The sequence below is a fragment of the Geotrypetes seraphini genome, chromosome 12 (assembly GCF_902459505.1).
Source record: "Geotrypetes seraphini chromosome 12, aGeoSer1.1, whole genome shotgun sequence".
Taxonomy (NCBI): domain Eukaryota; kingdom Metazoa; phylum Chordata; class Amphibia; order Gymnophiona; family Dermophiidae; genus Geotrypetes; species Geotrypetes seraphini.
In genome coordinates this window covers 65662219-65723166 of record NC_047095.1, presented here as the reverse complement: position 1 = coordinate 65723166, position 60948 = coordinate 65662219, and the positions used below count along the sequence as shown (strand labels likewise).

The window sequence follows — 60948 nt, the reverse complement described above, 5'->3', positions numbered from 1 at the left end:
TAATAATAAATATTGAAGGACCAAGGACAGTACTGGATAGATTTGCATGGTCTATGTCTGTATATGGCCTTTTGGTGGAGGATGGGCTGGGGAGGGCTTCAATGGCTGGGAGGGTGTAGATGGACTGGAGTGAGCTTTGACGGAGACTTCAGTAGTTGGAACCTAAGAACAGTACCAGGCAGAGCTTTGGATTCTTGCCCAGAAATAGCTAAGGAAAAAAAAAAAAAAAAAAACACCCAACAAATTTTTAGATTGAATCAGGTTGGGCAGACTAGATGGACCATTCGGGTCTTTATCTGCCGTCATCTACTATGTAAGGTTTGCTTATCCCTGCAAGACATCCAAGTGCTGAATCCACCCAAAACATGCCTCTTACACACCCCTAGTGGCATAGTAAGGGGACATCCCCAATGACATCTCGGTGGGGGTACCAGCACCCCTCCCTCTCTCTGCCCCCCCTACACTCCCCTCCCCTGCACACGCGCTTTCGCTTCCCCCCCCCCACACACACTGTACCTTAGCTCTTTGCTGGCGCGAGCAACAACTGAATCCCGCTGCTCACGCCAGCGCTGGCTCTCCTTCTGATGTCACTTCTGGGTCCCACGCTTAGGAAGTGACGTTAGGAGAGCCAAGGGTGATGCTGCTTGAGCTGGGAAAAGGGGGGGGGGCATGTGTGACAAGGCGGGGTGGGGGACAGAAGGCAGGGGGAGGGCGCCATTGACGCGGGCGCCTCTCACCTTCGCTAGGCCACTGCACGCCCCCTTAACATTTAGACATCTTGGAGGATGAATGCCCTGCAAGACATCTAAAAATGTAGTTTCGAAAATCAGCACTTGGATGTTTTGGCGATTTTAAAAACATCCAAGTGCCAGTTTATGCCATGTTTGGTTTAGGTTTTTTTTTTTGACCTATCTCTAATTTTTGGGACGTGAGCTCCATCGGTTTCAGGGCACATGTGCTTGCAATAAAGGGGAAAGGGGCAAGGCAAGGATTCTTCCCGCTGCTTGGTCCAGTTGGTTTACTTCTCATTCATGAAAGCAGCGCTCACGATCGGTGCACTAGCACTGAAGTTCTGATGAGTGAGAATAGAAGTCAAAGGGTGTGACGGAGAGAGAGCTTGCAAAGGAGTGAGACTTGGCATCCTCTCTCTTAAATGTAGGTAGTACAGCGCAGGATCCCGGGTGAACGAGGGCTTCTCTTGATGGAGCTAATCCTTCTGATGGAAAGCCCTTTCACTGCTTGGCAGAAGGCCAGGCCTTCAGGAGGTGGAACACCGTCCCAGCCCCTTTTATCCAATAGCTGGCAGGAGAACACAGCGATATAAAGACTGCAGCGTTTGGAAATGAACTTAGTTCCTTTCAGAAGGGCATCGCTTGCCGAGCCATGGCCTCTTCTCTGCTAGAGAGAATGTTAACCCCCTCCTGGTCATCCCTGGACCTTTCTCAAATTTGTTGCTTCGCTGCCTTCTTGTGCTTAATATTTGGGTGCCTAAAATTGATTCAGCTGTTCTACAGACAGAAGAAGCTGCTCAGATCTCTGGAGAGTTTCCCTTGCGATCCCCGGCACTGGCTGTATGGACACACGAACCAGGTAGGTAGCATTAGAGTCAGTGTGATGTACCATAACAGTTCATAAACTTGTATTGAAAGTGCTTGGTCAGTACTCTGTCTGTTAGACCGTGGTGAGCTACAGCTCACCAGTGAAGCACTTCTGTACTGTATATATTGTGATTGCACTCTTTACTTTTATTTATTTACCAAGTATATCCTAAGTGGTTTTAGATTCAGGTACTTTTATCATATATCCCTATCTGTCCCGGTGGGTTCAAGCTCTATCTAGTGTACCTGGGGCAATGAGGAGATTAAGTGACTTGCCCAGGATCACAAGGAGCAGTGAGGGATTTGAACCCACAAACTCAGGGTGCTGAGGCCATAGCTCTAACCCAGGGGTCTCCAAAGTCCCTCCTCAAGGGCCGAATCCAGTCGGGTTTTCAGGATTTCCCCAATGAATATGCATGAGATCTATTAGCATACAATGAAAGCAGTGCATGCAAATAGATCTCATGCATATTCATTGGGGAAATCCTGAAAACCCGACTGGATTGCGGCCCTCGAGGACCGACATTGGACACCCCTGCCTTAGGTTCTGGTGAAAGCCTCATGGGGTTGCTTCACCTAGGTCAGGTCACCTAGGTCCTCGAGAGCCAGAGCCAGGTCAGGTTTTCAGGATCTCCACAATGAATATGTATGAGATCTATTAGCATACAATGAAAGCAGTACATGCACATAGATCTCATGCATATTCATTGGGGAAATCCCGAAAACCTGACTGGATTCGGCCCTCGAGGAAGGACTTTGGAGACCCCTGCTCTAACCCCTGCACCACATTCTCCTTAGGTTCTGGTGAAAGCCTCATGGGGTTGCTTCACCTAGGTCAGGTCACCTAGGTCCTCGAGAGCCGGAGCCAGGTCAGGTTTTCAGGATCTCCACAATGAATATGTATGAGATGGATTTGCATGCACTGCCTCCTTGAGATGCAAATCTATCTCATGCATATTTATTGTGGATGTCCTGAAAACCTGACCTGGGTTGGGCTTTTGAGGACCAGAATTGCCTACTCCTGACCTAGGTCAACCAAAGAGGCTGATCCAGTCCTGAGTTTGTTCCACCGCATTCAGAGAGTTTGTCGTTCTGATTTCAATAAGAAAAGTAGATCCCTGGGTTCTTCAAACATTTTGCAAAAGAATGAGATTAAGGGTGATTGATCTAGTTTCTCATGAATAAGCAAATGATATTACCACTAGGCCACTCTTAAGTCCCTCTCTCTCTCTCTTTGGAAATGGATACGATTTTGGTTTTGAAGTCTTATTTTCACGGCCAGTGAGAAGTGTTATGGTCAAAGAGTGATGCAGAGGAAGAGGGTGTTTTGGTTTGGGTTTTGACACCTGAGGGGTTGGCCCTTGGTGCTGGTTGGTTTCTGAGATTGTATAAATGGGTGTGATGTCTTGCTGGGGGGGGGGGGTAGACTAGACTTCTCTGATTTTATTCTACCTGAAAAGTTTCTACAGGAAAAATAGAATGTTTCTTTTGGGGTGCTGGGGATGCGAGAGGTATTTGGGGGATGCATTTAAAACCAGAGACATCACACGCACGTGTATGTGACATCATCGTGTCACATCCATGTAAGCACGGATGCCAGACCAACGGACGAGAACAGGCTGAGGGAGCGGGTGTGGGGTGGATCTGGGCAGGCCTGGGGGGGAGTGGGTCTGGTATTTTTATACTATTTTTTAAAGGTATATTCTCTTAGTGATGTGGACTATATACAGGATGGGATTCTATTTCATTTTACATCTTACAGTAGGCTTTATTGTCTTTTATCACTGTGTTTTCCTTGATTAACTTGAAATTTCTTAGACTAAGAACAGGAAAGTTGGGTCACATCACCATCACCACCCTCTCTCTTCCAAGCAATTAAGCAAAACCAGGACTGGAGCCGCCTATTTGTGCTGACTGGGATGAAGCCTACGAAAGTGTCTTCCTCTCCCTTCAGTCCCCTTCACTGATCTACAACCTTGTACCATCCCCCCCCCCCCTAAAGCTACTCTGCAATGTTTCTTCATAACATCTCTGTCCTTTAGAGTAGGATAATCAAATTAAATTGTAAATACGGCAAATTGTAACCCACTTGACTATATATTATATTAACCTGTAACCCTTCTGAGCTGGGGAGAACGGGATTGAAAAGGAATTAAATAAAAGGTATGGGCAAACCTTTAAACCTGAGAGCAACACTGATGGGGGGGGGACCCCCCTCCTCAGAACAGGGTCTAAAGAGGGGTTGGTCCCTTCCTTCCCTGACTCCAGCACTCAGCCAGACCCTAGCATCCCGTTTCCCACATGGCCTAGTAAGCAAAGGCTGGCTTTCCCTCCCTCTATGTAGGGCCAAAGCACACGTTCCCGCCTTTCCTGTCGGACAACTTTGGCTGCAGAGGGGTGACTCATTCTCTGCTGCTTTGGCAACAACGCTTGGCCTCAAATGCCCTTCTGTGATAAAAAAAAAAGCAAGTCTCCACTTATCAGCGCAAGTCAATGTTTTGGGAATTTGGTGGCGATGTCAGTAGGGCATGCAATCCACGAAGGGCTGAAGCAAAGGGGAACACTGAGTCACGTGTCTATGGCTTGTACTTGGCCCATGGGCTGTAGTTTACACATAAACATTTAACCAGCTGCTACTGAAAATATAAGGGCAACCCTTGAATTACAGGTAGAGAAAAAGACCTTAATAGGAATACAAACACCCTGTCAATCTTGAAGGGAAAATCACCATCCTAGGTGTAAAAACTTCACCACCCAATTTTTATTTTTATTTTTTTTAGGATTTATTTACCACCTTTTGAGAAGGAATTCACTCCAGGCAAGAATAAATCAGGCCTAAACATCAGTAAAATGTTCAAATTACAATACAAATATGGTAATGGTATGCTTAGGGTTTCCAGGTATCCGGATTTACCCGGATATGTCCTCCTTTTTAGAGGATGTGTCTGGACAGCTTTTCAAAACCCAGCACTTCAGATCGCATCGGGAGGGGGCATCCGTGCATGCGTTCATGCAACACGGTGACATCACACGCATGTGTATGTGATATCATCATGTCACATCCGCGCAAACACGGATGTCCGACCAACGGACGAGAACAGGCTGAGGGAGCGGGTGTGGGGTGAGTGGAATGAGGTGGAACTGCGCAGGCCTGGGGGGGGGGACCGGGTCTATGGACTGGATTTTTAGATTCAAACAGTTTTTATTGATACAAATATCAGCAAATACAATAATACAGCATAACAAAAAAAACTTCAATATGCATCAATTATTAATAAATTCCAATATCAATAAACCCCACTTATCTATATGAGTTTGAACCTTTACCTTCCCTCTCTATACCCTTCCCACCCAATAGTACTCTCTACCCAAAAATAATTACAGCCCTTAGGATACAAAACTTGCAAATAAATACAGCATCAAAAGACATCAGTAATACATCAATTATTAATATACATAATAAATAAATAAATAAATTATTTAAAGATTTAAAATAATCCAATATCATTAAACCCCCACTTATCTATATGAATTTGAACCTTAACTATCCTTCTCCACAACCACACCTTCTCATCTAATAGTAGTACTCTCTACCCAATGTAACTCTCTTCATTTAACTTATTAAAAACCAAATTACTGGATTTTTAGGTACATAAAATCTGGTAACCCTAACTATGCTACATTAACAATATCAACATAATATGTAATGAAACATGGGACTAATTTTAAAGAAGCTGCATTATGAGGTCAAACGTGCTTGAGAATTCTCATCTAGGGTAGACGTGGATAAACATGTCTACCATAGTGTTGTGTTAAGTGAAGTGTTTCAGACTGTGGGTGCTACTCCGGAGAAGGTTCGCGGGCAGGTATCGCATCACTTGATGTCCTTTGGGGAGGGTGTGGTTAGAGCACAGCAATGAGAAGCCCCTCTGCTCCTTCACCCAGTCTCTCCTGTCCTGTCAGAGGCGACAGAAGAAGCAGGAGTCGAGAACGTTTCTGAGAGAAGACATCTCCCTGGGTAACATTATTTTGCTCTGTGCCGTGGTGACTTGAAAATTAAACCCCTCCCCCCTTTCCTTTACAAAACCATAGTGCGGTAACAGCTCCGATGCTCATGCCCCCCCCCCCCAAAAACAAAATAAAAAAATTAGAGAGCACTTATTGTAAGCCCACTAGGGACATATACGTTTAGTAGCACTATAGGAATGATTGAGGGGGTGCCGAAAAGTTCTCGGCCCAACCCAGAAGAGAATGATATGGATATGGTTCAATGAATGATCTGAATCAGTCAAAATAAACATACAATTTTGTGTCTGCAAATTGGCCCTTAATGACATAAGAACACTCCTTTGAGCTCCAGTGGCAAAATAACACTCAGAATTTAGGAAGTTGATTGGTTGGGCTGAGAACTTTTCAGCACCCTCTCCTATGTAATAAAAGTGAGACAAGTACAGGACAATCCAGCCATTGTGACATCACTGATGAGGTTGGCACTTATTGGTGGAAAGAGGTATTATGACATCACAATCTCTCCTCTGGGTACCAGAGACTGAAACTCTTCACACTACCAGGGGATGCTGAAAAGTTCTCGGGCCAACCAAGAAGAGAATGATGTGGATATGGTTCAATCAATGATCTGAAACAAGGACAAAACAGAGAATTTTGTTTCTGCAAATTGGCACTTAACGAAATAAGATAATACTCCTTTGAGCTACAGTGGCAAAATAACACTCAGAATTTAGGAAGTTGATTGGTTGGGCTGAGAACTTTTCAGCAACCCTTGTAGTAGTAGTAGTGATCAACAATGCTCCAAGTCACAGTGCTCCAGTAGTCAATGGGACTTTTTTTTTTGGGGGGGGGGAGAGCACATAAAAAACATTTATTGCTTTACAATGATGGTATTTAATTTACAAGTAAGATTGCTTTTCAACCCCCCCCCCTCCCCCAAGATCATTTGGATGATAGAATTATTTTTTTTTTCGACCTATGATGGTGGTTTTTCCCTACAAGATTGACAGGGTGTTTGCATGTCAACTGAAGCTGTTTTCTCCACCCTTTCAATAACCCAAAGGGTTGCTCTTACATTTTTAGGGGCAGGTGGTTGTGTTTATTCTGTTTGATCTAGTATAGTAACTATAGTATTGATACCTATACTTTATAGAATAAGTACAGTGGTCTTTCAGGAGGGAAAATGATCTGATAGGATTAGAGTCCAGAAGTGAAACGGAAGGAAAAGTCTACAGATCCTACTATCGCCATGGTAGGTACCTCCTGTATGACTGGTTGAAGGCCCACAGGTGGGTTGTGGCAGCCTCTGCAATCCACTGAAGTAATTGGGAGAAATAGACAAATGAAATAGGAGGAAATTGTTTTTCACTCAGAGAATCGTTAAGCTCTGGAACGCATTGCCAGAGGATGTGGTAAGAGCGGATAGCGTAGCTGGTTTTAAGAAAGGTTTGGACAAATTCCTGGAGGAAAAGTCCATAGTCTGTTTTTGAGAAAGACAAGGGGGAAGCCACTGCTTGCCCTGGATCGGTAGCGTGGAATGTTGCTACTCTTTGGGATTCTAGAATCTTGTTACGCTCTGGGATTCCGGAATGTTGCTATTTTTTTGGATTCTGAATGGAATGTTGCTACTCCTTCTGTTTTGGCTGGTACTAGTGACCTGGATTGGCCATCGTGAGAATGGGCTACTGGGCTATTGGTCTGACCCAGTAAGGCTATTCTTATGTTCTTATGAAATGGCAACCTCTTGGGTTTCATAACCAACTGCGTCGAAAGGTTTGGGATGTCAAAAGCCCAGGACAAATGGACTGTGGTGATCGTTGGAGTTGATCGGTAAGGCAGCTGGTGGAAGCCTGGAAATGAACTGCAACCTCTCGGGTGTCTGTGCATCTGCTGTACAGGCGTGATCACCACATCCTTTACATATGAACAATGCTGCCTCAGCACCCTGAGGTTTGTGAGTTCAATCCCAGTGCTCCTCCTTGTGACTCTGGGCAGGTTAGATTGTGAGCCAGCTGGGACAGATAGGAAAAATACTTAGAGTAACTGACCACTGTTCGGGGTAAAACGCTTAGGATCCCCTTGGGATATATAAGTGGTACATTAAAAAAAACCCTCTCGCTGGGTTGTTCTGGGTTCTAGTGCACTGGATTCTAAGTGAGCTCACTATCAGTCGTGTTTGCATTCTATGTGTGGTATGGTTTTGTGGATTCCTTTTACTAAACTGCACTAGCGTTTTTTAGTGCCGGGAGCCACGCCGAATGCTGCACGCAGCTCCCGATGCTCATAGAGTTCCTATGATCGTCAGGAGCAGCGCGCAGCATTTGGCGCGGCTCCCGGCGCTAAAAATTGCTAGCACAGTTTAAGTAAAAGGGGGACTTTGTTTTTTGTTGTTTTTTTTTTATCCTTGTTTGTTTGTTTGTTTTGCAGCTTCGTCGAGATGGAAAAGATTTAGATACGATCATATCCTGGTCCGAGAAGTATAGCTACGCCTTCCCAGTCTGGCTGGGGAATTTCAACGCTCAACTGCTGATTACACACCCTGAGTACGCCAAAGCTGTGTTCAATAGAGGAGGTAAGATGTAATAGCTTCACGGCAACTTCTGGAAGCCTGAACCAGACAGCGCATGCCACACGGCGTAGAAGCTTCCTTGTTCAGTTCTGCCCTTTCGGGGCTAGGCATCCGGCATTTGCTACAGAGCCACTGCAAGAATGTTGGCTGCTCTAGGTAAAACTTGTCCTATGCTATGCCCCCCCTATGCTCCCCCCCCCCACCACACTCAGTTTTCAGGTCCTTTATAATTAACCCCATCTTTTACTAAGGCATGCTAAATATTAGTACACGCTAACTGCTAACACGTCCAGAGAATATAACGGGCGCATTAGCGTTTAGCGAGCACTAAGGGCTCCTTTTATCAGAATACCGCGCGTTCAACTGCCTGCCGCGCTAGTCGCTAACGCCTCCATTGATGAGGCGTTAGTGTTTAGGCTTGCCGCGGGGGGTTAGCGCATGATGAAATGTCAAACGCGCTAACCCCCGTAGTGCGCCTTGATAAAAGGAGCCATAAATCGGCTAGCATGCCTTAGTAAAAGGACCCCTAGATTAAAACTAATAATCATAATTAAATTATAGAGTTATGGTCATCCTATGTTCTCATTCTATAACATATAATTAGACATCATAGGTTTTTTTTGCTTTTGTTTTAAATCTTTATTGAATTTCCAAACATTGGCAGTGCTTTACAGATAATATAACATTAAAAGTTTGAATAAAATGTACCTTAATATACAAATAAAAAAGAAAATAACCATTTCCCCCCTCTTTCTCCTATTATAATATGTTAACTCATATTAATTATTACCAATATTATACTTATATAGTTTAATTCCCTCCCTCCCCTCCCCCCACCCTGGTTGTGTAAGGAGATCTACGAAAGAAAAACAATCATTATATTATTCTTATTGTTTGCTAACAAATGCAGTCAATGGGCTCCATATTTTATTAAATACATTACTAAAACCTAAGCATTCTGCGTTTATTCTTTCATATTTATACTTATTGCACACACTCGCCCACCAGAATGAGTAATTAAGTCTGTCGTGACATTTCCAGTTTTTCGTGATCATTTGGACATCGTAGTTTTTAAAATAATTATGCTTATGTTTATTAAAATGTGATATACCGCCAGAGCAAGCAACTGTTAGTTTTCGGGTGAAAGTGTCTTCAGACAATTCTTAGAGCTTATGTAACTATTGAGACTTCCCAGTATGTACTCGAATGTCAGCCCATCCAAATATAAGCTGAATTTAAGAGGGAAAAATATTAACTCAAATATAGGCTTGCCAGTAAGTTGAAATGCCAATCACTGTGGAGGGGGGAGGGGAGGACAGGAGGTCAAAGCAACAATAAGCCAAGATCCCAATTTTTGGGCTTTTTTTTTGGACCCAAAAATCTCAGCTTATAATCAAGTATATAGGGTATCTCTCTTTCTTTTCTTAACCTTTTGGAAATGAGGTTTAGTATGCAATATATATACAGTGGTGCCTCGCATAACGGACGCCTCGCACAGCGAACGCTGCGCATAACGAACTTTTTGTCTTGCTCCCTATAACGAACTTCGTTTCACACAACGAAGTCGCTCGAGGGGCCCGGGGGGGGGCGGAACTACTCTCGCCGCTTCCTAATGTGAGCCGGGAACAGCAGCACCCTCCTGTCTGAATGCAGTGTTCCATCATCTCCCTCCACCTTACCTTAGATACCGAGTTTTCCGGCTTTCTTTTTCGGCCAGCCACACACTTTCAAAGAGCAGCACATGCGCGCATGCTCTGTTGTTCAATCTTCTCCTCTGACGCAACCGGAAACCGGAAGTTGCAGGAGAGGAGAACATTGATCAACTCCAGCAGCTGCGCGTGCACAGCTTTTTGAAATCGTGCGGCTGGGTGAAAAAGAAAGCTGGCAAACTCTGCATATAAGGTGAGGTGGAGGGAGGGAAATGTAGGGCTGCAGAACGAATTATTTTGTTTTACATGTATTCTTATGGGAAAACGCGTTTCACACAACGAACTTTTCGCATAACAAACTTGCTCCTGGAACGAATTAAGTTCGTTGTGTGAGGCACCACTGTATATATATTTCATGTGCTTTGCTTGAGTAATGCATTATTAAACATATTTAGACCTTACAATCAACCTGGAGTCCTCTGTAGCCCAAAAATAAAAGCTATAAACGAACGCCTGAACAAGTAAAACTTCTGAAATTGCTACAGTGTTGCCTGTGTGTCTCTGCGCTGCAGAGATGCTTTTTCTAGCCAGCGCGTTTGTTCCTAGATGGATAGCAGTATCATTTTTACATTCCTTAATTCTTTTCTCTGATGTCTCCTAATCTTGGTTTGTAGTCCTTCCTCTAATATTTTTTTCTTCTGCCTTTGGGTTTTACAGATCCCAAAAACAGCCGGAGCTATGGATTTGCGGTTCCGTGGATAGGTGTGTATCGCCCTCATAACCCAGCTTCTGTCACTCATCATGCTGAGCTGGTGGAAATACAAAGGTTGCATTGCAAATGAAATATGACATCAACGTAGCAGCTAACTTGAGAACTGAAGCAGTTTTAGTAAGAAAGTGCAGGACAGCTCTAAATAAAGGATGTTGATTATGCTATCAGAACCAAAGGGTGTCAGGTCAAAAGCGCGCCGGGACAAAGGCGCGAGCAGACAACTGAGCACAGCGCGTAGGCGCGCGCCGAAGAAAAAGACTGTTTTTAGGGGCTACGACGGGGGGTGTGGGGGGAACCCCCCCACTTTACTTTATACAGATCGCGCCGCGTTGTGGGGGGTTTGGGGGGTTGTAACCCCCCACATTTTACTGAAAACTTAACTTTTTCCCTGTTTTTAGGGATAAAGTTACGTTTTCACTAAAATGTGGGGGGTTACAACCCCCCAAACTCCCCACAACGCCGCCGCGATCTGTATTAAGTAAAGTGGGGGGGGGGCTCCCCAACAAAAAACCCCGTCGCAGCCCCTAAAAACAGTCTTTTTCTTCGGCGCGCGCCTCCATCTTGCGCTCAGTTGTCGGCGCGCGCCTTTGTCTTCCGCCTTACTGTCTATGAACCGAAGCAAAGTACGGCTGACTGTCTACCGTTACCATCTCCCTCTCCATTGTCATCCAGAGCTACTTACCCACATGAATATTCATGAAATGTATGTCTTTTTAAAATAATATAGATCAGTGGTTCTTAAAACTGTCCTGGGGGACCCCTAGTCAGTTGTGTTTTCAAGTTATCCCTAATGAACATGCATGAGGCAGATTTCCATGCTTGTCACCTCTATTATATGCAAATCTGCTTCAAGCATTTTTAATCATTTATATTCCGACATATCCTACAATTCTATGCGGATTACAAGTTATTCAGGTACTCGAGCGTTTTTCCCCCAACCGTCCCGGTGGGCTCCTACTCTATCTAACTTACCTGGGGCAATGGGGACTTGCGCAGGGTCAGAACGAGCAGTGCGGAATTTGAACTCACAACCTCAGGATGTAGCTCTAACCAGTGCGCCACATATTCCCCTGCACTCATTAGGAATATTTTGAAAACCCAACTGACTAGGGTTTAAGACCCACTGATATAAATACTTTGCCCTGAAATGCGAGACCTGAATCTAATCTAATCTTCCGTTTGTGTGTCGCACATACCTATGCAGGCTCAAGGTGACAGATCAAGGAGGAAGGGGAAAAGTAATAGGGAAGGGGTATGGAGAAATAAGAGAGGGGACCCGGAAGTAGGGGGAGTTATGCAGAAACTAAGACTGTTAAATGTCAAAGAGGTGAGTCTTCAGGTTTTTCCTGAATGCGGTGTAGTTTGTCTCTTTCCTGATTGTTTCTGGGAGGTCATTCCAGGTTTTCACACCCAGATAAGTTAGCATAGAGTGGAAAATTCGCTCGTAGTGGAGGTTTTTTGTGGATGGTAGATTTAGTTCAGGGGTGTCCAATGTCGGTCCTCGAGGGCCGCAATCCAGTCGGGTTTTCAGGATTTCCCCAATGAATATGCATGAGATCTATTAGCATACAATGAAAGCAATGCATGCAAATAGATCTCATGCATATTCATTGGGGAAATCCTGAAAACCCGACAGGATTGCGGCCCTTGAGGACCGACATTGGTCACCCCTAATTTAGTTGGATTCTGTTAAGAATTCTTTTTGATGTCGACCAAACAGTAGAGAATAATTGGATGAGAGGGGCTGCAGGACCTGGTGTAGGATACAAGATGATTTGAAAATTATTCGGGATGATATTGGGAGCCTGATGAAGGTTGTGATTGAGTCAAATTTCTTTAATGTGTAGATTAGTCTAACTGCTGTGTTCTGGATGAATGTGGCTGTTGGATACCAAAGTGGACCACCGTTTCCTCTAAGCCAGGGGTAGGCAATTCCGGTCCTCGAGAGCCGGAGCCAAGTCAGATTTTCAGGATATCCACAATCAATATGCATGAGATAGATTCGCATCTCAAGGAGTCAGTGCATGCAAATCCATCTCATACATATTCATTGTGGAGATCCTGAAAACCTGACCTGGCTCCGGCTCTCCAACAGCATTGCTGCCAGTGGGCGACGATGCTTCAATGTTGAGTTTTCAATTGCTAGAGACAGGCAAGTTACTTGGAGTCCAGCAGAGCGCCTGTCCCTTACTATTGAAAATATAATAGTGAAACAGCAACCCCCCCACGCTAAGAGACCTGTAAGTGGGGGACTCCTGCTCACCATAGAGCAGGGGTGTCAAATGTCTGTCCTCGAGGGCCGCAATCCAGTCGGGATTTCAGGATTTCCCCAGTGAATATGCATGAGACCTATTAGCATACAATGAAAGCAGTGCGTGCAAATAGATCTCGGGCATATTCATTGGGGGAAATCCTGAAAACCTGACTGGATTGCGGCCCTCAAGGACCAACATTTGACACCCCTGCCTTCGAGGGAACAGTGGAATGGACTCGGTTGCCACAGGTCCAGGGGTCTGCTCCTCGGCTGACGCTGGCGGCCGCCATCTTAGTTATACTTCGCAACCACGATGGCTCCTCCCTTCTAACTCCTTTAGAACAAAATTCAGCGTAACCCTTAATTGCCTGATGAGCATCGGACACGCACACAAAAGCACAGCGCAGGAGGCGAAAACCAATGGAATTGGATGGGAACACTTTATTCAGTATCGCAATATGGCTCAACACGAGTCGTATTTCAGCCAAAGGCCTGCGCCAGGAGTCCAAGGACTGCATAGTCTTGGAGACTTATTTATCGGTTCATAATTCGACATCAAAACAACTTGGAACAACCTTCACTATTCGCAAACTTTGGACTGCTGATGCAGGCCTTTGGCCGAAATATAACTCGTATTATATTTCCCCGGACATGTCCTCCAGGAAATTGTCCAAACCTTTCTTAAAACCAGCTGCTCCCTCCACTCTTACCACAACCTCTTGCAATGCGTTCCAGGGCTTAACTATGCTCTGAGTGAAAAATATTTCCTCCTATTTTAAAAGTATTTCCCTTCGCTTCATCGAGTGTCCCCTAGGCTTTGTCATTTTTGAAGGAGTAAAAAAATCAATCAACTTGTTCCCATTCTACACCACTTAGGGTTACCAGATTTTCCTTCAGGAAAATCTGGACCCATGGCCACGCCCCCCAGGACTGCCCAGTTCTGCCTCTGTCATGCCCTGCTCCGCCCCCAGACAGCATCTGCGCATGCACGGACTTGACGCAATGATGTTGCATCCGCGCATGCCCCTTCCGGATGCGATTTTGTCAGGAAGCTTTTCAAAACCCAGACAAAGTGCCGGGTTTCGAAAAGCCATCTGGCCATGTCCTCAAAAGGAAAATATGTCCGGGGAGATCCGGACGTCTGGTAATCTAACACCACTCAGGATTTTGTAGACTTCAATCCTATCTCCCTTCAGCCGTCTCTTTTCCAAGCTGAAGAGCCCTAACCTTTTTACGAGAGGAGTTCCATCCCCTTTACTATCTTGGTCGCTCTTCTTTGAACCTTTTCTAGCACCACTATATCTTTCTTGAGATAAGGAGACCAGAATTGAACGCAATACTCCAGATAAGATCGCACCATGCATTTGTCCACATTAAATTTCTGTCATTTGGACGCCCAGTCTTCCAATTTCCTAAGGTCCGCCTGCAATTTTTCATAATCCGCATGCGTTTTAACAACTTTGAACAGTTTACTGTCATCTGAAAATTTAATCACCTCACTCGTACCAATTTCCAGATTGTTTATAAAAAAGTTAAATAGCACCGGTCCTAGTACAGACCCCTGCGGCACTCCACTGTTTACTCTCCTCCATTGAGAAAAATGGCCATTTAATCCTATCCTCTATTTTCTATTTGGTAACCAATTCCTAATCCACAATAATGTAGTTCTACCTCCATGCTAATAGGAAGTGATAGTACTTGGGGGGGGGTGAAATGCTACCTGAACTGAATAAAAATGCCCAAAGCAATTGCCTCAATCCACCTTCTCTTCCCAAAGGAAGACCCTGGACATTAGGTACATATCTGATACCTGGATCCTGAAACTCTGGTGCTCATTTCTTTCAGCTGCACATTATTGGATGTTACCTGTGCTCCTTTCACAGATTTAGAGAGGTCACGTCCAGTTCCATGTCCCATATCAGGCAGTAATTTAACTACAGCTGTTAAAGCTTCAGCCAAATAGGACTTAAGTACTTAGTATTATGATTTCTAAAATTTACAACTAAGCAACTTTAAATATTGACTTTAAGAATATATAGAAATACACTAGAATAGGAGAGTCAGACAAGAAACTTGAGGACATGACCTTGCCCGTGAGTTTACTTCCAGAAATGACTGTAATTTTGTTTAATTTGTTAATGATTCCCTAGAACTCTGCAGGAGCATTGACATTAACCAATCTGATACTTAAAAGCAATTTTTTTTAGATTTAGAGGAGCAAAGTGCCTCATTTTCTAATGCAGGTTTCTGCATTAATCTTGCAAGAGCTTTATGTAAATGCGTAATCATAATTATATAGTAGCAGAGTAAATGGCTACAGAAGGACCAAAATGTCTATCTATGCAGTCTACCCAGCAGCAGCAATTTGACTAGTGTGGGTATATGGCACATTGTAAAGTCCTAAATCCAACCACTCGCTCCTCGTCCCCTTCCCCCTCATTGAACCTCTGTGCAAGATACCCCTGTGCAAGGCTGCCCAAGTCCGGTCCTCGAGATCTACTGGCAGGCCGGGTTTTCCGGATATCCACAATGAATAGGCATGAGAGAGATTTGCCTGCACTGCCTTCTTGGTATGCAAATCTCTCTCATGCCTATTCATTGTGGATATCCTGAAAACCCAGCCTGCCAGTAGATCTCGAGGACCGGACTTGGGCAGTCCTGCCCCTGTGTCTTCCGCTTCAGGTTTCCGCAGCTGCTCCTTGCAGATTACCTCAATGTGTTTTAGGAAACACAATGCGGTCATATCACATCTCGTCCAATTGATCGGTGTGAGAGCGACTCTCACACATGCGCAAAGCCGGCAAAGGGAAGCCCAAGCAACTGAGAGGCAGGGGAAGCCCCGAAAGCAACCTCCTGCCTCTCAGCTGTTCGGGGCAGGAAACCTTTGATGATGTGCACCAAGGGGCGTGGCCTTAGGCATCTGAGCCAATCAGGGCCTTAGGCTCCTCCCCATGCATCACATGGTGCACCGGAGAGGGGAAGGCCCATCATTTTAAATGGACAGGCCTTGGAGCTGAAGGGACCATGCTTCCCTCCAGCTCCCAATGTCTACCAAAAGTACTGGTGGGAGGAGGTTTGGGGAGTTGGGGTGGTTTTTAGGGAGCATCCGGTGGCAGGAGAGTGGAAATCCCTCCTGCCTCTTTTTTGGGAGGAAGGGGGAAGGGATGGTGCAGGGGGGGCTTCTGTTGGCAGGAGGGAGTGGGCATTCCTCCTGCCAATTTTCTCTCTAGAGGGGGGGATTCTTGGTGCCGCGTTCATCAGAGAGAGCTGTCATCAGCGGTGGGGGACTTTTTTCATTTGTTTTTATGGGACAGATATTTTGTGTGTCTGACACAAGCAAAATATCTGTGCCAATGAAAAAAAACAGGCAAACCAGTTGTTAACACAGTTACTGACAGGTCCAAACTTGTTTTTTTTTCTAATCACTAAAACCCCTGGTTGGGTTTGGGTTTTGTTTGTTGTTTTTTTTGCCTAGCCAAGCAATATTAGTGCATCAATTGCTTGGCTACTTTGCATGGGGTTTTAGCTAATTTGCATGGCTGGATCAGAGAATGAGCGATTGAGGGGGAAAACACGCAGTGGGCCATTTTGTGAATCAGGTCGGTAAAAGCAATCGTCACTAAAGCTGTGAAAACAGGTTTATTGACAATCGCTGGCCTTGGTCTATAACTTCCGATCTGTGCAAATCAACACAGCGCATCATTTCCATCCACTGCCACTAATGGTCTTATATGTTTATCCCATACACTTCCCCCTCCGTATTCGCGGTTTCCGTATCTATGGTTTCAATTATTTGTGATTTTCTGCCAAAAATTCATTCATTTTTTGGGCTATTTTAAGCCCTGTGAGCCCCCCCCCCCTTAAGCCTTACCTGGTAGTCTAGCGGGTTTTCGGGTAGGAGCGATCTTCCCACGCTCTTGCCCCGTGCAGACCGCTCACAGGAAATGGCTCGAGAGACGAAGGGAGCTCAAGGCAGCCATTTCCTGTGAGCGATTTGCACGGGGCAGGAGCGTGGGAAGATCGCTCCTGCCCGAAAATCCGCTAAACCACCAGATAAGGCTTAAGGGGGGGCTCACAGGGCTTAAAATAGCCAAGGGGGTTAGGGTCAGAACCGGCCCAAATACTATTCGCGGCTTTTTAATATTCACGGGCCGGTTCTGCCCCTAACTGTTACGGAGGGAGAAGTCTTTTTTTTAATTTTTATTTTTAAATATGTAATAATAACAGATAAATAGGAACTAGAGCTAAGAACAGTGACTGATGGTGAAGAAAGTGATTATATGGACGCTTTTTTTTGTTGTTTTTACTGGTGTCCCTGGCAGGGAGAGGGTTATTGGTCCTCTCTGGGCCAAAGTGGTTCCAGCACCGCAGGTTGCTGACTCCGGGCTTTCACTATGATATCCTGAAACCTTACGTGAAGTTAATGTCGAACTCCACCAAGGTCATGCTGGTGAGTAAAATACAATAAAACTTTTATTTATAAACTGCAAATGCCTCAACAGAGTTCATTGCGGTTTTACATTAATAAGAAGTGGAGACGATGTCCAGGATTACAATCTTAAAATCAACATTGATTTTACTGCTCCTTTAACACATGCTCATTAAGCAAATAAAGTTTTCAAAGCCCTTCTTAAAACTTTTATAATTATTTTCTGAAGTCCTTATGGTCTGATAACATTTTTCCACAGTTTTGCAGCTTCATAAGCAACTGTAGAAGTAAACAACCTGGTATACTTTTACTCCTCTAATCCTCTGGAAATTGAAATGCAGAATTCTGTATTTAAGCACACAAGAAACAGTGGGAACGGATAATGAACCCTCCACTGATGTAAAAGAGTCTTGTTTATTCCAATAAAAGGACATCCATAAACTGTGGACTGTGTTTTGGCGAATCAAAGCGCCTGCATCAGGGGTCACTGTAATGTAATCCACAGATGACAAGTCCTTTGTTAGTCCAAGGCTGGGTCAATGCAACAAAAAGTCGAGCGCTAAAAACAGTGACCCCCTGATGCAGGCGTTTTGATTTGCTGAAACACAGTCCACAGTTTATGGATGTCCTTTTATTGGAATAAACAAGACTCTTTTACATCAGTAGAGGGTTCATTGTCCCTTCCCACTGCTTTTTGTGTGCTTTTATATCCGTGGGGGTTTTTGTCCTGTTGGACTTTTGTTGAATGCAATCCTACTTCAGACTAGCTTGGCAAGAGAGACATATAAGACGGTGCTTCTCCGCCCCCCACCCCCGAAGGCACCCCTCTTCCATTTCCCCTCTGCCTCTTCCCACTCCTCCCATCTGCCCCCCAGGCACCCCTCTTCCCTTTTCCCTCTGCCTCTTCACACTCCTTCTGTCCACCCCCAGGCACCCCTCTTCCCTTTCCCCTCTGCCTCTTCCTACTCCTTCTGTCCCCCCAGGTACCCCTCTTCCCTTTCCCCTCTGCCTCTTCCCACTCCTTCTGTCTGCCCCCCCAGGCACCCCTCTCTTCCCTTTCCCCCCTGCCTCTTCACACTCCTCCTGTCCCCCCCAGGCATCCCTCTTCCCTTTCCCCGCACCTCTAGTTGTTCACCGTTGTGAGCAAAAACATCAACATACGCCTCAAGACGGTCACTTCCAAGTCCTCATGCCGACATCACTTCCAGGTGCAGCACACAGTAAGTGACGTCAGAGGAAAAGCTTGATGCAGTCACGAGGAGCCTGTTGAAATTGTTACTCACGGCAGTGAACTAGTAGAGCGTGGGGGGGGGGGGGTGAAATGAGGGGAGGGGTACCACTGCTCCGGGCGCCTCTCACCCTTGCTATGCCACTGGCTGCAGCTGGAGGGCATCCGCGAGAGGCATGTCCTATAAGCTCCTCGCTGGCATCTCGCGGCACACCCAGAAGTTTGCAATACAGTGCCATAAGAGTAACAAACACATAAGCTTTGTGGGAGGCTGTTTATTTTATCTTGCGGGCAGTCAGCACAACACACACTCCAATATGCACATGTACAACCAGTGGCGTACCTACCATATGTGGCATCCGGGGCCCATCACTTTTTGACACCCCCCCCCATCTATATGAAAAATATGATTTTTAGTAACAATTCATATATCGCACAACAAGCGTGTACCTAGGAAAAGGCAGCATCTTAAACACTGCAGTGAGCACTAGAACAGTGTTCTTCAACCACCGGTCCATGGACCAGTGCCGGTCCACAGAAAATTCCTGCCGGTCCCTAGGGCCAGCACGTGCATCAGGCCCAAAACAGTGTTCTTCAACTGCCGGTCCACGGTGCGATCGATGCGGCGTTATCTTCGAGCCAGCTCCCTCTTCCTAACTGATTCATGCACAAAGCCGCGGGCAGTGGCTCCTACGGGCATCCTGCGCCTGAACCGGAAGCCTTCTCTCTGACGTTGCAATGTCAGAGGGAAGGCTTCCAGATGAGGACATGCAAGGTGCAATTAGTACTATTATGGGGGCGGGGTCTGTGGTGGAGATTGGGTAGAGATGGGTGGGGTCTGGCCCATGACTTAGCCCCGTGTTCTTCAACCGCCTGTATACGGACCGATGCCGGTCCACAGAATAATTCTTTTATTTCTGCCGGTCCATAGGTGTAAAAAGGTTGAAAAACACTGCACTAGAACACCAACACATACATTGTAAAACTAAACAAGCCAGATCCCGCACAGTCAATTGATCCTGCAGTCAATGCCAACTGAAAACTATGTTCTTTTCATACACACAGAACAGATATATATATAGCATATTAGGAAAAAGTTCAAAGAAGGGTGATCAAAATTATTAAGAGGATGGAACTCCTCTCATATGAGGAAACACTTAATTGGTTAGGGCTCTTCAGCTTAGAGAAGAGACAGCTCAGAGGGTACATGACTGAGGATCCGCAAAATAGTGAGTGGTGTAGAACAAGTAAGCATGAATTGATTGTTTCACTCTTTCAAAAGTACAAAGACCAGGGGACACTACTTGAAGTTACATAGTAATACTTTTCAAACAACTAGAAGAAAATATTTTTTTTACACAATGAATAGTTAGGCTCTGGATCTCATTGCTGGAGGATGTAATAACAGCAATTAGTGTATCTGGGTCTAAAAAAAGGTTTGGACAAATTCCTGGAGGAAAAATCCATAATCTGCTATTAAGATAAACATGGGGAAAACCATACTTATCCCTGGGATCAGTAGCATAGAAGTTTGCTATTGTTTGGGATTCTGCCAGGTACTTGTGATCTGGATTGGCTACTGTTGGAAGCAAAATACTGGGCTAGATGGCTATTCTTATCTCGTATGAAAAATCTCTATTTCTCTCCATTGCTTTTTTTTCTTCTCTATCCCTTAAAATTGTATCATCTTTTTACTAGTCAATTCAACCATTCATTGCATCAGTTAAACCAATAAATAATCCAACTATCCATTCCTTCAGAGGTTGTGGGAAGTTAACGTAGCTGGTTATAAAAAAAAAAAAGTTTGGACAAGTTCCCGGAGGAAAAGTCAATAGTCTGCTATTGAGACACATGTGCAACCCCTTGCACACGGATGATAGTTTCTTAAAAAATAAAGTGCATTTCTTCAAGTAGTTTCCCATCATTTATCGCTTGCATCAAATGCTTGAGGACAGTAAGGGAATTTTTCAAGTACCTTTCTTATTTTAATCTTAATGTATATTTTCTGTAAACCGCTTAGAACCTAACGGATGTAGCGGTATATAAGAAATAAATTACATTACATTACCTGAATAAATTCATGTAAACCATTCTGAGCTCCTGGGAAGAACAGTATCGAAAACTGAATAAATAAATAAATTAAAATATTACTTATTATAGATCCAAACTGGCCCTAAAAGTCAGAAGTCTTTTGAATGTTTCACCAGTCCAAGAAAAACAAGCCGCAGTCAGCAAAATATCTTCTGCTGTAATCTTTGGATTACTTATCCTTCTGCCGTATACATTTTAATGTCCTTGATTCCTCTGTGCAGTTTGCTGCACACTATGAGATCCCAGGGTGCTGGCCACCTTGGCCGCTGCATAAAGCAGAAGAGTCTCCGGTATAGGTTGAAAGACGTCCGAATTTCCCCAGACGTGGCTCGGGGTCCGGACGGCTTTTCAAAACCTGGCCGTTTGTCCGGGTTTTGAAAAGCCTCCTCAAATCGCGTCGGGCAGAGAGGACGTCCACGCATGCAATGATGTCCGCACACGTGCAGACTTCCTCCCTGTCTGACAAGAGCGGGGGAGGCGGGGCTAGGGCACTACGGGGTGGGGATGGGCGGAATTGAACGGGCCTGGGGGGGGGGGCAGGTCTAGGGGGTCCAGATTTTCCGATTGGAAAATCTGGCCACCCTACCTCTTTGGAACTGATAGAGGCTGGATGTGTGTGCAGATGTGGAGGCCTCTTATCCATCTTGAGAAGGTCTAACGACACCTACCTGAAAAGTGGGTGTGGTTAGGGGCGGAGAATAGGTATTGTAATGACATTTTCAATTAAAATGACAATTAAATGTGTGACCCTCTGAAGGATCCTTACGTCATATGTTATATGAATGCCCTCATTTGCAGATCTTCTGGACATCTATCTGGCAGATGATTACCAAAATTTTGGCACTTACTGACCCCTTATCTTTTGATATTATAATTCAGGGATCCCTAGCTCTTTCCACACCTCTCTCTATGTATCATGACCGCCTTCTAACCCTTTTGTTATTTCTCGCTTTTCAAATAATATTACAAAATTGGAAAGACTTTACAAAAATTGACTTCAACCAATGGTGGAATTCTGTCTGTCTCCATAATAAATACGAATGCCACATGGCGGATCGTTGTAACTCTTCGCTTTCCTATACTAAAACTTGGTCGATTATGCTAGAATTTTGTGGTATGGACCTTTGACTGTATACTTACCTGATCTCTTTTTGTCTTATTCGTAGTGATATTCAGTATGTTTATTATGAGCACTCATTTTGTTGCTGTATTTACCAATTTGATAGCTCTCTGTTTGATTTCGTATGATTATTGTCAGAAATATTTATTTCTGACATTGTACACACTTGTCACTCATCATTTCATGTTTCTTATCTCTTTTATATCCACGCTCATTATTGATAGCTGATGTATTCATATATACCTGTTGTATCGTATTATTGTTTATTTTCTGTAGCCCGCTCTCCATTGTTATGCAATGTGATATACTTGATGGTGTCCTTCTCTCTCGATTTCTTCCGTAGTTTTTTCGGAAGCTTCTCTTACATTTCTGTAACTCTGTTGTTTATAAAACCAATAAAATTACTGGAACTATAAAATGACAATTAAAGTCAATTAACAATGTTATTCTTCCTAAGCGCTCACAAGACATCAAGCATCCATCGGTGTTATCTCATTAGTAACGTTATAGGAATTAATCGTTAACAAGATCGTCTTATAGAAATTTTGCCCATTCCTTTCAGGATAAGTGGGAGAAGTTCGCCAACGGGGAAAAGTCGGTGGAACTCTTCCAATACGTCAGCCTGATGACCCTGGACAGCATCTTGAAATGCGCCTTCAGCTTCAACAGCAACTGCCAGAATGACAGGTCAGTTTCGACGGCTTCCGTTGCATACGTAGCGGTCACAGTGAGGATCCTACGTAGACGGCAAAATGCTCTTCCTCTACTGTTTCCTGCTTTGTGGTCCTTAACTTCAGCCTCTGTTCACGTGGCATTTAAAATAAAGCTACCAGCCCAAAACTAGAAGAACCAATCGGTGATGTAGCGAGGGCGAGAAGCGCCCCTCCCCCGCCCTCTTCTCCACATTTCCAAGTTTATTAAAATCTTTCTATCGCACTCCAAGGGTAAAAACTGTCTGGGCGGCTTATAGTCTAAAATCATGATCCAAAATAACATTCACACATAACATCATACATATAGGGTAAAATTTTATATATCGCATAAAAACTATGCAGTTTACAAAATTACATGCATACATATTTAAGAAATGCTAAACATGTTTCAACAAGACAAACACAAGACATTAAGTAACGGTATCATTATTACAATCTTCTTTTAAATTCATCCTAAAAGATGGAAACACAAAATCCCATAAAATCATTTACAGGACAGGAAGAGGGGAGGAAATATACAGATTGGAAACCCTTTGATGTTTTGCAGAGTTCTCTCAGGACCTTAGGGCAATTTATCTATTATGATAAGCATCTGTAAAAAATGGTTTAAATTCCATTGTACACTTATCAATTGAATTAAATAATCTGAGGCTTATTGGCATGGAATTCCAAAGTTGCGGACCTTTTTACAGAGAATGTGGAAGTTCGGCTATGTTCATGAACAATTTCTCTGCCCACCCCACCCCTACACGCTCCCCCAACTCCTGCCACACCTGCATGGGCTCTGCCTCTGACGTCACTTGCTCTCTTAGAAGATATCTGGTTAAAACTCAGTCGGAAGAATTGGTTCCAGTGGCATAGTAAAGGGGGTGGGGTATGGTCCGCCCTGGGTACCGTCTTGGTAGGGGTGCAGCACGTGCCATCCTCTCCACACACACACCCCACCTCACCCGCCCCCATCATCGGCATAAAAATCTTTCATCTGAGTAGCTAATGCCAAGCCAACACAGAAGGGGAACCACGCCACAGTATGTTTTGGCAAATGTGAAAAGTCTTATGCCCTGAGGAAGAGGTCATTTCAACCTCATGAAATGCTGCCTTTGAATGTATGGAATAAAAACTTGCTAGCAGTGGGAAATGTGTTGGGGGTTTTTTCCTGAATTTTTTTCATTAAACCCGAAATTGTTCACATTATTTTGTAATTGGCTTGGCTTTAGCCACTCAGACTAAAGTTTTTTTTAATGCCAAGGATGTGGATGGCGGAGGTCGAGCTTGTTTGTGCTCACCAGTAACCTAAGGCTTTTTTTCTTTCGTCTAGACCAGGGGGAGGCAATTCCGGTCCTCGAGAGCCGGAGCCAGGTCAGGTTTTCAGGATATCCACGATGAATATGTATGAGATGGATTTGCATGCACTGCCTCCTTGAGATGCAAATCCGTCTCATGCGTATTTATTGTGGATATCCTGAAAACCTGACCTGGCTCTGGCTCTCGAGGACCGGAATTGCCTACCCCTGGTCTAGACGTTAGAGCAGGGGGTCTTCAAAGTCCCTCATTGAGGGCCGCAATCCAGTTGGGTTTTCAGGATTTCCCCAATGAATATGCATGGTCAGACCGCAATTGGAATACTGTGTCCAACACTGGTCTCCATACCTCAAGAAAGATATACTTCTACTGGAAAGGGTACAGAGGAGAGTCACAAAACTTGTCAAGGGATTGGAGAATTTGAGTTACAAAGAGCGCCTTAGGAAATTGGGATTGTTTACCCTCGAGCAGAGAAGACTGAGAGGGGATTTAATAGAGACTTTTAAAATAATAAAGGGATTTGATAAAATCGACCAAGAAGAAGCATTGCTGACTTTTTCGGATGTGACACGGACAAGAGGTCACAGACTGAAACTGAGTGGCTGCAGGTTCAGGACGAATGTCAGGAAGTTCTTTTTTACACAGCGCGTGCTGGGAATTTGGAATGCTCTCCCGGAGGATGTTGTGACAAGAGATGACTGTTCTGGGATTCAAGCGCAAGTTGGATGCACACCTTCTTGCAAATCGTATTGAGGGCTACGGTATATCTGGGTCTCCAGTCAGGAGGACCTAAATGGGCCGCCGCGTGTGCGGATCACCGGACTGGATGGACCTCGGTCTGATCCGGTGAGGGCTTTTCTTATGTTCTTATGTTCTATGTGCATGCACTGCTTTCAATGCATATTCATTAGGGAAATCCCAACTGGATTGCGGCCCTCAAGGAGGGACTTTGAGACCCCTGCTCTAAAGCGACAGTCCAGCTCTATTGCTTTAGTGGAGAGTTGTATTTTTGTCTAGTCCTAAATAAATCTATGCACATAATTAAACCTTATTCTGTTTTGTTCTGGTCAGTCATTTTTAACCTGCCTAGTCCAAACAAGGATTCAAAGTGATTTACATAAAGATGTCAACATAAATTAAGCCTACCCTCCTTTTACGAAGGTGGGTTAGGATTTTTTAGCACTGGTGGTGGTAAAGCTCCAATGCTGATAGGAATTCTATGAACGTTGAAGCTTTTACTGCCTTGGCTTGCACTATAAAAACCTAACACAGCTTTGTAAAAGTGGAGGGGGAGGAGTAAGAGTTACAAAATTAAAAAAATGATCACAGGCTTTGAAACTCAAATATTAAAATAAATTTGTAAAGTAAGAACGTTTTTAGATATTTTCAGAACAATAAGACATTTCAGTCCAAATCCATAAAGGTGGTGTGAAGGGGGGGGGGGTACAGTTATGACCCTCCCCCTTTGGGGAATGTACAATAGATTCATGTAGCTGGGTTGTTGTTGTTTTTTTGCCCCATTTCTTTTTCTTTATTATAAATCTTTATTCATTTTAAATTTTACAACAAGTGTACAGAAAATCATTCATATAATATACAATCCCACTTGAATTTCTACAATTCTCACAGAAAAAAGTTTAATCCCTCCCCACCCCACATATAACAATCTTTATATTAGATATCCCATAATATAATAATTACATCTTTTCCATTTAACCTTAAGAAAACTAAAACCCACCCACCCTCCCTATACCATCTATATTAAAAAGGGGAAAATACTGATTATTCATTATAATAATTCATTAATGGCCCCCATACATCCTTAAATTTCTTAAAACATCCTTTTCTAACAGCTAATATTCTCTCCATTTTATACACATGACACACCGTACTCCATCAAAAAGAGTAATTCAATCGTGTGTAATCTTTCCAATTAAAAGTTATCTGTTGAATGGCAACTCCTGTTAGCATGTAGCTGGTTTTAAAAAAGGTTTGGGCAAATTCCTGGAGGAAAAGTCCATAAACTGCCATTGAGACAGACATGGAAGAGATCGGTGGTATGGAAAGCTGCTACTATTTGGCTCTTTGCCAGGCACTTGTGACTTGGATTGGCCTCCATGGATATATGAGCTAGAATAGATGGACCATTGGTCTGATCCAGTAAGGCTATTCTTGTGTTATTATGTAAATAATGGCACTAAATCAAGGGAAAAACACATCTAAACTCAGCTTATCAATTGATAAGCAACACCAAGCAAATAAAGAAATACAGTATTGATTTACCAAGAAAGTGGAATGGGAAAATTTTCTAGTTTGGCTGTTTCTCTCTTGCCTTCTCATTCCCCCAGTCCAGACTGACCCTCTTCCCTGATTTTGCTTCTCATATCTCTTTGAAGTTCATATGGATATACTGCACCGAAGCGCCATCCATCACTGATAACGTCTGTGACTCTGCTTTCAGGACCAGCTCCTACATTCAAGCTGTCTCCGACCTTTCCTATCTGGTCGTGCAGAGGACCCGCTGCTTCCCGTATCACAATGACCTTGTCTATTATCTCAGCCCCCATGGATTCCACTTCCGAAAGGCCTGCAGACTGGCTCATCAGCACACAGGTATCCCAGAATCCTTTGCCTCCCCTTCTCGATGACTAATTACGTCTGATAGGGGTGTGCATTCATTAGCATGCATTCAGATTGTGTAAACTAGGGGCTCCTTTTACGAAGGTGCGCTAGCGGTTTCAGCGCGCGCGCTAGACGCTAGCACCTCCTCAGAGCTTGCGTTCGTATTTTTCATTTTGCGCGCGCTAATCACGCTAGCGCACCTTAGTAAAAGGAGCCCTATGTATTACTATGGGTTGGTGATTATCGCATGTGACATTTTAATGCACTTTAAAAAAATACATTATAATGTGTGAATTAAATCAAAAAGTTTAAAAATTGTGGTGCTTTAAATGGCAGCTCCAGCAGTGGGGTCCTTACAGCACCTCTAGTTGTACTCCGTCTTGAACTGAAAAGGTATGACGGGATATAAATAAAGCTATTATTATTATCTTGTAGTGGAACTTAGCATCTGAAATGTAATAATACCGTATTATCTCATATATACCCTGCACCTGTATGTAACCCACACCCACGAAAAACCTGCAGGTAAGCACACATTTGGTTTGTTAATTGTTGCATAGCCCGCACTTTTCCTGTACTTCAAGATTTTAAAATATATTGACCAGTGTTTTGAGGACAGATACATTTTGTTTCCTGTTCATTAGTTTGATATTGTCGATAGTGTTGTAAAAGCAGCAATAGAACAACTTGAAACAGTTAAAAATATGTGTCGAGGAGGTTTTGTGTTTAAAATCATCATTCTGCATGTAAAAACTTGTATTTCCCTTACTCGAGTATAGCTGCATGCCCCTTCAAAATGGAAAATCAAGTATTACATGCAGGCAAACTGGGAAAATCCCTTCTCTTCAGAATCACAGGTCTTTGGAACGACCTCACGACCCCGCTGCGGAACCTGGGCTCCCTCCAATTATTCCGCAAGCAACTGAAAACCTGGCTTTTCACTAAAATGTAATTCTATCCCCCCTTACTCTTCTCTTCTATATATAAGTTCATGTAAACCTTTTTTTCCTTCTCTTCCTATATTTTAAGTTCTTGTAAACCTTTTTTTTCCTTCTCTTCCTATATTTTAAGTTCTTGTAAACCTTTTTTTTCCTTCTCTTCCTATATTTTAAGTTCATGTAAACCTTTTTTTTCCTTCTCTTCCTATATTTTAAGTTCTTGTAAACCTTTTTTTTCCTTCTCTTCCTATATTTTAAGTTCTTGTAAACCTTTTTTTTTCCTTCTCTTCCTATATTTTAAGTTCTTGTAAACCTTTTTTTTCCTTCTCTTCCTATATTTTAAGTTCATGTAAACCTTTTTTTTTCCTTCTCTTCCTATATTTTAAGTTCTTGTAAACCTTTTTTTTCCTTCTCTTCCTATATTTTAAGTTCATGTAAACCTTTTTTTCCTTCTCTTCCTATATTTTAAGTTCTTGTAAACCTTTTTTTTCCTTCTCTTCCTATATTTTAAGTTCATGTAAACCTTTTTTTTCCTTCTCTTCCTATATTTTAAGTTCATGTAAACCTTTTTTTTCCTTCTCTTCCTATATTTTAAGTTCTTGTAAACCTTTTTTTTTCCTTCTCTTCCTATATTTTAAGTTCATGTAAACCTTTTTTTCCTTCTCTTCCTATATTTTAAGTTCTTGTAAACCTTTTTTTTCCTTCTCTTCCTATATTTTAAGTTCTTGTAAACCTTTTTTTTCCTTCTCTTCCTATATTTTAAGTTCATGTAAACCTTTTTTTTCCTTCTCTTCCTATATTTTAAGTTCTTGTAAACCTTTTTTTTCCTTCTCTTCCTATATTTTAAGTTCATGTAAACCTTTTTTTCCTTCTCTTCCTATATTTTAAGTTCTTGTAAACCTTTTTTTTCCTTCTCTTCCTATATTTTAAGTTCTTGTAAACCTTTTTTTTCCTTCTCTTCCTATATTTTAAGTTCATGTAAACCTTTTTTTCCTTCTCTTCCTATATTTTAAGTTCTTGTAAACCTTTTTTTTCCTTCTCTTCCTATATTTTAAGTTCTTGTAAACCTTTTTTTTTCCTTCTCTTCCTATATTTTAAGTTCATGTAAACCTTTTTTTCCTTCTCTTCCTATATTTTAAGTTCTTGTAAACCTTTTTTTTTCCTTCTCTTCCTATATTTTAAGTTCTTGTAAACCTTTTTTTTCCTTCTCTTCCTATATTTTAAGTTCATATAAACCTTTTTTTTCCTTCTCTTCCTATATTTTAAGTTCTTGTAAACCGTGCCGAGCTCCACATCTGTGGAGATGATGCGGTATATAAACTTAAGGTTTAGTTTAGTTTAGAAAATACGGTATGCTGGATTGTTGGCTCAGCATTGCCTTGAGAATGAACGTGACTCGATGGATCGCGCATGTCTTTACCTGCCCTCGCGTACTGTGTTACTATGTAAATAGTAGTCCAAGAGTGCCCTTTTATAGATCTGAGCATGCCAACGATCGAAGGAAGCAGATAGATCCTGGAGACTGGTCGGCCACGGGATCTGGGCGTGTTCGCTGCTTTGGCAACAGCGGTGAGCCTATCGTTACTAATTCAGTGATCTGGCAATGTTATCATTTTTCTAACCCAGACACAGTGATCCAGCAGAGAAAAAAGACCATTGTAAATGAAAAGGAAGTAGAAAAGATCAAGCAAAAGAGGCATTTGGATTTTCTGGACATTCTCCTGTGTGCCAGGGTACGTATCCTGTAGGGGTGCACGCATGCGCTTAAGAAGGATCCGAGCAGCTTGAACATTTTAAAAACAACGTAAGGATCAGGGAACAAAGGGGTCAAGTTTGAAAAAGAAGCTAAGGGGTCCTTTTACAAAGCCGTGCTAGGGCCTTAATGCGTGGAATAGTGCGCTAAATTGCCCCACGAGCTAGCGGCTACCGTCTCCTTTTGAGCAGCTGGTAGATTTTCGGCTAGTGCGCGCGCTAAAACCGCTAGCGCGGCTTGGTAAACGGAGCCCTAAATGGCGTAATTTAAAAGATCAGTCTAGCTTGCCGATCCTGTGCTTCCAGATGGATTTCCTGGGACATCAGGCTGCCCAGCGGTCTAAATTGATATCTGGATTTTTGAATAAAAAGCCAGAAATTAGTCTCCAGGATATTTGTAGTATTGAGACAAAGCAGTGGATTTCTGCGTCTCAATGGCCACGAATTTGGAATTGGAGGATGAGATGTACAGCGTCAGCGTCTATGAGACAGACTTGGTTTTTCTTGTTACCCTGGTTAGATTGCAAAGGTTGGATAATTCTAATAGATGCTGGCACTGTCATCTCGATATAGGGACACTGGATCATTTGCTATATTATTGCCCCTTGATACTCAAATTCTGGAAATCCATTTGGGGGTCAAATTATTACGATATTGGAAGTTCCACTATTGCTATCATATGATATAATATTATTTGGAACGATATTATTACCCAGGGAACCAATTAATGCAAATCAGAATAAATTGCTCCTCATCATGACAGGAGTAACCATGCCAGCTGATAATGAAAAATTGGGAAAACTTAAATTACAGTTAAAAAAAAAAAATAAAAAAATTACAGTTTCTGGTGGGAATCCTGATGTCAGATTTATAAGTTTGAAAACATTAATTCTTTACAGACGGGACACCATAGCAAATTCAAGGAAATTTGGGGCCCCGTTAACAAAATATTGTAAGATATAAATGTGAATCATTAGCATTATTTCCCTTTGATTCATGAAAGATTGTTATACATGTCCAGGAGGGGTGGGGGGAGGGGATTTAAATTGCTGTATATTATGTATTGGTATAGAGTGCTGTATGCTATATTACTTGACTGTTCATGTGTTTGCACTATGTATCTGATTTTTTAAAAATGAGTAAAGAATTATAGAAAAAGAAGCTTAATGTCCCCAATAGCCAGGCACTTATAACTTTCATCTGCAAAGTTAAGAACCTGGTTTGGAAGACCAGCCTTACCATTAGGTCAAGCGAGGGAGTCGCCTAGGGTGTCAGGATTTGAGGGGCAGCACTAAAGCCAGTAGAGCCACATATAGGGTCCTTTTATCAAGCTGTGGTAGGGGTTTAACGCGGGTTAAACTGCCTGCCGCGCTAGCCGCTAACGCCTGCATTGAGCAGGTGTTAGTTTTTTAGCCGGCCACGGGGCTTAGTGCGTGATGAAATGTCTGACTCGCTAACCCCGCTAGCGTGGCTTGATAAAAGGACCCCATAGTTTTATAATTATTTTGTTGTTTTAATGTTTTTTATTATTTTATTATTTGTACTATATATTTTATGTAAGCCACTTGGCTGTTCCACGATTTGCAGGATATCAAAAATGAATAAACTTGATGATGATGCATGACTAATAGAGAACCCCGTGCCTAGGGGATGGCAGGGGGAAGATGCCAGACCACGGTCGCTGGGGGGAGGGGGATGAGAGAGAGAGTGAGTCGGTGAGAACCGCAGGCAGAAGAGAGATGTTGGATTCAGTGGGGGTGGGCTAGAAGAGAAGGACGGAGAGATGTTGATGGGCAGCGGTATAGAAAGGGGAGCGGTCCGTCCCAAGGCCATCTTTTGGGAGTCACTGGCACCCCACACCTCTAGTTCTTCACCAGCAGAAGCAGCAACTCCAACCAACCAGCGCCTGTGTCGGCTCTCCCTCTGATGTCACTTCTAGGTAGGAAATGACGTCAGTGGGAGAGCCGACACAGGCAGCGAGTTGGTGATGCTGCTCATGCTGAGGAAGTCAAAGGTACAGGTGAAGAGAAGGGGGACAGGGAAGGAGGGGGGCTGAGAAGAGGGTGGGGGAGGGGTGCCACACCCCAGGCCCTCACCCTCGCTACCCCACTGTTGATGGGGTTGGAGTAATACAAAAGGAGAAGAGGGAAATGGCACATTAGGGGAGGGCAAAGGTTAAGATGGACTTGGGGTGAGAGGGAAGGTTTGGCTGCTGTAAGTGTGCAGCCACAGATATCGACTCTGCCCCTAAGGTTGCCTGGCCCTGGTATGAGTACTGCTATCTTTTTTTTTTTTTTTGCTACAGAAAAAGCTCTGGGTATAAAGCAGAGTTGCATCAACTGGTGCTATTTTGAATTTCAGCAACTAACATTGGAGGGAGACCCTTCTCCTGTTATTACTAGTTTTTAGACTATGACCATCAAATGGGGAAGGGGCAAGACTGGAAGGATCCGTTAGCATAGGATAGGAGAGGTGACGCTGGGTCCTGAAGGTTATTCACTGAAAATCCGGGATTTCGGCACGGGTCTGAGTACACAGCTGGCTAATTTTAATCTATAAATACAGATAACTTGATCACTATAAGGTCTAGTTACTACCCTGCGATACGAGTTAACACGCATTATTAGTGAAAAGGCCTCATTGACAATAATGGAATTTTAAAAAAAATGAATGCTAATTGTCACTGACTCAAGAGTAAAGGACTGATTTTGCAGGCAGCGGACACTTCTCCCTCAGTATTCACGGTTTCGATTATTTGCGGTTTTTAGTTTGATGGCTCCTCCCCCAAATTATGTCAGCTTGCATAGAGAAATCGCCGATTCCAAGGGTTTACAGAGAATATTGCTGATTCCCAGCACTTTCTTCAACGTGTTTTTGCCTCTCTCCTTCAGGAACAGGCCAGATCTCCCACCATGTTATTTGTGGTTTCACTATATTCACGATAGTTTTTAATAGAAAACAGCGAATAACATATGAAAAAGTTATTCGCGGTTTTTCTGTATTTGTGGTTCTGTTAATCCCCTATCACAGAGAATACGGAGGGAGAAGTGTACACTGTTTTCTACTGCTAAGGGACATAAGACCACGCTTGTTTTGCCACTGTCTAAGCAATAATTGTGCTGTGCATAAGTCACTGAATACAAGTATTGTAGTTTTTCAATCAGCCCTACACAGTGTGTGGCTGTCCACTCATACAGTGGTTGGAACAGCCATGGGAGGGTTTGGGGGGGGGATTCTCTCCCCTTTTGACAGTATGTTCCTCCTTACTCAGGATGAGAATGGGGTAGGGCTCTCAGATAAGGACCTCCGTGCAGAGGTGGACACCTTCATGTTTGAAGGTCATGATACTACAGCCAGTGGCGTCTCCTGGATCTTGTACTGCTTGGCCAAGTACCCGGAGCACCAGGAAAAATGCAGGGAGGAAATCGAAGAAATTCTGGGAGACCGCGATACGGTGGAATGGTGAGTGCAATAACAGCTTTGATCTATCCCAGCGGTTCCCAAACCTGGTCCTGGAGGCAGTGGCGTAGCGAGGGAGGTTGGCGCCTGGCATCGCCGCACCACCTCACTCTTCCCTGCTGCATGGGCGCCCCCAGCCCCCTGCATACCTCTTCAAATGTTCGCTGGTGCCAACAGCATCTCCCACCCGCTGCTTGCGCTGGCCTCTGCTTCCTTCTGACGTCATGTCCTGGTCCCTTGACTAGGAAATGATGTCAGAAGGGAGCCGATGCTGGCTTGAGCAGCAAGTGGAATAAGCTGCTCATGTGGCCAATGTTTCAAGAGGTATGTGGGGGGGGGGGTAGAGAGGAGGAGAGGCGCCAACGCCCCCCCCCCGCGTAGATGGCGCTTGAGTCAGTCAACATCCCCTGCTCCCTGTTACTATGCCACTGCCTGGATGCATCGCAGCCAGTCAGGTTTTCAGGATATCCACAATGAATATTCATGAGCGAGATCGGGAATGCAGTGGAGGCAAATATCTCTCATGAATATTCATTGTGGATATCCTGAATATTCATGAGCGAGATCGGGAATGCAGTGGAGGCAATGTATGCAAATATGTCTCATGAATTTTCATTGTGGATATCCTGAATATTCATGAGCAAGATTGGGAATGCAGTGGAGGCAGTATATATGAATATTCATTAGATATATTTGCATACACTGCCTCTCATGAGTGAGATTGGGAATGCAGTGGAGGCAGTGAATGCAAATATGTCTCATGAATATTCATTGTGGATATCCTGAATATTCATAAGCGAGATTGGGAATGCAGTGGAGTCAGTATATATGAATATTCATGAGACATATTTGCATACACTGCCTCTCATGAGCGAGATTGGGAATGCAGTGGAGACCATGTATGCAAATATTTCTCCTGAATATTCATTGTGGATATCCTGAAACCTGACTGGTTGGAGTGCCTCCAGGGCCAGGTTTGGGAGCCCCTGACTTACCTGAATCCTCAAGAGGACACTTATATGCAGTATAAGGAAAATACTTTTTCCCCTTAAGTCTATAACCTTTGGCACTTAAATGTGTCATTCATATGCTAAATTAGAAGGATTGATATTCAGCCCACAGGACTAAGGGCTAAATGCACTAAAGTCACCAACCGCCTAACGGTCATTGCTAAACTGGTTTGACTGGTTATGCGACTGATCGTAATTGCCACCCGATTGCATGAAACAGATCACCACGTGGTTTTCCGCACGATCGTTCATTCTATGATTTGGCCATGCAAATTAGATAAACGCCATGCAAACTAGCCACCGACACGATGCACAAAAAAATGGTGATCAATAGCGATTACCTCCACCAACTGAAAAAAAACTGACAGGTCTGCCTGTTTCTCCCCCCCCCCCCATTTTGTTTTCTATGGGCACATTTGTGCCCATAAAAAAAGTCATGCCGACGACTCCCCCCTCTGCGCCTCCCTCCCTTGACGAATGAGCCCCGTATATAAAAAAAAAAAAAAAATATCGGCAGAAAGGATGCCCACTCCCTCCTGCTACTGTGAACCTGCACTGCCCCACCCCCCCCCCTCACGTAAAGCATTATTGTTCGACGTTAAGGTTCTTAACATTTGCATTATGAGGTCATAGAGCTTTATGGTTATAGAAACATGACAGTAGATAAAGGCCAAATGACCCATCCAGCCCACTTTATTATTTTATAAATCATTTAAGATTCTTAAATATACTCATCTTATTTATAGATATGGCTAGGGGGTTCTTGTTCCAATGCAGATAAGACTAGACTCAATCGGGGTACTGGTCTTTGACCTAAGGGCCATCGCGTGAGTGGACATCTGGGCACGATGGACCACTGGCAATTCTTATGTTCTTATATTATGAGTATATTTAAGAATCTTTGCTGCGATACTGGAGCTTTTTAAATGTAGATTCTATGCTTAGTATCTTCACTGCTGAGTTTCATCGGAGATTTGTCTCCCCATGTGTGCGTCTTTGCTGCATGTTGAACTATCCCTTGTTCTGGATTTCTTTCAGGGATGACCTCAGTAAGATGACTCATACCACAATGTTTATTAAGGAGTGTCTCCGCCTTTACCCACCAGTCCCTTCAGTATCCCGTGAGCTCGGCAAACCTATTACCTTCTTTGATGGGCGCTCCGTCGATGCAGGTTGGTTTTACCATATTAATTGTAATCTATAGTAGAGAATGACACGGTGACGGTTTACCCGCGGCCACCGCATTTAAGCCGCGGGTCACCGCCGAAAACGGGGAAGAAAACTAGCAGTCGCTGCGGTGACGGGGACAAGGCCATTCACCGACCGCGGAAACGGTGAACAGGTTTGTCCCCGCGGGCCAATGTACCCCCTTCTAGGAACCGCTATTTACCTGTGTTTCACCGTGCTCCTCATTTGTCAGATCAACCCTTCCTGCCAATCGCAGCAGAAGGGTACCCAACCCCTCCTGCCGGTCCTCCCAATGGCCTCCCCTAAGATCGCCGGCAGGAGGGTACCCAACCCCTCCTGCTGGACCCCCCCCCCAACGAACCCTCCCACCCCGGAACCCCCTTAGTCTTACTTTCCAAGTTGGACTGGACAGCTCCTCGCTCGTCTGGCCAGCAGGCCTGCCTCCGTCCAAATGAGGCGGGCCCGCCCCTCCCCTCCCCTGCCTAACCCACAGGATCCTAGGGCCTGATTGGCCCAAGCACCTAAGGCCCCTCCTATAGCGGGAGTGGCTTTAGGTGCCTAGACCAATCAGGCCCTAGGATCCTGTGGGTTGGGCAGGGTAGGGGCGGGCCCGCCTCATTTGGACGGAGGCAAGCCTGCTGGCCATACGTGTGAGGAGCCGTCCGGTCCAACTTGGAAAGTAAGACTAAGGGGGTTCCGGGGTGGGAGGGTTCGTTGGGGGGGGTCCAGCAGGAGGGGTTGGGTACCCTCCTGCCGGCGATCTTAGGGGAGGCCATTGGGAGGACCGGCAGGAGGGGTTGGGTACCCTTCTGCTGCGATTGTCGGGAGGGCCGTTGGGGGGGTCTACAGGAGGGGTTGGGTGCCCTCCTGCCGTGATCGCTGGGGGGAGGGGAGACTTGCAGCACTGCTTATACAGCGACTCTGGCTGTGAGGAACTACAGTAAGGCCAGTGTTGAACAGACTTCTATGGTCTTTGTTCCATGTGTGGTAAGACAGATTAGGATGTGTTAGATAGGGCTTCAACAGCAATTTCAGTAGTTGGAACATTAGAACAAAGTCAGGCAGATTTCTACAGTGTGTGTCTCATGTATGGCAAGACAGATTAGAATATGCTTCAATGGCAACTCCAGTAGTTGAGACTTAAAGAGAACACCAAGCAGACTTCTACGCTCTGTGTCCCTTCATGGGTTCTAATTTTGGCCATTGGGGTTCCTTGGAATAATTGTACCTAAAGGGAGGCCCTACATTCTTTGGGCTAAAGTACTTTCGGAAACCCTTTTGGCCCAAATGAGGTGTATGGGATGGGAGCTTGGGGGTTTGAAGGAGCTCAGTAAGATCTCTAGTAAAGAGGTGGGACTTTGTAAGCATTTAAAGTACATGTCGTGTTTGTTTTTGCATTGCTAGCCCCAGGGGTGGTGGAAGATTAGTGATTGAAAAACTGTATGAAAAATAACAATTTTAAATTTAGTGATCAAAATGTGTCAGTTTTGAGAATTTATATTAATTAATTTTTTCTCTGCGTGTTTTGTTTTTGTATAGTTATTAACTAATATTTAACTAAGTTTTAAAGTTTTAAAGAATGTTTCCTTTATACGTAAATAAAGAAAAGTGAATGGGATTGCAGTGGCGGTGACGGGGCGGTGAATGGGGTGGCAGTGGCAGTGACGGGGCGGTGAAGAGGATGGTGAGACGGGGACGGGGCGGTGACGGGGATGGTGAGACGGGGACGGGGCGGTGACGGGGATGGTGAGACGGGGACGGGGCGGTGACGGGGACCAATTTTTTCACCGTGTCATTCTCTAATCTATAGCAGATGAAAGCGAAGCTACCTGATCCAGGAGAGGTACTTTGCAGAGGTACCAGTGACCTGACCTCTTCTCCTGACTTTGTTCACTGTATGTTGGTTTATTTTTCAGGCCTCGATGCACATTCATGAGTAACTCTTAATTATCACTGTCAGAATTCATGTAAAGTTAAATCGTGGACATAGACCCTGCCATTTTGGTTGGGCCCAGATTTAAACTGGGTGGACCCTTCTCACCCCCATGCACATGCAGTTTTTTTAAATCTTCCCCTCAGAACCTGCATCCATCACTCTCTCTTTCTTACCTTCAATCTCCTCTGCCTCTACTTCTCTTTCATATAAAAACATAAGAATAGCCATACTGGGTCAGACCAATGGTCCATCTAGCCAAATATTGTTTTCATAGTGGCCAATTCAGGTCACAAGTACCTGGCAAAAACCCAAATAGTAGCAATATTCCAAGCTACATTCTCCTTCTCTTTTGCCCTAAATCAGTATCTGCTCCTCTGCTGGCCTGTGACCTGGCATCTGTCAGTCTCTTTCTAAAGCTCCTCCCCCCTGGTATATCTCAGAGATGCCGCTGGTCGTGATTCCTGTGGACAACCTGCAGGCTTCCCTCTACTGTATCCCTGCCCTTGATGTCACTTCCTGTTTCTTCACAGAAGGGGAGGTGATATAGGGAAGCCTGCAGAGCAGGCGCAGGTTTGCCTAAAGATGTTGCCGGCAGCAATTCCTATGAGGTAGGGTGGGGTTCAGAAACAGATGGACAGATGCTTGGCCTTGGATGGAAAAGAGGGAGGGGAGTGAGGCACCAGTTGTGTTCACCTGAGTAGACAGAGAAGAAGTGAATTTGTAAATAATTATCTTTTTTTCCTGGAACCGGAGCATCAACTAAATAGGCCTGACCTTACTTTGCTGAATATTAAATCTAGTGATTTTGTGAAATTGCTCTCGACCGCCTCAATAAACGCTAAGGTGAATTCCAAGGCAGTGTGTGAACCGAAATGTTTTGTTGTTCCAAGGTTCACCTCTATGCAGAGTACAAAACAACATGCTGACGCCCCCCTAGAGGAACTCCCAGTCTAGCTCCTCCTTTCCTATATCTGAACGACGAGACATTGTCTTTCAATAGAGAGCCTGAGGTGTGGCAAAGAGCTCGGAAAAAAAGTGCAGTGTCAGACCATGGGGCATTGCCATCAGTCACTCTGCCCTCATAAGTCTATAACTAACTTTTATTACCTGTTATTCAATAACTGGAGATTAGGAGATAAGGCCAAGCAGTGGGGAACAGGAGTAAGTGAAAGATCCTGGCAGAGATGATATTTTCTGTCGCGTGCCCCTAAATGATTTTTTTAAATAGCATTCAATCATTAATTAATGCATAAACCAAAGAAACCATAGATACAAGAACCAAATATACAAATCAAAAGAAGATTTCCAAAAATAGTATATCCCACATTATCTATGTAACACTCATATTACAGAAGGAAGACAGCAAACAAGTAACAGAAAATACCATCATATTTTGTACCTTATAGTCAAAAAGCCTCCTATGTCCCTTAGACATCCAATTACAGCCATCACCTCTCGTTTAGATTACTGCAACTTGCTTTTCTAAGGTCTTCTACTCAACCATCTCGCTCTCCTTCAATTCGTGCAATCCTCTCTGTCCAAATTAGATTGTAAGTTCTTCTACGCAGGTACGGTCGTTTGGAGCGCTGCGCATGCCTTTTAACCTTGACCTTGTCTTGTCCTCTAATTACCCTGTCATCCAATTCTGCACCTCAACTCTTTCCCCCTCTGACCATCTGCTAACGTTCACAACTCATCACCACACACACACACATACACACACACTAGGGGCGGTTTTAGCGCGCGCTAGACGCTAACGCCTCCATAGAGCTTGCGTTAGTATTTTTCGTTTAGCGCGGGATTTGCGTGCGCTAAAAACGCTAGCGCGCCTTAGTTCAAGGAGCCCTAGGACACACATACACGCGCGGACACTAGGACACCCCTTGAAATATTCAGTTCTTTCTTAAGAAATGTTCACATATCGATGTCAAATCTTTTTTTTAATTTATCTCTGGAAAAGTGAGGGCTCCTTTTACTAAGCCACATTAGGGCTTTATCGCCTGGAATAGCTTCGCAAAATTGCCGCCCGCGCTAGACCTTAACACCAGCATTGAGCTGGCGTCACTTCTAGCCACGTAGTGCGGGTTTAGCGCACGCTAAAAGGCTGAGTGCACTAAAACCGCTAGCGCAGCTTAGCAAAAGGAGCCCCCCAAATGCTTATATGCTGATCTATCATTTTGATGACAGGATAATCGCGCGCCAGACACCAGCGCGCCGACAATCGAGCGCTGACAATTTGGCGCAAGAAAGAAGCGCGCCACAGGAAAACTTAAGTTTTAAAGAGCTCCGAACTGGGATATGAGTGGGGAACCCCCTCACTTTACTATATAGTGTTCGCGCTGCTGTTGGTGGGGGGAGGGGGTTGGGGGTTGTAACCCTCCATTATAGAGAAAACAGAACTTTTTCCGATTTTTCGGGAAAAGTTCCGTTTTCTCTATAATGTGGGGGTTTGCACCCCCCACACACCCCTTCAACGGCAGCGCAAACACTATGCAGTAAAGTGGGGGGGGGGGATCCCCACTCACACCCCGGTTCAGAGCTCTTTAAAACTAAGTTTTTCCGCGGCGCGCTTCTTTCTGGCGCCAAATTGTCAGCGCTCGATTGTCGGCGCACTGGTGTCTGGCGCGCGATTATCCTGTCACCAAAATGATAGATCAGCATATAAGCATTTGGGGGGCTCCTTATACAAAGCCGCGCTAGCGGTTTTAGCACGCGCTTAGCGTACGCTAGACGCTAACGCCAGCATTGAGCTGGCATTAGTTCTAGCCGCGTAGCGTGGGTTTAGCATGTGCAAAAATTCTGCGCGCGCTAAAAACGCTATCGCAGCTTAGTAAAAGCAGCCCTTAATCTTTTATGAAATCTCCAATAATTATCTTCAATCCTTAACTGAGCATGAAAATTATTCCAAATTGTAAAATCGCGGCATAAACTAAAGAGCCAGTAAACTGACACTTATGCCACACGTCTCTAATTTATGGGCAATGCAATAAAAAGTATTATTTAGTAGAAGAATAAAACAATTAAGAATAGGGTAAAACGAAATTGAATGAGGAATTCATTTGTGCAATGTGATGAATCAGAGAAGCAACCTTGAACTTGATAAGTTTCTCAAAAGTGTTGAATCAGAAAACTGCTCCTGAATCTTTGACGGTGTGGGGGAGGGATACCTCGAGGGGAGGGGGGGAGGTTGACACATTTATGTATGGACCGGTAATGTTAGATGCCACTAGGGACATGGTTTTTTATTCCCTTTTGGCGTAAAGGGCAAGATGGTTCTCACCTGGCTTTTCAAGTTCAAGTTTAATAAGATTTGTTATCTACGCAGTATCATATATTTCAATGCGTATAACAATTTTCCAATGCATAAAAAAAAAAAAAAAGGGTGGACAAAATATGACATTACATACAAATCATATAAGTTCTAATACAAACTAATACAAAAAGGGTAAATAGGATGGACTATAGTCTTTAATTAAAAAGAAACATTTGGAGAGGAACATATAGGATGGGATCACATAAAATCCATTAGGATCTGAAGATTTTATATTTCGAGTTTATTCAAACAAACAAGGGCAACTTAGGGCGAGATTCACTAAACTCACCGATCGTGTCCCGACCAGTGTGCGATCGTTTCCTGACCCCGACCCGATTCACTAACCTTCTGCCCGATCCGCCCATGCAAATGAGGGGAAACGGCATGCATAAGGAAGGCATCGATTCACAATGCAGAGGAAGGAACACCGATTGGGTTTGCCGATCCGAAGACCAGTCGCTTACGGCCCTTGCCGACTCTCCTGCTCTCTGCCGCCCTGAAATCCCAGTATCGAGGTTACAAACCCAACCATCAAAATAAAAAAACTGTAAAACTATAAAATATCTACACATATGCATACGAACTGCCTTTTTATATATTATGCAAAAACGCAGCGCTATTCTGCGGTTTTAACCCGCGGGTTTAAAGCGTGTTCTGTTCCATAATCTGGCTGCACAAAAACCATTCCTTTAAAATGTCCGCTCGCGGGGCCAGCACACTGCAGCCACCCCCTCCCCCTTTATTTTGCGCTCGCTTGTGCGAAGAGCGAGCGCATGGGCGAATGGCCTCTACAACCAACAAGGATAATCTGCGCCTGCGTCTCGGTCGCTCTACAGCGATCCGTGGGATCGCTTGTGGGCGTGCGTCCGATCAGACCATGTGCATGCTGAAGCGGTAGTGAATCTTTCGCTCGGCAAAGCTCAGCCCACAATGGTCCAGATCAGTGAATCTAGGCCTTAATGTCTGTGTAGCTGCAGCTTTACAAGGCCTTTCGTCTGGTTCTGCAGAGTGATATCGTGATTGCTGCTTATCACCCACTTACCTTTAACACTTTTCGCTTAATGTATAACCCTGTCTTGCCCTGTGAGCATCAGTTGGGTAACTTTAGTTAGGGCCAGAGCCAACTTTCACTGGGCGGCTGTTGGCACAGATAATCCACTCTTCCGGCACTCAGTAAGTCCATCCTGGTCTGAACTAAAGCTGTCCTTTATTACTAAGGTATGCTAACCAATTTCATACACACGAATGATTAGTGCATGCATTATATTCCTACGGGCAGCTAAATGAGTCTCAAAGTCTCGCCCTCTCTTGTAATTTCTCTCTCCAAAGTATCAACCATGTATACAGCTCCCTAAATTGCAAATCTCCTGGAAATGTCCAGTTAGCTTCTTTGCAAACCTAATTCCTAAACTGTAATTTTCCTGTAAATGTCCAGTTAGCTCAGGGGTCTCAAAGTCCCTCCTTGAGGGCCGCAATCCAGTCGGGTTTTCAGGATTTCCCCAATGAATATGCATGAGATCTATGCGCATGCACTGCTTTCAATGCATATTCATTGGGGAAATCCTGAAAACCCGACTGGATTGCAGCCCTCAAGGAAGGACTTTAAGATCCCTGAGTTAGCTTCTTTGCAATCCTAATGCCTAAACTGCAATTTTCCTGGAAATGTCCAGTTAGCTTCTTTATAATCCGCCTAGAACTGCAAGGTACGAGCGGAATAGAAGTCACTAATGTAATGCAACTTTAGTAAAAGAACTCATTAGATTCCTCTGGCAAAACCATTGAACAATTTCACCATGAAGTACGTGTATATATAGGCAGAAATAAAGTCTAAAAGTATGTTTCCAACACTTTACCAGTCAATGTTCAACCAGTGGCAGTCGGTAGTACCAAACCTGCAAAGTCAGCTCTAAGCAAGCACCTAAATTGGATTCTGAAATTACAGAATTACTTCCTTTACCTCCAGGAATTTGTCCAGATCTTTTTTTTTAAACCCAGTTACACTAACTGCTTTCACCATATCCTATGGCAACAAGTTCCAAAGTGTAACAACGTACTGAATAGAAAAAAAATATATTTTCTACAGTTAGAGGTTTAATGGCATAGCTCTTAGGCCTAGATGCACTAAGGGGATTGCTAAGGCTGATTTTGGGGCTGATTTTGGGGCTGATTCAGAAAGAGCTATTGATGCCCTAAAGTTTGCATGCAAATGATTCATGTGGATGTTCGCCATAATCCCTGACTCTCTGATCTGATGGATCGCTGTAAGAGCGACTCTCACACATGCGCAGAACTGGCAGGGGAAACCCGAACATCTGAGAGGCAGGGGAAAGCCTCCTGCCACTCAGCTGTTCGGGGCAGGAAACCTTTTTTTTTTTTTTGAATGGGCACAGATGGATATGCGTCTTACACACACACAGTATCTGCCCCATTGAAAACAAAGTCCACCCCCCGCTGATGATGACCCTCTCCAATGATGTGGCAACCCCACCCCCGATGTACACTGTGCCTTTGAGAGCCTAGTATTGGCCCATAAAACTTTCCACTGCAAGACACCTAGCTATATATCCACCAAACTGCATCCCTATGTGCCTAGACGTTCTCTCCATACCAAAATCAAGACGATCCTCTGGACGATCCCTCCAACTGGAAACTGCCCATAAGGCCCTCCGACAGTCACTTCTTCCCAAGCTATGGAACCAATTGCCCGCACAGGTCAGGTCACTGGATCCCATAATTTTCAGGAAAGCGGTGAAAACCTTCCTTTTCTGATGATCGCCAATTTGGACCTGGTTTTCTACACGTAGTCCAGACCCTTGCGATCTGCCCCTTGCGTGCAGAACCCCTGTGTCCCTCCAGCACGCTGATGTACCCTTGCCGTCTGTTGCTAGATTGGTCCTCTGTTTGATGAAACTACTTATGTCCTCATGTAACCCGTCCTGAGCTTTCTCGGAGGACGGGATATAAATCGAAATAAATTGGTTTCAAGCAGAGCGTTCGTCACGATTCTCCACATACTTGTTACTCCATGAATCTACTACCATAGGACTTTCAGGGACCCCTGAAGAAGACTATCTTGTCGAAACACGGACCGAGTTGGGTCCTACACTTTCAGTAGACTAGGTCCTAAAGGTTTCTATGTGGATTGCTCAATTGTACTTTTGGAACTTGTAAAATTATCAATAAAGTCCATTTCAGGAACATCGTCACTCCATAGTGTTTTTTGGTTTCTCTTGGTTTTTCTTCTCTTTGGATCTCCTAGGGTCAATTTTTTGTTTTGTTTAACTGAAAGTGCCAATAAAAAAAAACCAATTAAAAAAAATTAATTAGCAGGTAGGCACGTAAATTGGTGGGCGTCTACCAGCTCATGCGAGAAGTCTACACTGAGCCACCTACCAGTGCCTACATGGCAAGTTGGGGTAGTTAAGGGTGGGCTTTGGTTGTGGACTGAGTTAGGTGCCGGCTAAGAACACCCTGGCTCAATATACCAGTGTCTAAAATATACATATCTACATATCTACCCACACCTAAGTCTATTAGGTACCGGTAAGTGCAATATTATAACTGGCATGTAACTTTGATTGACATGTGGTTGGCAGTGACATAGTAAGGAGGGAGGGCAGGGGGCGGACCACCTCGGGTGCCACCACTTCGCCTCCTCCCTGCCTTCCCCCCCTCCCAACGTACCTCTTTAAATGTTCGCCGCCGCAAGTCGCATCTTCCACTTGCTGCTCACACCAGCATCGGCTCCCTTTTGATGTCACTTCCTGGCTGCAAGACCAGGACGTGATGTCAGAAGGGAGCCGACGCCGGCACGAGCAGCTGGCGGAAGGCGCTGCTTGCGCGGCAAATGTTTCAAGAGGTACTCGGGGGGGGGGGATGACGCTCAAGCAGCAGGGAAGAGTGCGGCTGCCCAAGCGGTGGGAAGGGGGTGGGGGGAGGGGCGCATGGTACGGCAATGTCGGGTGCTGCCACCCCAGGCGCTAACCTCCCTCGATGCGCCACTGGTAGTGGATGCTAGTTTTATTTTTTTTTTAATCTTATATTCTGCCAAAATCCTAAGTGCCATTTATGGTGACGGGATAATCGTGCACCAGACGCCAGCGCGCCAACAATCCAGCGCCGACAATTCGGAGTCACAATCTGGAATGATCTCACTGAGACGATAATAACGGAAACCAACCATACCCTATACCAGGGGTAGGTAATTCCGGTTCTTGAGAGCCAGAGCCAGGCCAGGTTTTCAGGATCTCCACAATCAATATGCATGAGATAGATTTGCATCTCAAGGAGGCAGTGCATGCAAATCCGTCTCATACATATTCATTGTGGAGATCCTGAAAACCTGGCCTGGCTCCAGCTCTCGAGGACCGGAATTGCCTACCCCTGCCCTATATCAAAAGAAACTGAAAACTTCACTCCTTGACAATTAATTCTTCTAAGATCATTATAAGCACATGACCTTTACTTAATTTGTTTAGGATTTTTGTTTCCTTTCCCCCTTCCGCTTCTTCCTCCCACCCTAACCCATTTCCCTCCCTTTCCTCAAGTCGCCTAGAGCAGGGGTCTTCAAAGTTCCTCCTCGAGGGCCGCAATCCAGTCGGGTTTTCAGGATTTCCCCAATGAATATGCATGAGATCTATGTGCATGCACTGCTTTCAATGCATATTCATTGGGGAAATCCTGAAAACCCGACTGGAATACGGCTCTCGAGGACCGGAGTTCCCTACTCCTGCTCTAGGGTATACATCAGGGTTAGGGAACTCCGGTCCTCGAGAGCCGTATTCCAGTCGGGTTTTCAGGATTTCCGCAATGACTATGCATGAGATCTATGTGCAGGCACTGCTTTCAATGCATATTCATTGGGGAAATCCTGAAAACCCGACTGGAATACGGCTCTCGAGGACCGGAGTTCCCTAACTCCTGCTCTAGGGTATACATCAGGGTTAGAGAACTCCGGTCCTCGAGAGCCGTATTCCAGTCGGGTTTTCAGGATTTCCCCAATGACTATGCATGAGATCTATTTGCATGCACTGCTTTCAATGCATAGTCATTGGGGAAATCCTGAAAACCCGACTGGAATACGGCTCTCGAGGACCGGAGTTCCCTACTCCTGCTCTAGGGTATACATCAGGGTTAGGGAACTCTGGTCCTCGAGAGCCGTATTCCAGTCGGATTTTCAGGATTTCCCCAATGACTATGCATGAGATCTATGTGCATGCACTGCTTTCAATGCATATTCATTGGGGAAATCCTGAAAACCCAACTGGATTGCGGCCTTCGAGGAGGGACTCTGAAGACCCCTGGCCTAGAGCCTGTTTAGGTGTGTGCGACACACAAAATATTAGATTAGATTAGGGTAGGAATGCCCACTTTCCACTCCTGTCATGCCCTCTTTCAAATACATTTTCTAGCACACACACATTTCAGTTCCTGCAGGATGCCTGAGCACTGCCAGTAGTTGTATTGGACATACATTAGCGCCTAACACAGCTTAATAAAACGGCCCCTTGGTCTTTAATTGAAGATCTGATGTTTCTTTCTCACAGGCACAGTTGTTTCAATGAACATGTATGCCATTCACAGGAACCCCGCCATATGGGACAATCCAGAGGTAATGCATCAGCTGCTGTCATAAAAACTGAATTCGGGTCTTCCTAAAAAGCAAGTCAGAAGGTTAAAGAATAAGCCCCGAAGGCCCAGTGTCTTGCATTTTTGCAACCTGCTGCCCAGGATAGCATTGTGTCTTCGGCTCACAGTACTGTGTACCAGAGTAATTTGTGGCGCTGCTGTGCTGTTCGTCATAGGGCTCCTGTTATAGCCATTCATTTCACAAATTCATCAACTGATTTGTCCTGATGGAGTAATTTTCAGAAAGGTCTAGTGGTTTAACCATGGAGTTAGAAAACCAAATTCCCCACTTTGAAAATTGCCCCACAGCTGAGTGGCAAAACGTAGCCATGTGGTGTCACTATGCAATATTTTAAATATAGGTGTTCCCAGGGGTGTGAATCTGTCCAGGTTTGGGGGGGAAGGGGGGAGAAGACCACCCTCCCATTCTATAAAGTGTATGTTTACCATATGGCTCCAGAAAAAGAACTGATTGAGATATCTGGGGTTTATTTCCATTGAAAGCAATGGAAGTAAAACCCGGATGTCTCAATCTGTCCTCCTTTTTCTGAAACCATATGGCATCTCAGCACGCAGTATGCATACCCCTAGCGAGCTGCTTGTGTGGAGTACGAGGCTTGCGTCTTCCTCCAGCGGCATGTCCCCCCTCCGCCGAAGAGCTTTCTCGTCCACACGCTTAGGAAGGTCCTGTTGGCTCCACCCACTTTGACATGTTTGCGTGAGAGGGGCGGTACCAATAGGGCCTCGGGCCTCACGCGCAGATACTTGAAGGCTCTGCATCAGCTAAGCCAGCACCAGTGCCAGGCCTTGTATAGACTCCGGTCTCCCTGACAGGCAGCGGGAGGGGTGGTAGAAGACGGAGAGCTCTTCATCGCGGGAGTTAGCTTGGTTTTGCCCGGACTGTGATGCACTGGGGAGGGGACAAGGGTTTGGGGGAGCATCCGGTGGCAGGAGGGAGTGGGCATCCCTCCTGCCAATTTTTTCATGCGCAGGGGTGGGGGTGGTCTACATGACAGGAGGGAGTGGGCAGCCCTCCTACTGATTTTTACTGGACTGGGGGGAGGGTTAGTCCCCGGGGGATATTGGGGAGGGTCGTCATTGGGCTCTTTTTCTTTTTTTTTTAAATGAGACTGATATTGTGCGTGTGTGTGTAACACATGCCCAACATCTGTGTCCAAAAAAAGAAAAGAAAAAAAGGTTTCCTTCCCCGAACAGCTGAGGCTGCTTCAGGGCCTCCCCTGCTGGCACTGCGTATGTTTGAGAGTCACTGTCACAGCGATTCAATGGCGAGATAAGACGGGAATTACAACGAACCCCCGCTTTTGAATCACTTGCATGCAAACTTTTTTGTGCATCAATAGCTCTTTTGGAATCTGCCACAAATTGGATTGGAGCGGATCCACCCGATCTTACCGACCCTGGTTAGTGCATCTAGCTCAAAGTCTGCTGTTGAACTGTTTATCAGCAGTTATTAGGCAACTGGATATAGGATAGCATATGGCTGGGAACACATTTGCCAAACTAACCACGATATTCCATGACACCGGCATCTTGTCTTGCAGGAGTTTGACCCGCTGAGGTTTTCACCAGAGAATTCCACTGGCAGGCATTCCTACGCCTTCGTGCCTTTTGCGGCTGGCCCTCGGTAAGATGTGTCTCTTGCTTCTCCAGGGGATGTTGGAAAAAGGTTGCATGCTTCTCTCTGGGCACGCCTGAGGGGTCAGCAAAGGAATGATCGGAGTGAGCAGTACTCAAAAGGTCACGGCAGAGAGGAGAAATTGGGGAAGATTATCTTGGATAGGGAGGGCACAAGTCCTCTCTACTGTCAGGCCTGGGCAAAGTATTACCGGTAGGTTTCCTAGGCAAAATTTAATGTTCCAAGCTTATAATATACAAATTCTGGTGTCGCCAGGGACTTTAGAAAATTAGACCTTGACCAATACCGGCAGTTTGGTTCCAATCCAAAACAAATCTGCAGCTGAACTTTGTGGCTTGGTTTTAGCCAGAATCAAAACCAAAGCTGAAAATGTCATGCCTGCCCTGCCCCAGGAGAATACAGATCCCTCCAGGCTGCTACCCTCTCCAGTCCCCTGAGCATCAGTGGACCTTCCCCGGGCCTACATCAACATGCCCTGGTGGGGTGTAGTGGCCTGTTTTGGGGGCAGGATAGAATCCCACTGTTTCCTGTCTGGTATTGCTCTTGGTTTAAAATGGCTGCCAACAAAATGTTGACAGCTTCTATAGGGAATGCAACCCCCCCCACACACACACACACACACACAATATAATAATACATATTCCAAATCTATAGTATACAGTATAGCAAGCTTGCCATACCAAAGCAAAACCAACTCCCAGGATCCCCAAACATTAAAACTTCAGGTACACCAGATCCTAGAATAGCAATGCACCTGTCCATGTGAAAACGGATTCAAAGTTCTAGTGAAATACCTCATTTCTCTCACACATGCAGAGCACAGACGCAGAGTTTCCGAGCTGACCCCATTCCAGGAGGGAGCGTTTTCAGTCCAGTGCTGGATTTTTGCCAGCCTCATCAGATGCATTATGTAACCACATTCTGATTTCAATTAGTAGAATCAGGGGCTGTGAATCACACACTGCTTTGGGATGCAAGTTTAAAACCAGGACTGGCCAAAAAAAAAACCCTTATGGATTAAGTAACTTGGTAGCTGTAGGCAAACCCCATCAAATAGAAGTGCCATTTGGCTGCAGATTTTCAGACCCGGTTGATCCGGGTCTGCTTTTACCCTACAGCATTCCATAAGAAAGCTTCACATTCATACATGCAGTGAGGTAAACTCTGGGATAGATCAGTTTATCCTGAAAATCTGGAGCCAGTTAACAACCCTACCACCCTATCAGCAACTGACTGCAGCCAATCACAGAGCAGCGCGGGACTAGGCAGGAAGTGCAAAGGTTGCGCTCCCGCATTGTGCGTCGCTCTGCAAAGAAGCAGCCGTCCAGCAGAAGACCGTGCTGGACCACTGCCACTTGAAAAAGGTACCAGGGGGGGCGTGCGATGTATTCGATCCATAAGATGCACCCCCTTTTTGGAGGTGGAAAAAGTGCATCTTATGGTCCGAAAAATAAAGTACTGCCTATCTAAAATGTCTAAGCGGTTCACAATAAAACATACAAGAACAGAAAATAAAAACAAATACAAAGAAACATTTACAGACAACACTGAGAAAGGGAAAAATGAGATGGGAAAATAAGGAAGAGAACCCCATTATATGACAGAAAAGAGGGGAGGGGAAATGGGGATGTTACTCGGTTGGGATAGCAAAGGAATAGCTTGGAGAATGGAAAGGTGAAATGATTTACATGAATCGAAAAGTGATTCCTATAATGAAGGTACAGAATTCAACACATCGGCAAACATCAAAGGTTTTAGTGAAGATTTCCATTTAGTTCATGATAGTCCAGACCCAAGTTGGAATGGTAGAGCAGTCCAGAGAGTTGGCGCAACTACTGAAAAGATCGTTGATGGAGTAGAAGATTATGTTTGGGTGAGGGAATAACCGAAAGATTATGCTGGGACGAACGTAATAACTTCAAGACCTTCCTTTTTACTTTCAAACATTTTTATTGCAGGAACAAAGTAAAACAATTATATAATACAAATGAATATTCATTACAAATAATTTCACAAATTTTGAAAATACAAATCCATATATTCCATTAAATACTATCATTCCTCCAAATATTTTATAAGACAAATCCTATTCCCCCTTTTCACCCCCCCTTCCCTTGTAAATAGACAATAATATAAAACAAATGCATTACGATTAAATTCACAATTATATTTCCATACATATTTCTATCATTCCTCCAAAATATATATCCATATGACCTATTTCAATCCCCCCCACCCCATCCCCTACCCCCCCCCATTCTTTTTATCTTATATTCCTTTTTAAAGATGCATATTGTCAGCATAGCATTGCTAGCAATCAGCATTTTTGGTTGCCCTAAGCCAGGGGTCTCCTCGAGGGCCGAATCCAGTCAGGTTTTCGGGATTTCCCCAATGAATATGCATGAGATCTATGTGCATGTACTGCTTTCAATGCATATTCATTGGGGAAATCCCGAAAACCTGACTGGATTCATACCTCGAGGAGGGACTTTGGATACCCCCTGCCCTAACCAATGTCAGCGAAGGCCTATGGGAGATCATATCATCCATGTCTGACCTTAGGGAATGTCATTGCAGATTGCCTTAATTAAACAAGTAAATCCCTGAAAACTTTGTTGTTCTCGCAGTTTTTAAATGGTTTAACTACAGACTCAACGAAATGATAATATTATAGTTCTTATTTCCCTTATGCTTTTTTTGCTATGTACTCTAGTCTTAATAATACGTAAACCGAGTCGAGCTCCATTGGGAGATGACTCGGTATATAAACCAAAGATTAGATTAGATCGCAGGTAGAAGGAAGAGCAGATCCCCTTTCCAGTGTGTTGACCTTCTTTTACGCTCTTTCTTAACTCTTATAAACTGTACTTCCCCCTAATCCAGTTTGTATCTTATAAGTCAGTAAAGTCTTGTTATTTGATGTCTTCCCCCAGATTTTAATAGTCTTACACCGCTTTGACAATTTATTTAAAGCGGTATATCAAAATTTTAAATACAACTTGAAAACTTGGATATCAACCCAAAGATTATGCTGGGATGAATGTAATCATTAAGGTTGCTAAAAAATTACCCGGTTAGTCCTGAATAGGCGATGTAACCAGCCAAGAACCATTTCTGGCTGATTAAATCACTTTGGATATCAACCCAATGGTTTCTATCTCACGTCACAGGAACTGCATCGGACAGAACTTCGCCATGAACGAGATGAAAGTGGCCACCGCTCTGACCCTACAGCGCTTCCAGCTCTCTCCAGATGAAATGCGCCCCCCTATCAAAATACCTCAGTTGGTTCTGCGGTCCAAGAATGGCATCCACGTGTATTTAAAAAAGATTTAAGACAGGAGTCTCCGTATTAGGACTCTTTTGCACTACGAGGGACGACATTGGTAAAAGATGTTTAGCATAAGGACAAAGCATGTGCATAATATGATACCATAGTTCAAATTCTATTTCATCAGTGATAAAGTCAGGGCTATAATCTTTAAACACCCTCTAATTGGTTTGGATGGGGGGAGGGGAACAGTGTTACTACTAGAATGCACCTTTAGCAGCCTCTAGTGGAAAGAGGTGAGAATTGCAGCACATATGTAGTTAACCACCTTTCAAAGCCTCAGCTTCACCTATTGATAGCTTGAAATATGCAGGAAGGTGCCCCTTTTTTCTTCATGAGAATTACAATCACTGCCTAAAGTACTGTCATTTCTGATGGATTAGAACAAAAGTGTAAGCTTGTGTATGAGAGAGATCACAAAAAGTCAAGAAGATATTTTGAAAAAAATATAATTTAAAAGTGCATGTGAAGTCTGTTTTTATTTCAAATGCTTTAATGATACTACAGAGAGGCAAATGAACTTGTGTAACTCTGGTCACATGGGTGATTGTGTCGTCCACTCCACAGGGGTTACTTTGTAGGAAAAAAAGATGGGCAGGAGAGAGAGTGGACAGAGGCACTAGCCCAGGGGTCTCAAAGTCCCTCCTCAAGGGCTGCAATCCAGTCGGGTTTTCAGGATTTCCCCAATGAATATGCATGAGATCTATTTGCATACACTGCTTTCACTGTATGCTAATAGATCTCATGCATATTTATTGGGGAAATCCTGAAAACCCAACTGGATTGCGGCCCTCGAGGAGGGACTTTGACACCCCTGCACTAGCCCTTAGGCCCTAATACTTGGGCCTGCAAGCACCTTTTTTTCTGCTGCAAGTTTGTATAGAAGCTATCTATATTTGACACTTTCCCCCCAAGGCACAAGACTAACTGAAAATGTAAGAGAAAGTTATTTCAAAGTCAAAACAACAACAAAAAAAAATTCATAATCAGGTCAAACATACAGAGTTGCCAATTTACCCAGTTCAAGGATGAAGATTCTGGGACAGTTCTGGATTTCTGACCACCCCGTCTAGGTGCATTATGGGACTTGCTGCAACTGATTTCAGTAGTCAATCAGGCACTACAAATCCCACAATGCATTGGGATATAAGTTCAAAACCAGGACTGGCCAAAAATCTTCAGCCTGGAACTGAGTAACTTAGCATCTCTGAATATACTCTATGACCATTCCTTAAAGTTTCCTTGTTCTGTTTCTGCAGGAAGTTCCCTCTTCATCTGTTTTAGTGGGCAGACTATTTCCTGGCGTCTTCACCAGCCAAACTGGCTCTGCTCTTTGTTCTTCAGGTCTCCTCCCAGCTTTTTCCTGCGAGGTCTGACAGTCAGGGTTACATATTCTGGAGTTCAGGGTACAAATTTAGCAGATGGACCCAAAGTTAATCAAGCTGGCTGTATGTTGTTCAGCTTCAAAAAGATCGGGGGTCCCCTGTACCAGGACAATTTAGAGTTTCTAAGTTACCTATTCTAGGAGGGAGACATCCCAAAGCAGTATAGTATTTGTAGTCCATGATGATCCCATCCATTGAATTTAGTTCTGCAGGTCCCATAATGCACCAGGATAAAGTTGGCAGAAATCCAGGACCGTTCAAAAAGTCTCCCTCCTAGAATGGGTAATTTGGCAGATCTGGCACTTGTCTTGTGTCCTGGATCTGGGAGGTCATCTTGTCTCCTGGAAAACACTCAGAAATATACATTGCATAATATACCAACCTGTAGGGTTGCACACTGGAACTTCTTTCAGAAACCCTAAAATACGGTGACCCATCATAACCACATGGGACAAACGCGTGCTGACAATCGGGCGCAGGACTTATGCGTGCCGGATTAAAACAGTTACTGTAAGTGCTCCAAGGGGGTGTGTGTGAGGGGAACCCCCCCTTCCAACTAAACTTAGAAGTGTTTGCGCTCCCGTTGGGGGGTACCCCCCATTACAGAGGAAACTGCTGATTACCCCTCCAAATGATGTAAAACGGATTTTTTAGCTTGATAAACTACTCAATACTAAAGTTGAAATGCTGTGTATAATAAAAAAAATTAATAAGACAAAACGAGCAAAACATAATACAAAATAATTTGTAGTAGAATCTAAGGAAGTCCCTCAGGGAAGAGCCCAAGGCATCTGAGCCAATCAGGGCCTTAGGCCCCTCCCCCTTCATCACGTGATGCACCTGGGCGGGGCCCAGTGTCATTGCGGAGTAGGAAGTGTTTTCAGTACCTCCTTCTCCCAATGTCAAGGTACGAGGGCCTGGAGGAGGCAGGAGGGAGTGGGCATCCCTCCTGCCATCTTTCTGAGGTTTGGGAGGGGGTGATGGTGGCTTGGGAGTGCTAGCGGGGGGGGGGAGGCTTTTTTAATGGGACAGATGGCACGCAGAACACTGGTTCTGTGAAGGGTTCAAGGCCTACCACAAGGAGTAAGGAAGTGGTGGGATGTGATTAGAAGCATCTGTACTTGTTTGGGAGTTTTGTGTTAAATTTAGCACAACCAGTGAGCCAGATTTTCTACTGGAGTGTTTTGGTCTTAGATAGCAGAGAATGAAAACAAAGCAATAGATGGGCCAAGAGCTGATCCTGAACCTCTATCCAAAGTAATGTTAGCCCGTAAAAAGACACCAGGTGGTAGCAGATACTGCACTGAAAGGCCCAAGTGAGTGAAAAACAGTAGCCACTCTTTTTCATTTATTTTGTCTTCCTATCCTGTCCTCCCCTCCCCAAAGAGCTCAGAACAAGTTACAAGCTAACAAACATAATATACAGTTAACAGGTTACAATTTGCCTATGTTACAGTACAAGTTTTTATCCTAACTTGATCTAAAACCAATCTACATTTCTTTGAAATCCACCGGCCGTAGGCAGGGGAGTTAGGTGAAGAGGTCCGTTTTTCTTGCTTTCCTAAAATTGAGGAGTCCTTCAAAGGATCGGATCTGTGGGGGTAGTTGGTTCCAGTGGCTCGGTATGCAGTGGGAGTAGGAATGTTGTTTGGCAGTTTCCAGTTGACCAGGGGGCGAGTTGAGGCGTATTTCACCATGCGAGTGGAGGGACCCATTCGGCATTTACGGAGGGAGCTTGGTCGTCATGTAGCCCGGCGCCACGTCATGTCAGGATTTGAATGCTAGCATTAGGCCCTTGAAGACAAAATGTCTGGCTATGGGCAGCCAGTGGGCAGCCAAAGCCTTTGAGACAGGGTCGTGGGCACGGAAGTTTTTTAGAAGTCTGATTACTGCATTCTGTACACGCTCAAGACATGAGACCATTGAATAGTGCATTACAGTAGTCCAGCGGGAGAGGACTAAGGCATAGAGTGTTTTGATAAATAAAAGAATTATAGCACTTTGTGGTCGACAGCCCAAAAAGCAAACAGGATGCTGGGAATTATTTTAAAAAAGGGATGGTTAACAAGACGAAGAATGTTATAATGCCCCTGTATCGCTCCATGGTGCAACCTCATCTGGAGTATTGCGTTCAATTCTGGTCTCCTTATCTCAAGAAAGATATACGGCCTCTTTTACAAAGCCTTGCTAGCAGCTGTGCTGCACCAACGGCCCTGAAGCCCATAGAGATTTAAAGGGCTTCGGGGCTGTTGTCGCGTGGCTTTGTAAAAGAGGCCGATAGTGGTTCTAGAAAAGGTTCAAAGAAGAGTGACCAAGTTGATAAAAGAGATAGAACTCCTCTCGTATGAGGAAAGACTAATGAGGTTAGGGCTCTTCAGCTTGGAAAAGAGACGGCTGAGGGGCGATATAATTGAAGTCTACAAAATCCTGAGTGGAGTAGAACGGGTACAAGTGGATCGATTTTTCACTCCGTCAAAAATGATAACGACTAGGGGACACTCGATGAAACTGCAGGGAAATACTTTTAAAACTAATAGGAGGAAATTTTTTTTTCACTCGGAGAATAGTTAAGCTCTGGAACACATTGCAAGAGGATGTGGTAAGAGCAGATAACGTAGCTGGTTTTAAGAAAGGTTTGGACAAGTTCCTGGAGGAAAAGTCCATAGTCTGCTATTGAGAAAGACATGGTGGAAGCATGGAATATTGCTACTCTTTGGGTTTTGGTCAGGTACTAGTGACCTGGATTGGCCACTGTGAGAATGGGCTACTGAGCTTGATGAACCATTGGTTTGACCCAGTAAGGCTATTCTTATGTTCTTATGTTATTGACTGGACTATACAAATTTTAAAACTTTAAAGACATATCATAAAACTAAAAGCAAAAACAGTGGGGAAGTTCCAATCTGCCCGACAAAAACAGGCTGAATGTAAGGGAACAAACGACAGGATCACAATCAAGTTGGACAATCATTAGCCCAAGAGCAAAGAAAAGAATACTTCCAAAGCTGTGACAAGAACTTTTAAAGCAGGATTCAAAAAAAAAATATAAAAGCAGCAATTGCAGAAGAGTCCAGTGCTACTGCGATGCAGTGTGAGACTGTGAAGAGAGCCGGAGAATGCCGTGGGAACTTGTAAAAATGTGAAACATGATGACGGGCCTAATAGGGACGTGAGCTGATTGGGTCAAAAAACCGTCTGCTGGCGGGCCAGCTCTAGTAGACATTTGGTATTTTCTCGCGGGCCTGAGTTGGACACTCCAGGTGTCCTGCAACTGCATTGCTACTAGTAGGGGGTGGTGCTTGAACCTACTTTTTTTCAATTGCTAAGAAGTTGGAATTGGCAAGTTCCCTGGAGTTCTGCAGAGCCTGCCTATCTCTCACCATCGAAAATATGATAGTGAAACAGGATAGTGGCAGGATGATAGATGCAAGACTCCAGCTCAGCACAGAGGGAACAGTGGCCAATGACCAGCCTTAGCCAAGGTTTGCTTTCTAGAAGTGTGCAGGGCAGAAGTTTTCATTTTCCCATGTTGTTCCCAGCTTCCTTTCCTTTTTTTATGTAAAAAAAATTTTATTTGGGAGCATGCACGGTACTAATGCACCCACCCTCTTTGCAGAGTGAACGCTCTGTTTTCCATGAAAAGACGTTTCAAATGACTGCTCGTGTCTTGTTTCTCTTCTGATACCTTCTGATTTGATTCTTTTTATTTCTACTTCTATTTTTAATATACTGCTTGTAGCCTGGGGCGGTGGCACTCCTCCCCTCCCCCCCTACCTCCACATGTTCCTTCCCCACCTCCTGCTGCTGTGTGCGTGCCACTTCTCTTACCCCGTATCTCCTGTAATGTTCCTGGCACGAGCAGTAACCCCCAAACTGCTGTTGCGCCAGCTCTTTCTCTGACATCACTTTCTAGGCGTGCATCCAGGAAGTGATGTCAGAGGAAGAGCCAAGGTTGGAGGTTGCTGCTTGGGCCAGGAACAGTACAGTCTAGGTTCAGGGGTAGGGTTACCAGATTTTCCAAATGGAAAATCTGGACCCCCGAGACCCACCCGCCCAGGTCCACCCATCCCCACCATGTTATGCCCTAGACCCGCCCCCCCTCACTGCCTGCTTTTGTCAGGCAGGAGGGCATCCACGCAAGTGCAGATGCCTTGCTGCCCGATGGGGATTTGTTGAAAGCTTTTCAAAACTCAGACAAAGTGCCAGGTTTTGAAAAGCCAATTGGACCCCCGGACATGTCCTTAAAAAAAGGACATGTCTGGAGAAATCCAGACATCTGTTAATCCTAGACTGTACAGGGGAAGGGAAGTGGCTGCCTTGATTCATTTGCAAAGCAACACTACACTTCAGTCATTCAAGATTCATGCCCTGGATGTACCATCTGAAAAATCTCACTCTTTGGCCTTCAATCTCACTTTTTGGCACCTCTGTAGTAGTGCTGATCCATTTCTGATTCAAATCTGGTGAGTCAATTTGAATTGATTCACTTTTGTTAAAAAAAATCGGCCTCCCGATTCAGTGACTGACCCTCGCCCCCTACAGTAGGAGCGGCAACGCTGCCTCTTGTGGGCCGCTCCTGCTTTAGGGGGCAAGGGGGGCAGGGTCAGTTGGGAAATGCTGCAGCATCTTCTCCCCCCCCTGGCCTCCCACTCTTACCTAAATTATTGGCAGCCTGCAGAGGATCGCCGGTGCTTTAGCGATCCTTGCAGGCTGCCATCGGTCTCTGTAGCTGTCCTTCCCTCTGCTGCAATCCTGTCCCTGATGTCAAAGGAAAGGCGGGGCAGCAGCAGAGGGAAAGACAGCTGCGGAGGCCGACGGCAGCCTGCAAGGATCGCTAAAGCACCAGGGATCCTCTCTGCATGCTGCTCCGCTAGAACGGGAGGCCAGAGGGGAAGCTGGGGGAACATGCAGGCCTTCGGATGGTGATGAAGGCCTCTGGAGGTAGGAATGGGACAGCCCAGGCCTTCAGGGAGGAACAGCCTTTCAGGGTGGGGGGTGGGCGTGCAGCACTACTCTGTAGTATCTAGATAGGATTACTAGATTTTATGTTAGCAAAATCCGGACCTATAGACCTACCCCCCAGGCCTGTCCAGTTTCTCCCATTCCTGCCCTGTTATGCCCCAGCTCCGCCCTCACTTCCTATTCGTCGGTCAGAAAAACACCACGCATGCACGGATGTGACACATATGCAGATGCCCCCTCCCAACGTGATTTCTTTTCAAAACCAAAGTACCGGGTTTTGAGAAGCCATCTGGACCCCCGGACATGTCCTGAAAAGGATCATTGGCCTTATAAATTTCCTGATGCAGCCTCTAAAATCCCAGAGCCAAAATTTCATAGTCCTTTAGCCAATCTATGAAGGATGCACTTTTTCTTTTTTGGAGGTTTATATGAGGGGCCGCTGATAAGTTATCAGCCAAACCAACAAAGTCGAGGCAGCCCCCAATCGAGGGCTATAGGCTTAGGGGCCGATTCAATAAATGGCGACCTGATTGTAGGTAGCGGTAGAAGTCTTACGGGATCCATATTTTTAAACAAAATACATGCAGTGAAGGACGCCTACAATACAGGTGTCTGACTCATGCCTACAGAGGCATCCGGGCATGCCTACCAATGGCCAAGGCCGGCGTGGGCATGGTTTCGACCGAAAGTGGCCTTGGGCGTCTGTAGGCGTCTTTACGTGTCTCCAGAGGCATGAGACAGATTCGTTAAACATAGGCCTGTAACATGCTGGCCTACATTTAAGGTGTCTGTTAGAAAAAAAGACACAATTCTCTAAAGGATGCCGATATATGATTGACATGCGATCGGCAGGCGCCAAGATCAGCATCCTTTAAAGCAGTTTATCCCAACCCTGTCCTGGAGGACCATCAGCCAGTCAAATTTCCAGGGTAGCCCTAATAAATATGCATGACAAAGATTTGCATATAATGGAGGTGACCGGTATGCAAATTTGCTCCATGCATATTTATTAGGGCTACCCTGAAAACCTGACTGTCTGGTGGTCCTCCAGGACAGGGTTGGGAACCACTGCTTTAGCGTATCAGGCCCTTTGCCTAGCAATTTTCCACTTTTTTTGTTTTTGTTCCGTATTTTTATGACAGAATGAAAAAAGTAGAAAATTACTGGACCAAGTGTATAGCCCCCAGGGGAGACCAGTTGGTTGGGCTGAGAACTTTTCAGGAGCCCCTCGTAGTTCAGGCCAATACTCGTTGAAATGAGAGCGTTTATGAAAGGCACGCCAATGGACAGTAGCCAATTTGCATGACTGCTAACGAGCTTTGTTGAGTTCTTACCCAATGCTTAGCATACACCCAGGCATGTCCATGTGGTGTGAAGAGTGCATGTGATGGGAGGAGAGGCGTTTAGGTGTTGGGTCTCTGCTCCTTGAATGGATTAAGGCTGGGTGTGCACATGCAAGAAGAAGACGTAGCCCATCAAAATTACATAGGCCCCGTCACACCCATACCATATTCCTATAGAAGTTTGCCACTGCTCCATGGTGTTTGATTAAGATCCTGTCGCTTTTATCAACCTCTTTGGCGTTTACGCTCAGAATCTGCGATGAGGTTAGCAATTTCTGATTTGAAAAAGGTTCACGATGAAAAATGTGGCCCTTTTAGGGGCTGCTCCAGCTTTATGGAATACATTACGTGGCGGTTTCGATTATGGTCACAAATAGGGCATTTTAAAACATAAGAACATAAGAATTGACGCTGCTGGGTCAGACCAGTGCCCAGCAGGCCACTCACGCGGCGGTCCTTAGGTCACAGACCAGTGCCCTAACCGCGTACGATCTGGTTCAGCAGGAACTTGTCCAACTTTGTCTTGAATCCCTAGAGGGTGTTTTCCCCTATAACAGCCTCCGGAAGAGCATTCCAGTTTTCCACCACTCTCTGGGTGAAGAAGAACTTTCTTACGCTTGTACAGAATCTGTCCCCTTTCAACTTTAGAGAGTGCCCTCTTGTTCTCTCTACCTTGGAGAGGGTGAACAACCTGTCTTTATCTGTTTATTCCCTTCATTATCTTGAATGTTTCGATCATGTCCTCTCACTCTCCTCTTTTCAAGGGAGAAGAGGCCCAGTTTCTCTAATCTCTCACTGTACAGCAACTCCTCCAGCCTCTTAACCATCTTAGTTGCTCTTCCCGGACCCTCTTGAGTAGTACCGTGTCCTTCTTCATGTATGGCAACCAGTACTCGATGAGGTATTCCAGGTGGGGGCGTACCATGGCCCGGTACAGCAGCATGATAACCTTCTCTGATCTGTTCGTGATCCCTTTCTTAATCATTCCTAGCATTCTGTTCGCCCTTTTCACCACTGCCGCGCATTGCGCAGACGGCTTCATTGACTTGTCGACCAGTACTCCCAAGTCTCTTTCCTGGGGGGTCTCTCCAAGTACTGCATCGGACATTCTGTATTCGTGTATAAGATTTTTGTTACCGACATGCATCACCTAAAAAATTTTTTGACACTATCTAGACAACCCAGGACCAGCCTTTTCATTCACCAAGTTAGTTTGGGCAGTTTTAGCGTGCCCTGGGACTAGAATGCTGTGGCGGCTGTGTGGAACCACAGATAACTGGTGATGGTTTGCGTCTTCTAATGAAATGTCTCCCGCGAGTGTCTCATTCAATTGTTTTGCAAGAACAACATTATAAGTTTTTATTATGGTGCTACATTTTCCCTTATACGACATACGTGGCAGGATTTGCTTCTCATGCCCGTTGCCCAAAGTGCCAGTCTACGCCAGCGGGTTTGTTCCATATGTTTTGGTCCCGTGACCGAGTGCAAACCTTTTGGTCTTTTGTCCGTCTCTATCTGCAGACGATATTACGGCGCAGAATTCCTCTGCAGGCGGATGTTATGCTTTTTTCACAATTTTCTTTTTTGGGACTGTCTAGGGCAGGGGTGTCAAAGTCCCTCCTCGAGGGCCGCAATCCAGTTGGGTTTTCAGGATTTCCCCAATGAATAGGCATGAGATCTATTAGCATACAATGAAAGCAGGGCATGCAAATAGCTCTCATGCCTATTCATTGGGGAAATCTTGAAAACCCGACTGGATTGTGGCCCTCGAGGAGGGACTTTGACACCCCTGGTCTATGCAAAGAAGAATGCAATAGACTTTCTTATCATTTGTTTTTCTACTTGGGCTATGTTTCTGAATGTTGTGATTTTTGTGTTAAACAACTTCTAAATAAAATAAAAAAAATTAATTAATTTTTTTTTTTTAAAGATTGTTAAAATATGTATTTGTTTGCACAAGCTTGTATGCTTAAATTGAGCAAATTAGTAATGGTCTATTTTGAAGAAATTATTTCTGAGATAAGGGAGAGGTTGTATGTTTTTATTCTTATGGGTGTACTTTGTGCTCCACTTAGGTGTAAGCAGATTATACTACTAATAATTAAATTATAACATTTGCTCTGCCTTAAACGAGTCTGGTTCTAGGTGGAGGGAACAGCCCAAACCGCACCATACAATGCTTTCATGAATAAAACGGAAGAGATGCAGAGGTCAGGCTCACGCGTCAGGTTGTCCGAGGATTTTAAAGGGTGGGAAACAAAATGACAGAGGACAGGATTGAGGGTGAAGGTGATTGAGGCTGGGGGGGGGGGGGGGAAGCGGTTTGAGAACAGAAGGATTTGGATGACTTTATTAGCCAGGATCACCTGTCCGCTGGTGAAACTGGTTTTCGCATTTGGGATCCTTTTGCTAAGGTGTGCAAGCCGATTTTAGCGTGCACTAAACGCTAACGCGTCCGTTAGATTCTGCGGACGTGCTGGCATTCAGCGTGGCCTAAATCGGGGAGTGTGCCTTGGTTAAAGACGGGGCTAGTGCAGGGGACACTTCCCAGAACCACTACAGACCGTAATGACAGCAAGGAGTAAAGGATGGAGTGAAGTGTGAGAAATTGGAGGAGGGAGGGGTGACGGGGCACAATGCAGAGACTGGTACCAGTGTTTTCTACCATGAAGCAAACGGGACTTTTTTTTT

The 60948-nt window shown here is 44.7% G+C and overlaps 1 protein-coding gene across 1 annotated transcript; it reads left to right on the top strand.

Annotated features, from left to right (window-relative positions):
* Positions 1–1383: 1383 nt before the first annotated feature.
* On the top strand, positions 1384–51029 carry LOC117346878 (cytochrome P450 4B1-like). Its single transcript, XM_033917077.1, has 12 exons — positions 1384–1590; positions 8034–8178; positions 10542–10586; positions 17173–17300; positions 22281–22405; positions 26195–26346; positions 28920–29026; positions 32317–32507; positions 34553–34686; positions 45498–45562; positions 47142–47224; positions 50407–51029. The coding sequence occupies exons 1-12, from the start codon at positions 1384–1386 to the stop codon at positions 50570–50572; spliced, it is 1548 nt and encodes a 515-aa protein (XP_033772968.1). The 3' UTR covers positions 50573–51029.
* Positions 51030–60948: the final 9919 nt, after the last annotated feature.

Coding starts and splice junctions, on each gene's coding strand:
- LOC117346878 (XM_033917077.1), top strand. CDS start 1,384: ATGGCCTCTTCTCTGCTAGAGAGAATGTTAACCCCCTCCTGGTCATCC. Junction 22,406..26,194: donor AGCAACTGCCAGAATGACAG/GTCAGTTTCGAC, acceptor CTCTGCTTTCAG/GACCAGCTCCTACATTCAAG. Junction 47,225..50,406: donor CCTTTTGCGGCTGGCCCTCG/GTAAGATGTGTC, acceptor CTCACGTCACAG/GAACTGCATCGGACAGAACT.